Genomic DNA, 70,718 nt, shown 5'->3' with positions numbered 1-70,718 from the left:
TTCTCATGCCTGACAGTGTTCTAGAAGCCAGGCTCTCTAGCTCTCATTTCCATCCTCTTTCTATTTGAGGCTGTGCATGGAAAATAAGATCACTCAAAGCAGAGAAGGAGAGAGAGAGAGACTGAAAAGGACCCAAATATTTGCATGTCAGCGTCACTCGTTTTCAGCTGTAATCTGGGAAATCAAACTTTTGTCGGAAAATGTCCCATTTATTTAGGTTTCACAGACACAGCCGCTCCAGTTTTTAAAATTTCATCAACTGACTCTTGAAAACAGGAGCTTAGTGGAAAAAGAAAAACTCAGGAACTGCATTCTTGCCAGATTTAAACCTAAATTTTACTGAAAGCCTGAATTTTACTGAATATTCTTGTAAGTTTTTCTCTGATCATAAAAGCAAGACATGATCATTGCAGAAAAATTTTTAAATATGAAATAGCGCGGTAAAGAAAATAAAAATCACTTGAAATTCTACTCCTCCCCAGCTGATAACTTTAAGAGTTTGGTGCATACCCTTCAGAACTTTTACAGACACGTGAAAACACTCTTTGATTGTTTTTTAAAAAAAGATTTTTAATTTATTTATCTTTATAGGGGAAGGGAAGGAGAGAGGGAGAGAAATATCAATGTATGGTTACCTCTGCCAGGGACACACAATGTATTGTTTGTCCCCTGCCAGGAACTGGCCTGCAACCCAGGCATGTGCCCTGACTAGGAATTGAACTGCGATCCTCTGGTTCGCAGGCCCGCACTCAATCCACTGAGCTACACCAGCCAGGGCTAAATACGCTTTGTTTTTATGTCATTCGCTTTCAAATTTCTGTGGACGTGGGAGACACCATTGGCGGCCGCACCACAAGAAGACCATCCAATTCTTCCTCGTTCCCAGGACCCTGGCTCCCTTTCGAGTGGAGAGGTTCTTCGGAGCGGAGGCTGGACCCTCCCTTGTCCCAGAAGGTGAAACTCAATCCATCTAACACAAAAATCTGTGTGTTCCATTCTCCTTGCGAGTGATTGGTTCAGAAGAGAGTTTCTGAACCTCAGAACTTTTCATAGTTGGAGCCAGATTCATTCTCTGCTGCGGACCTGCCCTGCGAATGGTACGGCATCGATTAGCTTCCCCGGATCCACCCCCCCCCGCCCTGCCCCCCCACCCCGCAAGGTGCCAGTCGCAACACCTGCCCACACCCAGCTATGACAACCAAAAACGTCTCCACACATCGCCGCACGTCCCCTGTAGAGAAGAAATGCTCCTGATTGCGGAGTAAGCAAGCTTCATTCTGGTCGTTAAGCCCTGTTATTACATGGCAGCGTGATTCTTCCTAATGACTGCATGGTATTCCACGATAAAAGTAGATAATCAGTTATCTAACCGGTCTACTAATGATGAATATTAATTTCTTGTTCGGCTTCTTGCTGTTACAGTGTCACCATGAATATCTATGCTTGTACATATCGTTGCACGCTTGTGAGTGAGAATGGATCTGTAAGATAAATGCCCAGAAGTGGAATGTATTAACTAAAGGGTATGCACAGCTAACATTTTAACAGACATCACCCATATGCCTTCCCAAAATGTCCAAAAAGGCGATATCGTTTTCTCACTCAGGAGAAACAGGAGTATTTATCTCCTCAGAACTTTACTAACTCTAGGGAAAAAATCAATTTAAAGATAATTTTTGTACTTCAAGCACATAAAAAAATGGCTATCTGTTTGTTGAGAACTTCAATTATTTTTAGTGATGGAATAATGCTCCTCTACTTTGTTGAGTAGAGGTACCACTGTTTATTTATTTATGAAATCATTTTAATTGTACTTTTTCCATGACCATTTATCCCCGCATACCTCTTCTACCTCCACCTGCCCCCACAGATTCTCTACGTTCCCCCCAATTTGGACGCTCACTTGATTTTTATTTGGTATTGAAGTTTTTAAAATAAGCACAAATATTTTTCATTGTGACAAGTCACTGACAGATCTATTTAATGTTAAAAAAATCTGACTTCTCTCATGGAGTTTTATGATTATTTAATCTGTGTTTCTTTGAAATGGTTTTCCTCCAGGCAGACTTCTCCATTAGAAGCACGGGGCCCATGAAAATGTTTTAGTGTCTTTTAGAATCAGAAGAAAAGAGTAACTTTTTAGGTTGAAGAAAATGTTTTAATATTAAATATTAATATGTTCACATTTATGCTAATGTCTTTATACAATATAATTTAGTTCATTTTACTCTTTGTGGAAAGAGGGACCCATGCAAGTCATACTGTGGCCCTGCCTCATTATAGCATCTTTGTTCAAAGCACGGGGATCCATGAGGACTAAATGGAAGAGAAGTAGCAGCTTGAATCTCGATGTATAAAATACTCAGACAACTTTTCACCGGTGGTGCTCAATTTTCAGTTTTGAAATGTGACCAAAGGGAAGGACTCGGACGGCATCTCACATCACTTTTCCTAAGGAATGATGAACCCCTGAGTATGTCTGTGATCTGCCTTCACCAAAATATTGAGAGAGAAATTAACATATACATTTTTCATTATTTTAGTCTCCCCATTGTTTTGCTGTTATTGTCTGAATTTTTTTTCTTAGCCATTGTGTGCTCACTGTTCATCTCTCCCACACATTGCCTTAGCCTATGTCTTTGAAGTAATTTTTTAATTTTTTCAAGGAGATCTTTTATTTTTATAACTTTGGATTTCTTCTGAACGTTTTTTATTTTATTCATTCATTCGTCCAACACATCAAACTGCAAAAAAAAAAAAAAAAAATTTAAGTGCAGACACAGGAGAAAGTAGCCTGGGAAAGGCCCACTTGGAAACAGATCAACCCATGTGGACGATTAAGATTTCGGAGGTTTCTTTTTAAAATGTAAAGTGAAGGGTGAGTTCCTAGCATCCGTTGTTCGTGTTTGGACGGAGGACGCAGAACAGGAACAAAGCCGGTGGGGTCAGGCGAAGCGGGGTGCGGGGTGCGGGGGGACCTCAGAAGGCCAAAGCCACGCGGAGGAGGCTCTGTCGCGCCCACAGGCGCCCCGTGCAGGTAAGGAGGTTAATAAGGAAGGCGGCAGCCTTCCCTGGGGTTAGAGCGCCTTCAGTTACAGCATCGGGGTGAATCATTTCCTTCCGAGCTCAGGCTGATCTATCGCAGGGGGGCCTCGTCTGGATTCTAACAACAATAGGTGCAGAAAAATGTCCTCGTTCCAGAAACGCGACACAAACGACCAAATTACATAAGAAATGTGTGCTTTACAACACAGTCTACATGGAGGGGCACTCGCGGGAAGAAAAACTTCTGCATGGGAAAGCGGGTCGCTTGAGAAAAGAAAAACACTCGCCAAAGAAAAGAGGAGCCTTCTCTTCCCGAGTCTAATTTATAACAGGGAAATTCCTTTCTGAAGGCAGGAACTGGGCTGAAGGACTGGGTGTGTTTGTCTTTTTTTTTTTTTTTTTTTTTTTTTTAAAGCCTTNTGAAGGACTGGGTGTGTTTGTCTTTTTTTTTTTTTTTTTTTTTTTTTTAAGCCTTGCACTATTTCACTAGGGACGGAGTGAGTAAGGGATTGGGATGGTGTGGAAACACTGGCCCTTGTGTATTACGGGTTGCACCACGGGCGTTTTCGGTGGCCAAATCAATACCTTAGTTGTCCTCGAAAAACCCTGTAGGTCTGTTTTTAATAGCTTGCTACACGGCTGAAATTACTCTGATTACTTAGCAAAGCCTCACCTTTGATCTACTGATCTAGTTAGGGACTGTGTGACAGAGAGCCAGTAGCAGGAGAGATCATTAACAAATTAAAAGAAGAAGGAAGGGAAAACTACAAGTTACAGAAACACAGGAAGTCTGAGGTTTGTCAGTTGTTGAAACATTTGATATTGTCTTTTAAGAGTCCCAGCTCTTTGAGGGCTTTCTTTGGATGACAAAATACTGACATTTAAAAACAGCAACAACAAAAGCAAAGCCACACAGTGTTTTGAGCTGGAAAACCTTGCATGGATTCCAAATGAATGAATGGTTGCCGGCCCCGTGTTCTACTTCCCTCTCTCAACAGATACAGATGCTTATAAAAATGCTTCTATTTCCCAACGTCTACAGTAGTGAAATGAAGGGCCAGCTTCCCATATTTGGTGCTCGTTAAAAAGTGTGCCTGGTAAGCTATTTTTTTAATTGTGGGGAAAATGCGGACAGATAGTACAGAAAGGGGTCACGTGCCACCTCCCATGCCCATGCAATTTCGCTGTTATTATCATCTTGCATTATGCATTATATCTGAGACACCTGGTGATCCCAGGTTGATACATGATTATCAAACACTATTAAATTTCATATTCGTGTAAATTCCACAGGTTACATTAAAGTGCATTCATTTTTTTAAAATATCTTTTTATTTATTTTTAGAGAGAGCGGAATGAAAGGGGAGAGAGAGGGAGAGAAACATCGATGTGTGGGAGAAACACAGATTTGTTACCTCTGGTGTGCCCCCGTCCGGGGACCTGGCCTGCAACCCAGGCATGTGCCCTGGCTGGGAATCAAACTGGCGACCTTTTGGTTCGCCGTCCGGCGCTCAATCCACTGAGCCGCACCAGCCAGGGCTAAAGTTCTTTATGTTGTACATCCTCTGGGTTTTGAAACATGCACAGTGATACGTAGCCACTATTATTACAGAATCACAACAAAAAGCCCCTGTCTGGTTCCAGCGAGCAGCCATTCTAAATCCTGTACTTTCAACCTAAGAGCTATTTCTCCCCCTTTGCACCTTCTTCAAGGGGCTTTTATTTTAGGAAAAGAGGAGAGTTGCTTCTCTCTTTTGGCTGGGGGCCACAGAAAGTCACTTTGCTTGGCTGCAACCTGCACATCCCTGGAACATCTCCTCTCCTGGTGTTTGTCTTCTTGCCCATGCAGGAGAACACGCAAACGTGCTCTGCCGAATATCCAAGAGGGAGCCCTCTGTCCTGAAGTGACAGAGCGACAAAGAACTAGAAGCGGTATGTCCTACGCTCGCCTGCCTTCCCCTCGACTCACCTGGTTTTATAGGTGCACGTCCTGACTATCTTATTAAGCTGCCCCAACACAGATTGATTTCCCGCCCTCCTCTTCAAGACGCCATGGCTTGCTCACCAGCCCCCTTCTTTGCTGCATGTGTGTCTACAGCGGAGCTCTGAAGCCTATAGTTGGGACCAGTGACTTTTAAACTGAGGGCTTGGGTGATACAGTCCCGGGCTTTTGGGTAGAGCTAAAGCAGAGTATTTTAAAAAGTCGAAAATTATACCTTACCCATTCTTTTATTAAATCGTTGAATAAATATGTGGGTCTCGTGGGAGAAGACACATGCTGAATATAGGCATTTATAGAGAGAAAGAAAATAAAACCAGGTCACAGGATCAAGTTGAGTAAGGGGCAATTTTAGCTGAGTCAGAGAAGGTTCCAGCAGAGCTGGTGTTTGGACGGAAGTGGCCAGAATGTCCTCCGAAAGTCTACAAATGAAGGGTTCCAGGCAGAGGCGGGGACAGACACAGGGCCCAGGACTCCACCAGTTAGAGGAAGGACAACAGCCAGGGAGTCGGGGCTGAAAGGACCAGGGGAACGTTGGTGGGAGGGGAGGTGGGGGGGGTGGCGATGGCAAGGCAGCAACTTTGGGTTTTACTGTGAAAAAGATAAGGACCCCCTGGGAGGCTGTCTGGGGGGTGGATGAGCTGTGTTCCACCTTTTCTGCCTTTACTCACCGCTTCCTTGAGCTTGCGTGGCCACACAAGGGTGACACCGGGCGGGAGATCTTGAACCTGAGCCTTCCCTCGGGTTCCCGCCTCCCACATCCAGCTACTTGCTCCACACCTCCCTTTGGGTTTCCAGAATCACTTCAAATTTAGCAGAACCCACACTGAGCACCTCGTCTTCCTACCCCCATCCTCCTCCTCCCACCGTCTTCCCCAGTGCTGCTGAAGAGAATCTGTCCCCCTTTTGGCTCACGCCCCAAATCGGGACTCATCGTTGCTCCTTTCACTCAGCTACTGTTTCTAACCCAGAGCAAGTCCTATGGACTCTACCTTCAGAATGTGTTAGGAATCCCACTAGATACACACCAGCGGCTCTCTCACACCCTTCGCTCCACCCCTCATCACCTGTTTCTGAGAGTAGTAGAACGTCCGCGGAGCTGGTTTCACTGTTTCTGTTCTTCCCCCCTTTCAGTCTGTTCTTTTTTTTTTTTTTAGATTTAAAGATTTTATTTATTTACTTATTCATTCATTTATTTATTTTAGAGAGAGGGGAAGGGGAGGGAGAAAGAGAGGCAGAGAAACAATGTGTGAGAGATACGCTGATCGGATGCCTCTTGCACACCCCCAACTGGGGCTCTGGCCCACAACCCAGGCATCAGACCAGCATCAGGCATCAGACCCATCCATGCCCCGCCTGGGAATCAGACCAGCGACCTTTCTGGTTTGCAGGCTGGCACTCGATCCACTGATCCACACCAGCCAGGGCATCAGTCTATTCTTAAAATAGGAAAATCTGTCTGCGTAAGCCAGACCACATCATCCCTCCCCGTAAAACTGCCATCCTGATCAGGCTAGGAGCCAAAGTCCTTACCATGGACTCAGCATGAGCCCCGTGCTTTCTGAACTTGTCCACTCCGCTCCAGTCATAAGGACATGCCTGTCTTGGCCAAGAGCATACTGGCTGGGATCTTACCTCAGGACCTTTGCATGTGCTGTGACATCACTTTGGTTCTTCCCTCTGATAAAAGCATGATTTGCTCTCTCACTTATCTCGGGTCTTTCTTCAAAGGACACCTTTGGGCAGGGGTCACCAAACTTTTTCTGGAAAAGGCTAGAGAGTAAATATTTTAGGAACTGTGGGCCACCTAGTCTCTTCGGCAATCATGCAACCCTGCCATTGTCATGCAAAGGTTCCACAGGTGATAAACGCACCAGCAGCCAGTTAGCTCGGTTGGTTGAAACATCACTATGATGTGCCCAAGGTTGTGGGTTCGACCCCTGGTGGGGGCACATACAGGATTAACCAATGGGAGTGTGAATGGGTGGAATAGCAAAATTGGTGTTTCTCTTTCTCTCCTCACCTTCCTCTCTCTCTCTAAAAATAAATTTTTTAAGTAATTTTTATCTTTTAATTATTATTATTATTTTAATTTAATTCTTATTCAAGTACAGTTTCCTGTTTTATATTCCCTCTAAAAATCAATTTTAAAGCTTTTTTTTTCATTAAAAAAACACACATAAGCAGAGCTGTGCTCCAATAAAACTATTTATGGACACAGAAATGTAATTTCCTATAATTTTTATGTATTACAAAATAGTCTTCTTTGGTTTTTATTCCAGTAAGTTAAAAATGGGGAAACCATTCTTAGCTCATAGCTCTATAAAAATGCCCTGGCTGGTGTGTCTCAGTGGATTGAGTGCGGCTCTGTGGACCCAAAGGTTGCCAGTTCGATTCCCAGTCAGGGCACATGACTGGGTTGTGGGCCAGGTCCCCCCTTGAGGGTGCACGAGAGGCAACTGATCAATGTATCTCTCACAGGTTGATGTTTCTCTCCCTCTCTCCCTCCCTTCCTCTCTCTCTAAAAATAAATAAATAAAATCTTTTAAAAAACAAAACTAAAACAGGCAGCCGGCTGCACATGACCTTCAGTCCCCAATATGTCCACCCTGTCCTTACGGAGCACTTCCTTGCCCCTCCTCCCAAAAACTCTATGTCCACGCACACACAACCACACATACACACTCTCCCTATTTTTCATGTCCTTCCCTCTTCATAGCTTATCTACATCTGCCTTTCTCTGTATTTAACTTACTCTCTTTTTCATTTATTTACTTTCCTCCCAAACCTCCAACTAGGTGGTCCACGAGGGCAGGGACTTCTGTCTGTTTGGGTGCACTACTGTGTCCCAGTGTCCCCACGGTACCTGGCCCATAGTAGGAGCTCCACACAGAGTGCTGAGGGAACGGCACCTTTGAAAAGAGGCTGCGGGACCTTCGGTCAGGGTGGAGGGGACCCTCACCCCCGTCTCCAAGGAGCAGGGGGAGACGGGAAGGCACATGTGTTGAGCATGCGCTCTCCGAGGCATCGGGCTTCCGGCCCCCTTGGCCGAGCCTTGAATGCTTTTCAGCTGAGAGCAGGGCTTGGCTACGGCGACGTGAAATGTTTGTGGAGCGCGGTGCAGTGTGGTGGGCAGGGATGGACGTCAGTCTGCAGACCTGGGCCTGCCACAGAAGGACTCGAAAGAGTTCCAGAAAGTAGGTCTCTCGGGCCACAGGCCACACTTGCCCAGATCCGAATCCCTGTAGAGGCAGGCAGTTGAGAGATTAAATCCAGACTCCACCAAATGCTGACCATATGACCTCGGACAAGTTACTTAATTTTCCTGAGTGTTTACTGAAAAATGGAGATAATAATTACCTCATAGGAGGCCACGAGGACTCAGTGAGCTAATGTGAGCGATCTCTTGGCACAGTGCTTGGCTCATCCTTTGCGATAAATACCGGCTGCCATCAGCTTTTCATTAGAAAGGCATGCTCGCTGTGGAATAAATAATCGAATATTTATATCATGGAACAGGCAAACAGAATCAAATAGGACAAAATAAGGGCAGAAATAAGGTTATCCTACTTCTCCAAAACTACTGCTGATGATGTCCTGGGGTGCCTCCTTGTCGGGTTTCATCTATCTGAGTGCTTTTTTAACGTGATACGAACAATTGGGTTGCCTGTTGTCCTAAACACCACCAAGGAATCAGCCCTGAATCTGATGGAGACTCGTATGTCTACCTCCTAGGTTGTTGCTGTTGTTTTTTTCAATTCCACTTGACATTCAATATTATGTTAGTCTCAGTTGGACAGCGTAGTGGTTAGACATTTGACGTAACTTATAAAGAAATCCCCTAACGAGCCTAGAACCTAGTTCCTGGCAGCGTACTAGTTACTAAAATGTCGTTGACTATATTCCTAGGCTGTATTTTACATCCCTGTGACTATGTTGTTCTAACTCCTAGTTTACAGGAATATAGAGAAGAAACATGTTAAATGACACGAAGGATTGGAATCAGCAGAGTTTAAAACATGGGACCTTGCCCTGACAGGTGTGGTGCGCGTAGTAGGGCATCATTTTGCAAAGCGAAGGGTCACCGGTTCAATTCCTGGTCAGGGCACCTGCCTGAGTTGCCGGTTAGGTCACTGGTTGGGGCTCTTCGATGCTTCTCTCCATCTCTTTCTCCCTCCCTTTCCCTCTCTCTAAAAATAAACAAGTAAAATCTTTTTTTCTAATGTGGGGACTCCTACAGGACAAACACCTCAGTTTCTTCAAAAATTAAATTGCAAGGGGCATCCCACAGAGGTGCAGTGTTGAGAACGTTCTATGCCTGCATTAGTAGGCTCTAGTCAAATGTGGCTATGGAACCCTTGAAATGTGGCCTGTGTGCCTGCCTGAAGGACTAAATTTCTTATCTTATGAATAGTAATTTATTTAAATAGCCACATGTGGCTGGTGGCCACTGTGCTGCCCTGGGTAGCTATAGATTAAAAGAGACTTAGAGACATGTCAACCAGCCACCCTGAAGAGGCCTTGTTTGGATTCTTTGTTTGGGGGTTTTAAAAAAATATTTGTTTATTTTTAGACAAGAAGGGACGGAGAAAGAGGGAGAGAAACATCAATGTGTAGTTGCTTCTTGTGTGCCCCGCACTGTGGACCTGGCTTACAACCCAGGCATGTGCCCTGTCTGGAAATCAAACCAGCAACCCTATGGTTTGTAAGTGGGCACTCAATCCACTGAGCCACACCAGCCAGGGCTATTTCTTTATTTTTAGAGAGAGGGGAAGGGAAAGAGACAAGAGAGAGAGGGAAACATCATCGTGTGGAAGAGAAACAGTTGCCTCCCACACGCCCCCAGTTGAGGACCTGGCCCACAACCCAGGCATGTGCCCTGACTGGGAATCAAACCAGTGACCTCTCGGTTCACCGGCCGACTCTCAATCCACTGAGCCTTACTAGCCAGGGCTGGATTTTTAATCAAACAAATGAACTTTTTAAAAAAACACCTGTGAGACCGGGAAATTGAAATACTGGCGAAAGTCTTTGATGATATTAAAGACTTATTGCTGATTTTGTAAAGTGTGATAACGATATTGCAGTATTGCTTTTCAAGGAAGTCCTTGATCTCTTAGAGATACTGAAATACAATGCCTTAGTCCCCCTTGTCTGCGGTTTCCTCTGCATGGTTTCAGTCACCTCCAGTCAACAGCAGTCTGAAAATGTTCTATGGAAAATCCCTCAAAGAAATGATTTGTAAGCTTTCTTTTTTTAAGATTTTATTTATTTACTGGTAGGGAGAAGGGCAATCAATGTGTGGTTGCCTCTCATGAGTCCCCCCACTGGGGACCTGACCCACAACCCGGGCATGTGCCCTGACTGGGAATCGAACTGGTGACCCTTTGGTTCACAGCCTGTGCTCAATCCACTGAGCCACACCAGCCAGGTGTAAGTTTTCTACTGCATGCAGTTGTGAGCGGTGTGATGAAATCTCACACTGTCCCACTCTGTCCTGCCTGGGACACACACTGTCCCTCTGTCTGGTGTCTCCACACTGTATGTGCCCCATGCCCACTCAGGGGCCCTTATCATACGTAGCCTCACAATGCCTGTGTCACTCACCTCACGTCACCTAGGCACACATTGTGTCATCTCTCTCATGTCACCAGAGGGTTGAATCCAAGGTGGTAAAATTTTTGAGGGTCTACATTCCCATCGCTCTTATTACAGTACATTGTTATAATTGTTCTGTTCTATTATTCATTACTGTTATTCATCTCCTACTGTGCTTAATTTATAAGTTCGACTTTCTCATAGATATGTATGTGTAGGAAACACCAGACATATAGGGTGTGGTACTACCTACGGTTTCAGGCGTCTACGGGGGGTGTCTTGGAATCTATGCCCTATGGATAAGGAGAGGGGCTACTGTAGGTAAACATACACGACACCTAGCCCCAGACAGGTGGCTCAGTTGGTTGGAGCAGCATCCTGTGCACCAAAAGTTTGTGGGGTCGATCCCGTTCAGGGTACACACCTAGGTTGTGGGTTTGATCCCTGGTCGGGACACATATGGGCGGCAACTGATCGATGTTTCTCTCTCTCTCTCTCTCTAAAATCAGTGAACATATCCTCAGGTAAGGATTTTAAAAAATTATGCGACATCAAGGATTTGCATCCAAATAACATAGTGTTGCCCTGGCTGGTGTGGCTCAGTGGACTGAGTGCCGGCCTGCAAACCAAAGGGTGGAGGTTCCATTCCCAGTCAGGGCAGATGCCTGGGTTGTGGACCAGGTTCCCCGGTATGGGGCGTGTGAGAGGCAACCACACATTGATGTGTCTCTCCCTCTCTTCCTCCCTCCCTTCTCCTCTCTCTAAAAATAAATAAATAAAATAAAATAAATCTTAAAAATAATAAAATTCATTGACTTAAAAAAATAACATAGCACGGAGGGGTGAACACCCAATATGCAGGTGATGTATTACAGAATTGTGCACCCGAAACCTGTACGATTTTACTAACCCGTGTCACCCCAATAAATTCAGTTAAAAATAACCTTGCAGAGGGTGTGGGGTACAGAGGACACAAGAGTCTCGTGAGCCGATGGCTGTTGAAGCCGTAGAATGAGCAGATGGAGGTTCACTTACTCTTCTCCTTCCTTTGCCATGTGTTTGAAATTGACCATAGTGAGAAAACTTCTGTAAAATCTTCTTAGTCCACCCATGTTATGTATACGTCTTTCTTCCTTCGGGAATTCCATTAGAAGTGAACACTGACATTTGTAAATGAAAAGCCTTCAGTTCTTAAAGTCGCATTAGAATTTTAAGGGAAAGATAAAGCAGCACTTTTAGAAAAATCGCAGCCAGGCCCAAGCTACCAGCTTCCTTTAAAGGGACAGAAATTATTCCTGTTCTTCGTGGTGTTCCTTGATCACACTCGGCTGCCAGGAGGGAGACCACCAGTTGCCCCACCCGTCTATCTCTCCTTTTCCTTCAGCAATGAAATTTCTGATTTTTAGTTGGCACCTGACTACCCTGATAAAAGAGTATGCTTTCCAGCCTCTGATGCACCTGAGGGTAGCTGCGTGACCACATTCTGACCAACGGTTTATAAGGGGAAGTGGCATTGACTTCCTGGAAATGTCTTTAAACATGTTTCCTTTCCTGACCTCCCCCATTCTTCCTGCTTGCTGGAATGTGGTCTGATGGCTGGAGCTTCAGCAGCTCTTTTGGGTCATGTGGCAGAAGTCACGTGAAAGGACAGTGGAACAGGAAGATTGAAAGAGCTCAGTTCCTGAGTGATGAAGTGCCATGAGGGGAGAAATAAATTCTCCTCTTGTTTTTCTGTTATTCACAACTGATTCTGATCCTAATTAATATAGTTGCTATATCTCTTCTCTAATATTTATTGAGGAGTACTCTGTAGGTTGTATCATGCTTATTGCTGTGACAGAAACTCAGTGAGCCATAGAATCAGACATAAAGGATTTTTCCATTTAATTGAAAGAAACACAAAATATAAGATGATGAAGATATCACTAAATAGTACCAGCTAGCATGTATTGAGTACTTACTAGGTGTCAGACAATGTTCTAAGCACTTTATCCTTATTAACTAATCAGTTTTCACAACAAGATTAAGTTATTACCATTCCCAATTACAGGTGAGAAAACAGAAGCACAGAGAGGTTATGTAACTGGCCCAAGGCCACACAGCTCATAAAGTGTGGAGATAGGACACATGGGTAGCATGACTTAGGAAGGTTTCAGAAGGAGAGACAGAGCCAGGGCCACCTGGCAGATTGTTGTAAAGAAAACGAGATCCTCATTCATTCAATGGATATTCAGGGGGTGCTTGCCGTGTGGGTCAAGCACCCTTTGGACTGAGAATAGGGTGAGCGTGGGCCTAAAATGTAGCGGGGTTGACAGGGAGTAGGTTGGGGGATTGAGATCTTGCTTCACAGCAATTGTCATCAGTTTGGCTCAAATGAACTCACAACAGTGAAAAACAATTGAATGAGTAGGTTGTGATTCGGAGCCAAGGCGGCTGTGTGGCCCACTCCAAGGCAGGGTGCTCTAGGAAGGGTGCCCCCCGGTGCTGTGCAAAGCCACAGCAGTGATCCCGAATTTGAGGCTCCCAAGCTGAATGTGGCCACAGGTGCATTTTGGTTGGTTTGCGGCGTTTAGGAAATTGAGAGACTTCACATAGAGACCCAGACTCCCGGTTTCTTTCAAAAACGGGGAAGATTCATCAGTAGCAGACCAGCATTGCCACATCTGGCTAAAGCAGAATGCAGCTGCCCCTTCAGACTTGTCACAATTCCTAGCCCTCCCCAATGTTATAAGGTGGTTGAGAAGGGGGATGGTTACCGGAGGTCCCCGTGTGACATGAGGGTGCAGTCAACTTCACGTGTCTCGGCCTGCAAGTGCCAAGTGTGATGCTAACTGAGAAGCACAGTATTCATGGCTCTATTTCCCCCTTGCCTCCCAGAAGAGAGGAAATATTCTGAAACAAAAATCTTCACGAACGTTCTTATAACCAGACATATAGCATTTGAGACCCTTCCAGGTGGTAACACTGGTGATGACAACTCGACTGTCTTGCCTGGCCATCAAGTGTTGGTGTTAAAGAAACCAGGACCTCTTCTGGAAGACAAAGGAGTTGATCCATTCTATGTGCGGAAACCTGGAATGTTCCCTTTCTTTTCTTTTTTCAGAAGTATTCCCAAATCCAGGTGCCTGGCTGGTGTGGCTCAGTGGATTGAGCACGGGCCTGTAAAGCAGGGGGTTGCCGGTCCAGTTCCCGGTTGGGGCGCATGCCTGGGTTGCGGACCTGGTCCCCAGTGGGGGACACAGGAGGGGCAGCCACACATTGATGTTTCTCTCCCACTCTTTCTTTTTCCCATCCCCTCTCTCTAAAAATAAATAAATAAAATATTTAAAAAATCATCTAGATGGGTATAAGCATTAAAAATCACTAAAAATAGACAGTAATGCACAATTTGCCAATCAATGAGAGAAAAATCAATCTATCTGAAAAGTTCATCTCTTGGGAGCGAACTGGGCATCAGGCAAAGGAGGGAATAGGAAAACAGACCCATATTTTAGTTTGTTGTCCGTAAGCCTGAGTTCCTCACATGTTCAGGCTCCTTCTTACCACAGGGCCTTTGCATATGTGATTCCCTCTGCTGAGAAATCTCTTCCTTTTTCCAACTTCTCCCTGCTTATTCCTTCCAACCCTGCCTTTTATTAGTATTTTTTAATCCTCATTTTATCCAAGGACATGTTTATTATTTTTAGAGAGAGAGGAAGGGAGGGAGGAAGGGAGAGGGAGAGAAACATTGCTGTGAGAGAGAAACATTGATCACCCCTCTTGTTCACCCCCAACCAGGGACCAAACTGGGTATGTGCCCTGACTGGGAATTGAACCTGCAGCCTTCTGGTTTATAGGATGACACTCCAACCAAGTGAGCCACACCGGCCAGGGCCAATCCTGCCTTTAGTGTAGCTGTTTCTGTTCTCCCTGTGCCTTCTACCTGGAAGCCTTATCCAGCTCTGCACCACCTCCAGGTCCCTTGCGAATATACGGTCAAAGCACCAGGGCCAATATGGTCCAGAGGTATTTTTGCCTTTGTGGGCCGTATCCTCCATGAAAGGATATTAAAAATTATGTTTTGTAACTGCACTGGCATTAAAACAAATATAACCCAGGCTGGATATATTATTATATATTCATTGTTATGATATTTCTTTTTTGGTTCTGTCTTTAAAAGACATGGAGATGAAAACGTCTTCCTGGGCCCCTAACGGCATCGCGGGCCCCAGGTGCTGTACCTCATTCCTCCTGGAGAAATGCCCGGAGTGCCTGGTCCTCGGGACCACGCCCCTTCTCCCCAGTACATATTCCTAGTGCAGTTCAGTGCCTTCTGCATGGAGCCCAGCTAAGAACACTGCATCTAAATGCCCCGTGGTGACGCTCGGAAGGTGAGACACCTAAAGGCTTCTAGGAAGGCCCGCCCGTCTGCATTTCTATTTTTATATGTTTTATTTTTTTCTAAATATTTTATTTATTTATTTTTAGAGAGAGAGGAGGAGGGAGGGCCAAAGAGAAGGAGAGGAACATTGAAGTACAAGAGATACAGGGATCCATCAGTTTCCTCGCGCACACGCCCCCAACCGGGGGCCTGGCCCTCAACCCAGGCACGTGCTCTGACTGGCAATCGAACTGGTGACCTTTCAGTTCACAGCATTCAATCCACTGAGCCACGCCGGCCAGGGCTGCATTTCAAGAATCAATCATCATTAATTCTACTGCTCACAAATGGTGGAGATCCACTCTAATGGCCAGTTTCATGTTTGCTTACCCAGCTAAAACTTTGACTCCAGTTAGGGCCATGTCTCTTTGTGCCATTCTGCATTCCTTCACCAACACAGGTTCTGGCACCTAGTAGGCGCTCACTACATTTTCAGTGAATAAGTAGAAGAAAAGAAATGTGGCCGGCTGTGTTTGCGAGGTTCCCATTTGGTCATGGCTGCAGGTAAGTAACTATATTTTTAAGGAGTGAGTACATTATATGCTATACTGACATTATATATTATTGATAGAGTATAGATACTATATTGATATTACCTATCAACGTATCCCTGTCTCCTAAAATATTGCCTGGTAGTGTAGGTCCACCATCTCTAGAGTAGATAGCTGAGTGGTTGTCCATGGGGGTCAGCTCTTCACTCTGTTACGACTGTATCAGATTACAGATGAATCCGTTCGTAAATCTCTTTCTATTACTATTGGCATCTCAGATTTCGAATGCCCCAGACATAAGGCATCTATGGATTTCACACAGGTGGTACATGTGGCCACACTTCCTTGTCCCGTCTTCCTTTCCTTAAGGTCACGGTGACCTGTTTCCTGGCTACCTCCCTTTGGTGTCAGCAGAGTTCTCTCTGCAGGTTTTCTTACAAATGAAAACATTGTGGGAATACCAAGGGGAGCGAAGCCTGCATTAGTGGTTTATAAATAGCAGCAGGGTATCAACGTGGGTTTCTACAGGTCAACTAATGAGAACTGAAGACTTCTGAAGTGTACCTAGTAATTTATGTGTCTCATCTGGGAGTCACGGGAAAGATCTGGGAAGCGGCCAGCGTCTTGTTTTTGGTGCAGTTCCCACGTCTTCAGGCTGTGGGTCAGGCCGCGTTGGGACGAGACCTGGGCCTCAGGTCTAGTGGGGATTAAAAAGCAGTAGATTGGGAGATGGACACTTCCCCCTCTAAAAGAAGATGTTTATCAAAACCGTTGAAATATTTGCTGTTGCCTACACTGTGTATTTGTAAGTATTTATCTTGCAGAGTCCCTGGGTTTCTTTGTCTTCTGATCTTAAAATTGGGTGCCGTCCTTAGAGTGGTATTGTGTGTTATGGTAATCCATTATTGCATGGGACGCTTATTGTGGTATGTGATCCTGTGATTGAATCTGTTAAAGGTGTGCAAGGCTAGATAATGGAGTTGCTGTAATTCGTTCAACAGCTTTTCCATAAAAATATTACTTTTACTTAAAAAAAGGGGAGGGCCATGGCCTGGAAGCTCAGCTGGTTAGAGTGGCGTCCTGATAGGCCAAGGTTATTATGGTTGTGGGTTCGATCCCCGGTCAGGGCACATACAAGAATCAACCAATGAGTGCATCAATAAGTGGATCACCAAATTGATATTTTTCTCTCTTTCCCTCTCTAAAATCAATTTAAATTTTCTGAAAGGTATGGGTGAATGGAAAACATGCTAGTTGTGGTGGAGGGAAGGCTGGTTCTCCATGGAGAAGGAACTAACCGTGATCTACTCGTGAGATCCATGGGTAGAATTTGTTTGTGCCTAGGGTGATCCCAGTGTGTTTATCAAGCCAGTATTCTGAATCCTTCAGACAAAGACATTTTTAAAAAACGAATTCTGATGATCATCCTTAGAAAGAAAAGTACTGGCATATGACCATTTATGCGAATGTTTGGTTTTATCATTATAAATCTATTTTGTTCAATTAGGAATTAAAAAGTTCACTGAACTCTTCCCTGCAATGAAATTATTTTGACTGTCTTACGGGGTTTACATAGAGTTCACTTTAAGATGAGAGCCTGCCTACACAGAATGGAAAGCTTAATTAGATTATGCTCGTTACAGCATTTTCCTGCGTTCTTCCGTCTGGCACAAGTTTTGATATTAATAAAGACAAGTTTTAATGACCCATCTAAGTCCTGCACACTTCGGTGGTATCTCAGAGATGGCTTTTCTTTCTCTTATTAAAAATGCACCGTGACATCCACATAGCATGTGCTGCATTTAAAAATATGTGTGTTTGTATAAAAACTGAGCCTTTTATTTTTTCACTTCCCCCTTTGAAGGAGGAAGAGATAAATCATGAGAATAGAACATATTAGGAATTTGGTTCCAAAAAAAGGAGCTTCCAGGAAATGTAATAAAGTCTATGTAGGTAAAACTTAACTATGTTCTTTCTATCGCGAATGATTATTCAGTTCAGAATGAGGACACTGAACAATTGTGAATTAGCCAACAAAAATGATATTCTCTTCTCTTTCTGGTTTAGTTTATTTAGATCTAACCTTGTTTCATAAAAAGTGACATTTCCCATCTTGTACATGGTTAATGATTTTAAAAAGTTCTGTATACTTAGCAATGTACAAGAAAGATTTATACAGGCAGACAAACATATTTTAAAGACGTATTCAAAATACAGGGTCTGGCACAAATAACGCTCCTTTTTTATTACAAAATCATAAACATATAATTCTGTAACAACAATACACCCTCAAGCACACCATAGGATGTTTTTTGAAATGTTCAAATAAAACTATACATTATTACGCCCATACTATTAGCCCACCGACCACACTCAAGCAGGTGTTACTTCTGTCAGACCCTCCGTGTTAAAGATGAACTCTGGCTGGGTAGCTCGGTTGGTTAGAGTGTTGTCTCAGACAAGCCAAGGTCATAAGGTCGATCCCCACTCAGGGTACGTATGAGAAGCAACCAATGGCTCTGACTGGTGTGACTCAGCTGGTTGGGCATCGTCCCACAAAGTGAAAGGTTGCCAGTTCAATTCCCGGTCAGGGCACATGCCTGGGTTGTACAGGAGAGACTACTGACAGATGTTTCTCTCTCACACTGAGGCTTCCCTCCCTCTCTCCCTCCCTTCGCTCTCTAAAAATTTAGACATAAAATCTTTTTTCAAAAAAAAGCAACCAGTGAATGTATACATAAATGGAACAACAAATCCATATTTCTCCATCTCCCTTCCTCTTGCTCTAAAATTAATAAACATTTAAAACATTAACTAAAATATATTAAAGATGAAGCTAAGCTCTTGTTTCTGGACATCTGAGTAACTAAACAATATAACGAAGTCAAACACGTTTTCTCAGGCATTGTGGCTAGGTGTAATTTGTTATTGGCTTAGTTGTGTTTACTTTTTCCTTTTCTGTTCCTTTCTAGTTTGTGTGTTGGTTGCTGGGTGCTTTTTTTTTTTTTTTGAAGACTGTAACTACCTTCAGCTAGTGAATAAAACCCTCCAAGTTTTAACCTTTTATGATTTAAGTCTAAAAGCATTTAAAATGAACCAAAATAAATCTGTTTGTTCAAAGCTAAAGCACGAAGCCCTTACTCTTCGGCATACGTCATGTTTTCTGTTTGAGCTGACTTCGCCCGGGATCCCCCACCCTGTTTGCCTTGCAGCCTCTGACAACCGAGTTGGCTGGAAGATTTAAAGCAAACGTGAATGAGCAGAAGTGAAGTGTTCGCCCAGCTCAGTGCCACACACCTTTCTCAGTGGCTTCCTGTCAATCCCAGGCTCTGTTTCACCTACAATGGGATCTGTCCCATAGGGCCGTGGTAGGGATTCACGGAACTAATGTATATAAAAACCTTAGAAGAACAGCACGCTACAAAAAGGTTAGCCATGATCCCGGTGTGCTTTGGGGACAAGCCCCCCTCCCCCAATAGCTACTGCTCCGGAATAAGAGTCCACGCAGCAGGGAGCGATCTGTAACCTTTGTGGGGGCGGGGCGGGGGCGTCGTTTCCTTAAAGAACAATGTTTTCTTTTACATATTCTGAAAATGGGATCCTTCACCGAAGGCAGCTCTTCTGCCCAGTAAAAGTGCCTGTAAGGGAAGGAAAATGCTGACTTCTCCCAGCCTGCGGGAGGGGGAGGAGGNGCTCCGGAATAAGAGTCCACGCAGCAGGGAGCGATCTGTAACCTTTGTGGGGGCGGGGCGGGGGCGTCGTTTCCTTAAAGAACAATGTTTTCTTTTACATATTCTGAAAATGGGATCCTTCACCGAAGGCAGCTCTTCTGCCCAGTAAAAGTGCCTGCCTGTAAGGGAAGGAAAATGCTGACTTCTCCCAGCCTGCGGGAGGGGGAGGAGGGACTTTCAGTGCCAAAGGGACTTTTAGCTGAGTAATAAAGCAGCAGTCGTCCTCCTCCTCTCGGCCCTGATTGTAAACTCCGTAACAGAACGTTCAAGGTCTCCTAGGTATTTTACAAAAATCACGGGAGGAAGGCGGCACCAGAATCACCCATTTTTAACCAGTGCTTACCGGGCACATTCTAAGTGTGTAGTGAACAACTACTTAATGGTTTGTCATTGAAACTCTGCGATATTTTTTTTTCTATTGGTGTTAGGGATAACCACCCCTTGTGTGAAATACCCCCACATAAGGGGGTTTTAAAAAATAATGTTCTAAATGACAGAAAAAAAGTCATTGTAAAAAAATGTGAAAAATATACACACACAGGAAATTTTTTAAAAAATCAATGGGGATTGTTAGTAACACCTCAGTGGAGAAGAAAGGGTTTTTGAGAAAGTCCCTCATAGGTGGTGCAGAATCTGGGATTTAAAACAAAACAAAACAAAACAAAAACGTTGGGATACGATAATACCAAAACAAATTCAAGGAGAAGAAGAGGAAGTCACCCTACACCTATGCCAGAATCTAGACCACTTCCTTCTCAAATAGGCGAAAAAGGACCAGGAACTTCAAGGCAGGAAGTAGCAACAAGACTTGAATACTCCTCGGGAATTCTAGGAGCTGGGAAGCGCTGTCCGAGCCACCAACCTAGGAGCCACGGAGTCTGGGTGTATGGGGATATTCACACCCAGGTTACAAGGGACAGGGCGAGGGTGGGGTGGGGTGGGGGGATCTCTGCCAGGAGTCCTGGACTGAAGTTTGGGCTCTGCAATTGATTAACTTTGTGACCTTGGAAAGGTGACGGTCTCTCCCAGGTCCACTCTTACCTTACAGAGCGCTGTTAAGATATTGTATCTATAAAATCCTTTTAATAGAACAATGTAAACATTAGGCCTACTGTGGAGGAGGCACCATTCCAAGCTTTTCTGTATTGTCCGGGCGTGAACCTTTGTTTTCTTGTCTACACTATTGATCCGCAAGGATTTACAGTTGTTGGCAGAGGTGAATCGTGCTGCTTCCCCTGGGCCTATTCAGAAACTTGGATGTTTCTGCTTAGTGAATTTCTCCCAAGTCACCTTTGAAAAATAGGTGCCCAGGAATATTCATCCTCAGCAAGAAAGAGACAGGTGACACTGTCCCGAGGTTAAAGCCACCTTCCTGACAGGTTTTTGTTGTTTTGTTTTGTTTTGTTTTCAATTGTAGTTTATATTCAGTACTCACCTCACCTACAGTTTATTACTGACACCACATCTGACTGTCTTTGGACAAGGAGGTACACGTCCTCTTGATAAATAAATACTGAAGTGCCCCTGACAAATGGATCAAGAAGTTGTATTTCCTCACCAAACACAGCCTCATTTGTATACCCCATCTCTGGCCAAATTCTGTAGCACTCAGGCCATAAATATGTAATGTCTCCTGAAAACACAGGCCTGCCTATCTGGGAGCCCACGCCCATTTTGCTGTCCCACATGAAACTGGGAAGCAGGCCAAAGGGTATGGCCAAATAATGGCTGTGCCAGAGGACCCCCTCCCCCCCGCCCCCAGGGGGCAGAGGCCCCTCCCCTCAGGACCCAGGCTGGTAGTAGAGACACTTCTGAGCCTGTATCTGGGGGTACAGTCACTCTTTAGGGCATCAGGAGTCTTTATTAAATTACTCCAGCTACAGATTGGCTTTTTATTTTTATTTTTTAATTTATTGATTATTGAGAGAGAGAGAGAGAGGGAGAGGGCGAGAGGCACTGACTTTTTGTTCCATTTATTTATGCATTCATTGTTTGATTCCTGTATGTGCCCTGATCGGGGAGCAGGCCTCAACTACAGCCTATCAGGATGCTGCTCTCACTCACTGAGCTACCCGGCCAGGGCTGGTTGGCCTTTGTGAGCCTGCTTTTGGCATAGGTAGGAAAGGAGGAGGCAAAAAAAAAAAAAATAGTGGTGTAAGCAAGTGTTGAAATCTTAGACCATTTCATGAATGACTCAGTGTTTCCTTCTGGAAAAGGGCAATAATTGGCTTTCCTTAATAACTTAGCTTGGGGAAGAGGCCCTCAGTGTGGAGGGTTCTGCGTGCTGTCCGAATCCAGCCATCCTCTGAGCTTCATTTCCATAGCTCCCCAGAAGGAATTTCGTTCACATGATGACACGAGCTTGTTGAAAAATAACAAAATAACCCATCACATACTTCCTCCTTCAGGCTTCCTGTTCTCTCTGAGAAATGCATTGAGGTTGTCTCTTTCTCTCTCTTTCCTTTTTTTTCTTCCATTTAAAAATATTCAAAATATAATGCATCAAATCAATATAACCTTAAACTTACATAAGGTGATGAGTCCACTCTCTCTCTAAAGCTGGAAAAACTATTCAAAATATGTTTAAAGCTATTACTCTTCTTTAAGAGAGTAGAAAAGAATAACCTGTCATTTCTCTCTTTACAGAATGAGGATTTCCTTTGGTGCATTCCTTTAGTGTGCGAAATAGATAACTAAATATGTTTCAAATATTATTTGTAACCTGGGCGCATTTCAATTTTAGAAGTAAAAGAAAAAAAACCAAACAAAGACATTAAGCCTCTGTCTCCCTCTGCCTAGAAGCAGTCCTGAGTTCTGATACAGAAGACGTCCATGCTTCCGGCATTACTGAGGGTGAATCCCGCTCAGAGCTACAAACGCAGAAGATGTCTCACATGACTCATTACTGGAATAAATGTTGCTAATGTTAAAGGTATGCAAATAGAGCTTAAACGGGTGAAGGAAGACTCTGCAATTCAATAAATAAAGTTGAGAATGTTACTGTGGTTACCGTGGACTCTATTTGCATACAGGCTTATCTTGTTTTTAAAGCAGGAGGGGGGAAAAAAGGGAGGAGGAAGAGAAAAATCCCAACTTTCACCGCCTGTTCTCAAAATATAACTTCTTAAGAGGGCCCAACGGCTCAAGCCATGTTAACCTGCAAAAGGCACTTTGTGCAGAAGAGCCCAAAACACGTCACACATATTTTCTAGTATGTAGAGTGCAAACATGAGACTAACTTTAGGTCATCTTACTGAGAAAATTGCACAATCCAACTTTTTGTCGCTCCAGTCTGGTATGTTAGGTCAGGGCTGATTCTGCCACTACTCAGGTTTCAGGAGTGGCCCTACCTGGGTTTTTGGGCTCATCACTAGTGGGTCCTTGGCTCATCTCCCAAGTCAGACCCACAGCCAGACTGAAATAGAATGAAATAGACAAAGAGAGAGAGAGGAAGGGAGGGAGGCACCCCGTGGTAGATCCTGCCGCTGTTTATCAAATCACAAATCTTACAACGCTGAGTCCTGTGAATGAAAGCCCGGGTAACTCGCCATTTGGGAAGGAAAGCTCACACTGTCCATCTTATTTATGTCTGTGTAAGCGTGTATTTATCCACCTTGGGCTCCGGAGAAAACCGCGCTTCCCTGAGATTGCTCATCCATGGAAGGTGGAAGTCGTTCAAGGAACTAAGATGAGCAAAGTCCATACTGACTCAGGAAGAGAATGGATTTGAATACATGCTTCAGAAAAATGTCTACATTAGTCACACCCTCGTAGGTAGGACGGGGGTTGGGGGCGGGGGGGGGGGGAGGCGGAGGCGAAGCTCGCCAGAGGCCGGGGCTCTACAGAAGCCCTGCGGGGCACTCACAACACAGCGTCCCCACCGCCGCCCCTCCCATTCAGGACTGGAAGATCCAGGCGGGATGTGCCTGGAGAAGCCCGGAAAAACACTTGGGCTAGAAGCCATACGAATGGTGTAGAGATTCATTTCGTAAATACCTTTAAGCGTTTCTCTTTTACATGGGTATTTACTCTAGCTGTGGGGAGCGTGGCCAAAGGTTTTCTGACCATCCCACTCGTGGACAAAATGGAGCAGGTTTTCGGTTCGGAGCTCCTGTGCACCCCAGCCCCATCCCCCGGCCCCATCCCCCACCCTCAAATAAAGTTGGATTCTGAAACGGAAAGTGAGGAAGGGAGGAGTGATAAGAACCTTATGTACTAACAAAGAGGGGTGGTATGGTTCTTATTTCATGAGCTCGGCCCCTTAAGATTATAGCACAGACACATGCATTGCTGCACTTAAAAAAACAAAGCAAAACAAAACAAAACAAAACCCCCTACGCGTGTGTTTTTTAAAAGAAGTTAATACCTGCTTCTGATACCCAATTCAAGAGGTACAAAGGGGACACGGCACAAATCAGTCCCCTCCCACTGTGGTTCCCAGCCTCCCAGGTCCTCTTCCTAGAGGTCACCACTGTGACCAGAGAGATTTTGTTTTTTTTTTTAAAGGAGATAATTGCCCTGTCCATGTGGTTCTCCTTTGCAGTGTGAATACACTTTTGTCGTCCTTATTTCTGGATAATTCCCTCTGAAATACCATAAGATACAGAGGGATTAAAAAAAAAAAAAGAGCTTTGGTGGCCTGACACCAGATTTACTGTTAGGCTTTTAATTCAACTGTCAGTGAAAACTTTCTTTTTCTGTTTGGCTTTGCACAGATATTCTGGCCCCTCCTGCTCCACGCACGGGGAGTTACGGGAGGGGGCTGGGGGAAGTTAGGAGCTTGCCCAGTATCTGTATTTTCTAAAATTTTACAAGAGAAGGAAAACAAGATGTGACTAAAGAAGAGAAATCCTCGTTTGAGCGAAAATCCTCATTTTCCTTATTAAAATATCAGGTGAAAGAGGGCGAGCGAGATCCTCCCAAGTGCTCAGTCATCTTCCAAGAGCTGCAAGCAAGTGCCGCCCAAGCACCTGGGCTTGTTGCTGAGTGTTGCCATGAAAATGAAACAGCATTTGTGATCAGAAAGCCTACTGTTTACTGTACAAAGTTTGAAACCTGCAGAAATCACCCATACACCCAACATAAAGTGCTCAGACACCACCACAAAAACTAGAAGAACACTCTTATTAGACCTACGCACTTACCATATTTTAAATACAAGAATTCTCAGAGTTTGCAATAGCCTTAGAAAAGATCAGAGAGGTACATAGGCCTAGTACTAATATTCTTCTATCTTATTGTGCAGTTATCCCAAATAATTTGGATTTACCTGCTGGGGCCTCTACTGTCTTCTGTTTACATTTGTTCAACACACATTTAAACGTAGTTTAACTGGTATCTGTAAAATCTCCACGCCTATCCCCACAGTTTGGAAGATGGTATTTTATTTTTTTAACGTTATTCAGGACATTCTGTATCAATTCAATAAATATAAATCAAATTTGAATATTGAGGATCTGATCGGCCTTTTAAAAAAAAAGATTTTATTATTTTTAAGATTTTACTTATTTATTTCTAGAGAGAGGGGAAGGGAGGGAGAAAGAGAACATGAGTGTGTGGTTGCTTCTTACACAACCCCCACTGGGGACCTGGCCTGTAACCCAGGCATGTGCCTTGACTGGGAATTGAACCCGCAGCCCTTTGGTTTGCAGGCCAACACACAATCCACTGAGCCACACCAGCCATGGCTGATTAGCCTTTTTTAATGGGTACATTTGGGTATGTTTTGACACCTACAAAAAGCCTGAGAACAGACCACAGATACTGTATCAATATTCCATAAACTCCCCTGGCAGTAGCTTTTTGGCTTGCTCAGCATAATGATTCATTGATGCTTGTAATGTTATTTTTCAGTTGTGTGCCTGTGGCACTTAAAGTAAAAAGGACAAAAATAAGTTTGAGGGGGAAAAAACCCCATTTTAATTGCTTTCAAATGTTCCAATAAAACTCAAACCCATACACTCTTGCTCAAGAATTTCCTTGCCAGATCATTGCATAGTTGCTTGCCAAATCTCTCTAGCTTTCTCCTATTTTCTTATTCCTAATTCTTAGGAACTACAGACAATATTAATATATGTAAATATTTTCAAAAGGCTTTTAAACATTCCAATGTCACAGGAAAGAATTTTGAAAAATCAGATCTCCATGCTTAAAAACAACTAAAAGTTTATGACTCAGAAAATAGCAAAATAATCTTAAGCTCCCAAGAAGAAAGTTGGGTGTTTGGGTTTTTTTTTTTTTTTACACTCATGTTTAAATAACCATTTTGTTATCTTCAACTGTTGTCCCTACTGAGGACATCCCAATAAACGGCCGATCTCTGTGACTAAGGAAATACTCCAGCTTATGATTCACTGATAGGAGAAGAAGTATCAGCAAGGCCAGGAGGCCTCGTAGGTCACTATCTAACAGCCCGTGGCACTGGCGCGGGCCCAGCGAAATGATGACAGAGCAGTGGTTGTGCCCAGACCATGACAAGTGTGCAAAGATGACTTCAGTCCATGGAACAACAGCAGGTGGGCACCGTGCACACTGGATTCTATGCAGACAGAATAGAAGAGAATGTGCGGTGGATGGTGGGTGTCCTGGGTTCCAAACAGAGGCTTTGGAATTATGACAGCATGAAATTCCAGTTTCCTTCATAGGGTCTGCGATGTTTTGCTGCACACTGGAAAATTATGAAAGAGATAACATTTTTAACAACTCGGAAACGTAAAGAGAAGGGCAGACATTTTGCTAATACATATATAGAAATGGAAGGAAATAGAGTGAATTCAAATATCACCTTTTTTTGCCCTGGCTGGTGTGGCTCAGTGGACTGAGTGCTCGCTTGCAAACCAAAGGGTCACCAGTTCGATTCCCAGTCACGGTACATGCCTGGGCTGTGGGCCATGTCCCCAGTGGGGGGGGGGTGTGAGGGGCAACCATATGATGCTTCTCTCCCTCTCCTTCTCCCTCCCTTTCCCTCTGTCTAAAAATAAATATGTAAAATCTCCAAAAAAACCCCAAATATCATCTTTTTCTCACAAAACAAAAGTCTCTTAGATATGAACGCTACCCCCCAAAATATTCATAAGAATGACTTTATTTCAATCTTTATTTCTTTATTGGTGAAAGAAAGCTCAGCTTCTTGGGTTCAGGATCGTACCTCACCGTACACTGGCTTTATATTATTTTCAACAACAAAAAAATCTATGACATGGGCATGTCTCTATAAAGACAATGTGATAGTCACAGGGCACCTATCTTGCACCCCCACAGTATCTTCTGATCTAAGGAGGGAGTGGGGAAATGGATTCAGGGGTAGACTCAAATTGTTGCTCCTATATGACCCAAGAACACGAAAACGCCTAGGTCTATTTAATTTTTTGAGCTGTGTCTATGGCTCTGAACTCAACTTGATATAACTGCTATTTAAAGTCAATGAATTTTTCAGAGAAAGACAATTACCCATAACGTGGAATCTAATGAACAAGCAAAATAGAGACAGACTATAGACAGAGAGCAGGCAGACAGCTGTGGGGGGTGGGGGGTGGGCAGGGGGGATGGGGGGAGGGTGGGATGATGGAACAAAAGAAAAGATGAAGAACTCACCCTGTGGTGACTGCAGGGGGTGGGGGAGGTGGAAGAGGGTGTAAGGGGGGTAAATGGTGTATGCGTTTGGTAAAAATAAATAAATAAATACAAGAAATCGTGGTAAAAAAAGTAAATGAATTTTAAAACATATCTTTCATCGTAATTGTCATTTGGTGTTAGAAGTAATTCACGGTCCTGGCTAGGTAGCTCACTTGGCGAGAGGATGGTTCTGACGCATGAAGGCTGGGGGTCAGGACGTGTGTAAGAATCAACCCACGAGTGCATAAATAAGTGGAATAACAAATGGATGGGTTTTTTCCTCTCTCCTTTCCTTTCTCTCTAAAATCAATAAACTAAACAAAATAGCTGCTTTTTCTTTTCTTTTTTTTAAAGAAATACTTCATTACTCTCGAGGGTCAGAAGGAAGAGGCTTTCATTCTTAGGAAATCCAGTCAAGGGGTGGTCTCCCCCCTTCAACGGCGTTAGGTGTTCTCAAATGCCAGGAGATGTCGTTGGAAGAAATGAAACTCCTAAGTAGACCTTCTTTGCTCCTTCTAAGGCACCTAAGAAGTCAGGTTTGCCACTAAGGCGACCATGCCTGCTTCTGCAGCAGTTAAGACTGTCGGCCCTCCTTATCTCTCTTCTTGTTTACCGTTGAGGCACTTAGTTAAAACCCAAATATAAACCTATTTAGTGGTCAAAGAGGGGCAGCATTTTTTGAAAAGACATAGTTTCAGGAAGAAAAAAACTAAAAGGAAAAAGTGGAATAATCCACGGTAGCACAAATTAAGGATCCCTCAAAGTGTGAAAACAATGTCATCCAAAGAGTTTTTTCAAAGTGTCTGTCAAATCTGCCCATCACCTGCTGAGCGTTATTCACATGGCTTCCCCCACCAGCCCCTGTGCCCACGAGGAGTTTTTCCTCTCTTTTTTCTTTCTTTCTTTTTTTTTTTTTGCTCAATCCCTATCTCACATTTCTTTAAAACCTTACAGTTCAAACGAAACAATTGCTAACCAGGGTTACATCCAATATTTACATGGAGAAGTTTCCTGAGAATTTGACATATCAGTTAAGGTTGCAGTCCCGTCAAAGATGATCAAAGATACCACATTGGAAAATCGTAATCTTGTTTGGAAATCTGTAATGAGTTCTGCCGGAGCACTTTAGTCCAAATCAGGAACTTAATTTAAGTAATTCATACTAAAAAGGAAACTTCTGGCCCAGCACGTTGCTTTGAATCTTTTGACTATTAATAATGAAGAGAACTGTTGTGTGTTTGCAAGTTGGTGAAGCATTCATCTCGTCTGCTCCCAACTGTGATCTCATTATACACAGGGCGACCATGCAGTCCAGAAACAAGAATACGCATAAGGTCATCACAACATCTGCAATCTGCAGAAGTTAAGATTACGGGGGAATAGGGGATAACAGAATAAAACAGGATGAGACAAAACCCAAGGAAAGGGGCTTAATAAAATAAAGTCGATGGAATAACACCATGCAGATTTCCAGACTTAACAGAAATCCTCTCTGTGAACCCGTGGGGTGTTTCAGGCCAACGGAGTAGCTGGGTGAAATGGGAAACCACCGCAGGAAGTACTGCCGCGGCTAATTAAGGAATGTGGAACCCTTCCTTCTGAGTCAGCTGGGCGGTATGTGGAGCTCTGTGCTGCTTACATGATGATTGCATGAAACTTGATAAAGAAAACCAGAGTATCTGGCTACTTAACATTTAGGAGGCAAGACGTGGTGTGTGTGAGTGTGTTTAAATGGTTCCTAATCTTTAAAATGGCTCCCTGCAGCTGGCCTTTTTTTTTTATCAGCTGATTATATTTACGGCATCATCTCCTGGGATGGCTTGCTGCTATCCCATAGACAGGATATGGACCATTTACAGAGTTCACGTTTTCGGGTGCACCGCCTTATCACGGCGTTCTGAGGCTTCACTACTATTACACAGCAATAAAAACATCTCTGGGGGGCTGTCGAGTCTTAGTTCTAATTTCTTTTTGGAAAGAATCAATGTTTTGGTTTTTTTTTAATTTCAAATGTAATGCAGGCATATTATAGAAAATAATTCCGGGAAAACAGGAGGTAGGAAAGGTGAGGTAGCTCTCATGATCAAAAAGTAGTTTAAAAAATTTTATATGTGGCCACCAGCCAGATATGGTTATTAAAAGATATATAAAAATTTTGAAATGTACTTGAAGCAGAGAGAATAATAAAATGAACTGTTTATCCCCAGCACCCAGTTTTGCAGTTTCAAGGTGCTAGGCTCCTTGGCTTAAGTTCTCCCCTTTTTAAATTTGCTAACACATTACAACTTGCAAGGTATCATGTCATTCTCCTAGATGCTTCAGTATATGTCTCTAAAATACACATATACATTTTTTCTAATAATTCACCATACCATTAGCACAGCTAATGGATTAACAGTGAGTCCTCCATATCACATAAGACACTGTCTATACTAAAATTTCCCTGATAAGAAAAGCAATTAAAATTTTTATGTATACCTATAGCCTCCCTTTTTGCTAATATGAAAATGTATAGTCCGTTAAAAATATGGTTTTGCATCTTGATTCTTTTTCAGTGTGCTATTATAACTCTTTCCCCGTGGCGTGTTTTTCAAAACTTTATAGTTTGAAATGGCTGAGCGCAAGGGGGGCTGGGGGGTGTGAAGCTGGGTGATTAATCATTCCTCTGTTTGTCTGTTTCTCCGTCTACCTCGAGAGAGCTTTTGTGTGTTTTTCTTCCTCTCATAGTAAACTTGTTGCCATGAATATCTTTGTTCATAACACCTTCTCCTAGATTAGGGCTATTTCCTTAGGACTCATTCCAGGATTCTCATTGCTGTGCCCAAATGCATGAACATGGCAAGGCCCTTGACTTGTCTCCCTGAGTTGTTTACAAAAGGACTGTACCAATTTACACTTCCACTTCCAAAGGATGAGAGAGCTTCTCTCCTAAAGTGTTTAAGGGCTGTGCTTTTCAGAGCTCTGATAAAATCACTGGCTAGGGCTGGCTTATGTTTGTCTTATAGTCATAGCCATTTCCAAATAAATAAATACACATTTCTATAGCTCTGAAAACGTGGCATGCGCAGACTGCCAAACAACCACTAACTAACTTTGATTAGAAGAGAAACCGGTCTATTTGAAAATGTGGTAATGAGATAGTTTCCACCCCCCGGGAAGCCCAGTCCTGGAGGGGGAGGGGAGCCTGCGTTGCTTCTAGTCTCTCTTCCCATCCTGAAGAAGGTAGAAATGAGCAGGTCAGCGCGTTCTCTTCCTTTACTTTCCGATTTTTTTTTTTAAAGCGGGGTATGTTATTCCTTTCCATGTGGCTGAGTTGAGGATGCAGAAATACGGGTTGAAAACTAGCAGCGAACCTCTGGTGGCAGGCGTTTCCTGTAAACGCAGCCCCATCGTACTGGGTAACAGAGGATTAAGGCAGAGAGCCATTTTAGCTTCGACTCCAAATTCTACTTTGTTTCCTTGGGGACACGTTGTTCTTATTTGTTGCCTTCAAATAAAATTGCCTCAGAAACTGTTTATTTCAGTGCATAGCTTTCTTATTTTCTGTAAAGAATATAGCATATCGGTTACAAATCCTTGTAGAAAATTCAGTTGTATTGGTTTGGAGAAATTTATGTGACAGATTTTTTTTTTTTTAGGCAGGGAGAAAAAAGCTATCTCATTACTGTTTATGGGGAGGAAAAAAAAGGAGGAACTTGATAAGAAACTATTTAGCAAGATGGTCTTTAAAAGCCCAACATGTGAATCTTTATGAATCTTTATTTTCTTTCTCTTATTTTTTTTTGGAAAAAATTAAGATGGTCCTGTTATCTTCATTTGCTCTTCACTTTTTTTCACCCCTGTCAGTGACACTGGAGTCGTTCCTCAAAGCAAGTGGGGACAAAACACGATCTCTTAAAATATTTTTAAGAGGACACACAGGCTTGGTATTTGTAAAAAAAAAAAAATCAACAAAATGTGCTAATCGAATTTTTAAAAAACTTGTCAAAGCAGCCAGAGGGATCTAGTAAGGTGAGGGCTGTTTTGGAATAGGGGGATATCCAGGAAGAATAATGGCTAATGTCATTTTGGCTGACATTTATTGAGCGATTACCATGGGCCAGGCAGTTTTAAGATTTCATCACAGTTTACTTATTTAATTCTCAAAAGTGCCCAATGCGCTGGGCAATGGTATTCTCCCCATTTTACAGGTGAGGCCCAGAGACCGGGTCACTGGGCTGAGGTCTCCCAGCAGCCGAGCCATAGAGTCAGCATTTGGGTTCAGACAGCCTCGGAAGGTTGTGCTTGACTCGGTTCTGCTTTCTGGGAAAATTTGCTCGTGTTGGGAGCTGCTGGGCAAAAAGCCCATCTGTTGCCAGTGGAGCGGGGAGGTAGGGTCGCTTTGAAGTCACCTATGGGAATTTAGGGCAGCTGTCTCTGTGCTTGGGTCCAGACTCCTGACTTCTTGGCCACCTTACGTCCGTTAGGGGCGTGGCTTTGATTTTAATCTCTTCTCCAGGATTTTGCCCAAATCCCAGTATCCTCTTGGAGGGCGTGGCCAGAGAAGGCACACTATATAAGCCGGAGACCTGAGCGCATTCGTTCCACAGCCTTCCTTGGCCGGGCCGCTCACGTTTGGCGCCTTCCGGGGTCACCGAGGTCTTCCTTGGAGAAGATGCCTGAGGGACACTGAAAGGTAGACCGTCTACCAGCTTCCTGAGTGTCGCCCAGATCCAGGTAGGTGGCAGGTTTTCTCCACACTTGGTCTACCTCCGTGATTTTCAAATTCATGTGCCTTTCGTCTAGCGAAGATGGAGAGTTCGGTTCTGGAGTGGACACATCTCAGTCCAAATCCCACTGTTTCTCTTGCCTGCTGTAAACATGCTGGCTTCTCTTCCCCGGTCCAGGAGTAACTATCCTGGCTGGGCTCTGCTGTGGTTAAGAGCAGACCTGGTGAGCCAGCCTTAGAACTTCTGCGCCGGGGGCAATGGTTGTTACTGTAAGAGCGTGTCTCGAGTGCTTTGCTATGTGCCAAATTCTCCTTGAGCATTTTACGAGTGAGGACTTATTTATCCCATCCAAATGCACCTGTCAGTTAATACTCTTCCCTCCATCTGTAACATGGGGAAACAGAGGCAAAGGGAGATGAAGTCAAGTGATGGAGGCAGGACGCCTGGAACCCGGGCGTCTTGGTGGAACCCAGAAAGCCGGATCTAAGCTCAGTAGTCATATTACTGCTCAGGCATCGCTTTCTAATGTGGGCGAAGGTACGACTCTGCCTGGATATCCAGAAATGGTGTGTGTAATGTGCTTGGCTGATAAAGAAATACTTAATCAATGATTGCTATTCTCAATTCTCCTTAGGCCAAGGTCAACCACTTAGTCCAAACAAAATGGCATGAGTCAGCATGGGCTGTTAGATCAGGCTAGAATTTCCACTCTATTCTTGTTGTGGAACCTCAAGGAAGTTAGAAAAGTTAAGTCAGAAGGCGAGACCACCTCTAATGGCTACAGTTTCCTCGTCTGCCCAGTGAGTTAAATACAGGTTATTAGGAGAACTAAACAACACCATTATTGGATCAGTTGCACATGAAGACTGGCACATAGGAGGGTCTCAAAAATTGTGTTGTTTCCCCCTTTTCTTCTTCTTACCTCTTCTTACTCTTACGGTTGTTGTAAAAGTGACCTGAAAATACGAACACACTGAAATACCTGAGTGATTTCAGCCAGGGAGGCTATCTGCGTTATCTTTTCAGGAGTCTCCAGTGCTTGGCTTTATCAGTCTGTTTGATAAGCCTCTGCTCATACCATTCTGTGACTCCCAGGTTTATTCAGAGTAAAATTTTTTTTTTTTGGTCCTTTGATCATTCTTGTTGACGTTATTGGTGTGGCATGGGTCAATAAGATTATATAGGTTTCATGTATACAATTCTGTAATGTATACAATTCTGTAATGTATCCCCTGTATGTTGTAACGTGTGTTCACCACCCAAAGGTCAGTCTCCTTCATCACCATTTATCCCCCCTTTACCCTCTTCTACCCCGCCTCCGCTACCCTTTAAAATTAAAATTTGGTCTTTTTTAAAAAATTTTTTTTCTTAAATTTATTTTTAGAGGGGAAGGAGAGAGGGAGAGAAACATCAATGTATGGTCGCCTTTTGTGCATCCCCTGCTGGTAGTTAGCCTGCAAGGAACCGGTTTGCAACCCAGGCATGTGCCCTGACTGGGAATCGAACGGCGATCATCTGGTTCGCAGGCCCGCCAATCCACTGAGCTACACCAGCCAGGGCTAAAATTTGGTCTTTATAGTGACCCAACAGCCCCATCTTCATATGTTTAGTGAGATGTTTTATTTTATTTATTTTTAAAAGGTTTTATTTATTTATTTTTAGCAAGGGGAAGGGAGGGAGAAAGAGAGGGAGAGAAACATCAATGTGTGGTTGCCTCTCACACACCCTCTCCTGGGGACCTGGCCCACTACCCAGGCATGTGCCCTGACCTAAAATCCAAACGGCAACCCTTTGGGTTGTGGGCCGGCACTCAATCCACTGAGTTACACGAGCCGTGGCTAGTTTTATTTTATTTTTAATTTACCGACTATAGAGAGAGGCAGATCTGCATTTCCACCTGTCCATGCGTTCCCTGGTTGGTCCTTGGATGTGCCAGGTCGGAGGTGGCGCCTGCAACCTTGGCTATGGGGCCAGTGCCCAACCAACTGTGCTACCCGGCCAGGGCCTCTGTCTTAATTTTCTCACTTACCCCACACAAGCCGCAATGCCGTGCCAGCCTCCTTGCTGTTCCTTGAGGTCTTTGCATGCCCATCTTTTAGCCTGGAATGCTCTCTCCCCACAACCCCGCAGGGCTCCCCCCGTCGTCCCCTTCAGATCTCTACTCAGATGTCTTCACTCAGATGTCTTCATCTGTGAAGTCGACCTGGCTGGCCTAGCCTATTTACCATCACTCCCCTCTATCACCCCCTGGCCCCTTCGCCGCTTCCCCTTTATTTTTTTCCCATACTAATTACCACTTAATACACTACAATATTATTTAACCCACTATGTTAACTCCGGGAGGATAGGCATTTTATCAGATTTGCCTTCCTGCGGCGCCCCCAGCCCCCAGCGCGCAGTGGCTGGTGCGCGGTGGGCCCTTAGGAAACACCGGTTGAGGGGGAGAGGGGGCGAACGGGCGCCAGACGCATCCGGGGAGCGCGCGGGGTCGGTCCGGCGGGGCGGCCGTCCAGCCGCACTTCTGTGTGCGGCGGCCGTGGTGCCCGGGGGGGAGGAAGCGGGCGCCCCCTTCGCGGGGCCTGTACCCGCGCCGCCTCCGCCGCACGCGGCCGGGCCGAGGCCCAGCCCGACCAAGGTCACAAAGGAGGCACCGAACAAAGGGTGACCACGAGCGAGACCGCGGTGGCCCGGGCAGTGGCCCCGAGGGTGGGTTGGGTGCGGATTGACCTAGGCGGATGCGTGGCGCGAGGTGTGAGGCCGTTTGGCGCCGTCGGGGCCGCGGGCGATGGTTTCTCCAGTGTGTGTCAGAAGGTAGAAATCGCGAAAATGGGGTTCCCTGTCTTTTTGTTCCCCAGGGCGTTGAGTAATTTGGGATTCTGTGCTGATTTTCACTGTATTCCCGCCTGGCTGTCTAGGTCCTGTCCTCTCCGTGGGATTCTGTTAGTGGGCAACTAAGTTTTACTAGTTTATTTTTAGAGAAGCGAAGGGAGGGGGAGAGAGACACACACGGATCGGTTGCCTTTCATAGGCGCCGGGACAGGGGACAGAACCCACAGGCCAGGCGTGTGCCCTGACCCAGAATCGAAACTCGACCTGTCGCTTTGTCCAGGAGGCCCAACCAAGTGAGCCACACCCATCGATGCCATAGGCAACCAAGTTTTAATTACACAGGTAAAACATGAATATGCGTTACATGCAAGAAGATCAAAATATTTAGCTACCACCCGATGGTCCTGGGTCCTTGTCCACATTTGAGCATGAACCCCTATAGGTACAGGTCTTCCCAACATCTATGTATGTCCATATTTCCTCTTTCATTCTTTCTTAGTTATTTACTTATTTAGATAGAATTGACACTTATTTAGATAGAATTGACACTTACTAATTTCAGGTGCACAACATAGTTATTTGATATTTGTGTGTACTATGAAATGATACACGTACACATTACAATCTATGGGTATATAAACATAGATGTATATTACATGCATAGTATGTTATTACATGCATAGTAGTAGAAACATGCATACTATGTACAATAGTTCATAGTGTGCATGTATATTTACATGCATACAGATATGTTATTTACATATACATATTTTCTTTTAGAAAATGATATTGTAGTATGTTTAAACAAAAGTGGCATGCTTTTTTGCATCTTGAATCTTTTTTTTTTTTAACTCTGATATCTTGGTGATTTACCCATGTGAATACATGGGGCTCTAGTTCATTCTTCCCACCTTATGCCCCTATCCTTAAATTTACATATACCATAGCTCGTGTGTCCATTTTCCTTCGGATGGACATGTAGGTCGTTTCTAATTTTTTGCTGTAACAAACAGTGCTGCAGCGAACAACCTGGTGGACCTGAGGGGTTATTTATTACTCTAGGGTAGGTATTATATACTGTCTCTTATTTATGCTTTAGGTTGTTTAGTGCCTGTTTCTCCTATTAAAATATAAGCCCCATAAGGGCAAAAATACAGTTTGTTTTGTACCTCGCTCTTTAATTACTGCCTTGGCCAAGTGCCTGAGACAAAGGAGTTGTCAGTAAATACTTGTAGAATGAGGGCAAGGTTGGCTGGGACCAGGGGTTGGCTTTGCATGCCTAGAGAGGGACTGATGACTTATTTTGGTGTGGTGTGTAATTTTGCACAGGGCTGTAGCAGATGTTTATTTGTGGGTTTAGGAAAGAGTGTTCTGGGCTAGGAAGCATACAGGTTTGGGAGGCTTGGGATGAGATCTTTGTATAGATCAAAAGGAAGCAAACAAGGAGCGTGAAGGAAAGGAAGGTTGCATCTGTGGACAGTTGGGTTGCTAGGATCTGGAAGGTGCACTAACTGATTAGCTCTCAGGAGCAATGGAAAGTCCCGCATGGAGGGTCGAGACCCAGTCTAGGACACTTTCATTTGGTAAACATTTATTGCCTCCCAGCTCTATGCAAAAAGCACGACTTTGCACAGCCTTTCTCCCTTACCCTCAAAGGAGAGCTGCAGTCTTGTTGGGGAAGCTGGATGAGGACACAGGTACACCAGCTTGAGGCTGGAGGGGACTAGCCCTGGGGCCACCGAGTCATCTCCTGCTGTTCCAGACATGGGGGAGGGGAGGGCGTTTAGACGGAGGCTGCGTGGCGTTGTCCCAGAGCCACACACAGCAGACTGTCGAACCCTCAGGGTAGGGTGTCCAGAAGTGCCCATCTGTGTAGATGTTTAGAAGTTAAGGAAATTTAGGTTGGTGACAGAGCTGAGATTTGACCTCAGGTTCACACGGCCCTGTTAGCTTTGTGACCTTAGGCAGGCTACTTCACCATCTGAGCCTCAGTTTCCTCTTTTTTAAAAAAAGGTGGTAACAACATGCAGGTTGAAGATTGGTGAGATTACAGTGAGTTCAGTGACAGGTGTTCTTCCACCAGTGACAGCTCAGGTTCAGTGGTCCTGCCCTGGACACAAGGACTGCTGTGTCCTTCTGGCCGTGCCCTCTGCGCAGCCAGAATGAGGTCATGGAGGAGGGAATCTGTAGAGGAAGAAACACTTGAGTTTAGTAGTTCTTTCCGTCTTATTTCCGTTTCCTTTCAGTGGCTTCCTGGTGCTCCTGGAGGAAAATGCTAAGTGGCCGTCCGGCTCCCGCCAGCTGTGCTCAGAAACTCTGTCTCTAGCTGGAGAGACCTTGGGAGTTTTAAGCAGGGCCCTGGCGTGATCAGATTTGACTTTGGAAAAGATCAGTGTGGCTTTTGAAGATATTAGTGTGACAGATACGTGTTTTCTGCTGGGATGGTAGCCCTTCGAACGCAGCACCCATGTCCCTTCCTGCTGTAGCCCTGGCCTGTGCAGACATGCCAGGCGATCACAGAGCAGGTGTGCACTCCTCGGTTGGTCAAATGCATCCTTCACCTCTCTGCCTCTTCCTCCGATGTGTTAGGATTACATAGGAGGAAGATGTAATGAGATAATGGGTATTATCTCAAGCCTGGCACACATAACCATTTACTGGTTTTTAATCCAGTATGAGCATCTACTATCTACTACGCATGGTTCAGGTCCTGGGGATACATACCTATGGGAGGCAGTGTGTGGGGGGGTGAGGCTTAGCTAGTGTCTGCACAGGAGGAAAGCTCTGTGTTGAAGGATGGAGAGAGAGGGGCCAGGCTAAGAGGAGCTGAGGTTGGAGACCCAGGCAGGGGAATGGGCTGTGAGGGAGGCCCTGTCTTGGGAATAAGGCCAAGGCCGTAGAGGCAGGTGCTTTAGACTCTTAGTTCTACTGCTCATGACCAGTGGGCTTTGGGAGAGTCCCTCAATCCCTCTGTGGCCAGGTTTGTCTATAAAAATGGAAAAACATAGGCCCTAACTCAGAGGGTCGCTGGGAGTTAGATTAAATGAGTGAGAGCGTACAAAATTCACACTGAGAACATAATACGTGCTAGTGCTTACTGCTTCCTCCATTACGAGGCAGAGAAATGTAGAAGGCACTCGTGGCGTGGGTTCGGACAAGTCCCTGCTCTGGATGGAGTTAGCAGTTCGATTCAGACCAAGAAATAAAAAAATAAAATTCCTAACCAACCAATTGTACAAAGACCTTCCTAGGTCATTTTTGTCACCTGAAAGGGAGGAGCCAGAGGGGAAAGGGGAAGAGTAAGGTCAAAGACGCTCTGTGTTCTCCCTAGTGACCTGTGGAACCCCTCGGGTTCCAGCTCCAGTGTCATTGGCATCTGGAGAGCTGGGCTGGGCTGTCAAACAGTACATTCAAAGCTGAGCCCTGCACAGCCCTTTGAGGACTTGATACTTGGTACAGCTGACCAGCAATCAACACAGAAGTTAAGGGGGCTCCCTCACCCTTGTGCAGTCCAAAAGCCAAGTATAACGTTGGGCTCCCCCCCAGTTTAACTTACTGATAGCTTATTGATGCCTGGAAGCCTTAGCAATAACACATATTTTGTATATTGTATATATTATAGACTGTATTCTTTCAATCAAGTAACTAGATTAAAATGTTACTGAGCAAGGAAAATAAGTTCAAATATTGTCCCAATTGGAAACAAATGTTTAAGTCGACCTGCGCAGTGCAAACACAAAGCCATGTTCAAAACAGCATGGTGTGCAACATGGCTTCCCCTGTAATTCAGACCAAGAAATAAATAAGAGGAGCTGAGAATTCAGCGTGGGGCGACCCGAGCACTGAAGGAGGCAGGCGAGTCGAGGTTATGGCCTCTTATTTATAGGTGAGGAAACTGACCCGGAGACCCAAATTTCAATTTCTTTCCCGCTGGAACTCACTCGGCCAAGTTCTGGGTGTCATTCATTTGTTTTGAACGCGTTTACCGATCTCCGATTCGGGCAGACGTCACGGGGATAACAGCAGAGAGCAAGACACAGGGTCACCTATTTTTATGGGGTGTAGAGGCTAACAGGGACAAACAGGAACAAACAAGCAGGAACAAACAATGACTGTGGTGTAATGTGCAGTGAGTGTGACTGTGGCACTGAGCCCCAGCTGCCTGTGTGATCCAGTGTCAGTGGCTGACCCATCTCTTGGCCCGCTTGCCCTTCATCCGTGTTCACTTCCCATGGAGTCTCGTACAGTTCCATGGCGTCGCACATCTGTGAGCGCTGGAGAGCCATGGGGGGAGGTCTGAGAGCCAGGTCTAGGGTTCCCGACTGGGCGTCTGAATGGGGATGGAGTAGGCGGTTGGAAATATGTTTTGGGAGTCGAGGAGAAAGGTCTGTGTGAGAAATGTGTCAATTTAGGAGCCTCACAGGTCTTTTGAAGCATTGAATTGGATGAAATCACCTAGGGAATAAATAAGAAACAGAGAAAGTGCCGGCATTGGACCCTGGGCACTTGAAAGCCTGGAGGTCAGGGAGAGGAGAAGGAATCGGCAGAGGGGACTGAGAAAGAGCAGCCCGTGAGGGCTGGGGGAAGCCTGCAGATTTAAATCAAGAGGGAAAGCATTTCAAGGAGGGGGAAGAGAGAGACTTTATAAGGTACCGCAGATGAGGCAAGTTAAAACGAGGGTAGAAAATACTTTGACATCCGCCCTGGCCCGGAAGCTCAGTTGGTTAGACTGTTGTCCCTACAGTAGAATAGCCATCTTGCGTGAGTGAATAAAGTTATACCTTTTTTTCTGTCAGACTGGCAATGTATATATATATATTTTTCGGTATGCCACAGATTTTTTTTGGGGGGGGTGCTGGAATCCGGGTACAAACCTTGCAGAATTTTAGTAACTACTTTATCTGTGCCATGAGTTAAACAGTTTGAGAATTGCTGCTCTAGAAAATAGCATAAGGCCAAAGGAGCAAGGACTTCATTCCTTTGGCTAACTCTAAGCTCTCTCTCTCTCGTGCCTAGAATCATGCCAGACCCCCCCAAAATGAGCTTACAGCTCTGCAGTGTGCCTCACGTAATTCTCTTGTCTTTATAAAAGCATGTATTATTTATGCCAGTAATAGAGTTACATGTTTTTTCTGGTTTTATTGAGATACAACTGACATGACACCATGTAAGTTTAAGGTATAGACGCCATGGTTTAATGTATGTGTGTTGCAGAATAACCACCACAGTATGTTTAGTTCATGTCCATCGTCTGGTAGTCACACTTTCTCCTCTTGAGATGAGAACTTTTAAGTCGTTCTTTTTTTTTCCATCCTTTTCTCCCGTCACTTCCTGCACTACGTCCTCCGTCATGATTCCGTTTTATGGGTGAGAAAACGGAAATCCAGAGCGATCAGGTAATCTCGAATGGATGCAGTTTTGGAGAGGTGGAGGTGTGGCGCCTCTGAGCCCAGAGTGATTGCGGAGGGAGACGTTCTGACGCCTGGAGAGGCTCCCGCTCTGCAGAGCCCAGCGGAAGTGCTTTCCTAAATGAATGGGCAGGGAGCGAGGGGCAGGGGGATCCACAGGTCCGGAGGCTCTGGGTCAGGGGGGCTCAGAACCCTAACTGAAGGGACAGCTGGGACTGGAGGCTGGAGAGGTGTCAGGCAGGGGCCGGGTCTACTGGGCTGGTGAGGCAAGTTCTGGGGTTCCTTCTCTTTTTTTGAGGCTGAGGGGAGCCTGGCCGGGCTGGCTGGGAGGTGGGCAGATTCACAGTGTGAAAGATCTGGACTGTGGGGTGGAGAATGTCCTTGGGCAAACCCGGAAAGGAGCTTTGGAGAAATCTCACATTCAGGTGTTTGGAGGCTAGAGAGAGTTTGTGGTGCTGTGAGGGAGATGCTGTGGACAAAGTTGAAATATATTGAGAAGTTACAGGGTTTGCTGATGGAGTCAAGGTGTGTGGAGAGGAGCTGAAATATACTTTGGCCTCTGGGTTCAGCTTGAGTAAGTGGGTGGATGGGAGAGGGCCCCATTTATGGAGATGAGGGTGAGAATGGCGTTTCAAGAACTGATACTTAACCTTTCTCTTCTGGCCCCCCCCCCCCTTATCCCATAGCTCCCCTTACGGAATATCAGACGAGCAAAAAAGCTTTAAAGAGGTGCTTCCCAAAGTTATGTGACATGAAATTTTTAAAGAAAGTTTACATTTGCAAGTCAAGTGAGGTCAACCTTGGAAAAACATCTAGAATATTAGAGGAAGACAAAAGTTGTGTTTGCAGAGGGAGGGGGCACTGGTCCACTTACCAGCCGGAGGAACACAGTTGAAATAAGCAATGCCCCCGCCCCACGTTATCAAGTCAGTCTAATCCAGTCCTGAGAGATCCTCCCCCTACCTTATCAAGTAAATCCAATCAAGTCCTGATGGAATCTAGACCTCTATTTAAATTGAGCCTTATTCTTGGCCCCTCCCATTTTGGTTTGCTGGTAAAATCCCGCAATCCCATCTCTTCCAGGTGGACTGGCAAACTCGGAGAGGAAAGGGCAGGTTCTTGGTTCCAGACACCGCCTCACTTCCAAAAGGTAATTCCTGCTGTTTATGTTTGTCATCTAGTGTCATGATGTTGTACAGAGGGTTTAATATTTTGAGATGACTCGAGTGCAGTCAAGGGACCTCACAGGAAAGAGGGAAGTGCGGTGTTTGCTGCGGTTGGCGATCCTACTTAATTCGGTGCACTCAGTCGTGTTAAAAGGCTGCCCCGGTTTTCTTCTCAAATGTCCTTTGTAGTTTGCAGAAGCTGGCAGGTTTGGCTAACTTTTTCATTCTCTTTTCCTGCTAACTCTTCATTGCAGTTTTTCAGGTTTTCCTGCTCTGAACACTAAATTCTTTTTAAGTCCAGTATCTGTGTTGGCTGCGTTTCAGCTCCAGGGTTTTACACACAGTTTCCAAACTGTTTTTCTGTAATAGTTCCACAGTAAAATAAATACTTGCGAAATAAGAAGATCGTACTGCATTCTGTACCTCTAATGGAGGCTAAGTCCCCAAAGATGATTCCAAAAAGTGTTAAATATAGCAAATCAGAAGGGGTTTTTGTTTTGTTTTGTTATTAGAGCTGGGGAGAAATCCAAAAAGAAGTCTCATCTCACCAGGATTAAATCAGATAATGGGACGATTTTTTTTTAAAGCCTACACTGGGAAATACCTTAAGGAGGGTGGGTCTGTTTAGGTAATTGTGAAAAATGAAGTGTAGCTGATGTTTGTCTCATTAAAAAAAGGTGAAGGGGGCTTTTTCTGCCCTTTGCCAGAGTAGCATGTGCAGAAAAACATCAGCTCCCATTGGAAGGGACGTTTCTGGTTCCATTCTTTGTGTTGCCTGCTTCCCTGCAGCACCTGACTCCTTAAGAATTAGTCTAGCTGGGGGTGCCGGCGAAACAGGATTACTTGTGGGCGGAGCTAAGTGTGTGCACACCAACGTTTGATTTTCAGTTTTCATTTCATACAATAATAATGTGAATTCTTCGCGTTTACTACAAAATCACATGTTCCTAGTGTTCTGTTACTTTTGGAGTTTCCATTTTTAATTGTTTTAACTCCACATGCTTTCCAAATACACCTTAAGTACAAGTCTCTCCATTTGAAAGGGAGATTGTGTCTCACAGAAGCCCTTACAGTGAATTCAGATCACTCTATGTCCATTTAAAAACACAGTATGTGTTTGCAACCCGGCACCCAGTCACTGGCAGTATTTTGCAACCATTTCCCAGTTTTTTGTTGGCACCCTTCCAGGAATAGGGTTCTTTGTAATTTCTTGCTCAAATGTAAGATCACATATAAAATTCTGAGCTGATAGATTGGTTCAGACAATCATCTTTTAATTTGGAGAGCTACAACAGAACAAGGTTTTTCTTGGGGGGGGGAGGAGGAGAGAAACAGTAGCTGACAACCATATGATGTTACTATGCTAACAAAGTGGGAGCTTTGTGCTGGCGGCATAGAGGAAAAAGCACAACACTTTTTGCTCTGAAAGTAATTCGGTGACGACGGGGTCTGAGAGCCAAGGGCTCTCTATTGTTCTTAGTGAAACGATTATTTGTCAAAACATTTGATTGTTTCCCTATGCCTGCTGAAAAGTTTGGACTTTTCTTTTTGGCTCAATTTTCATAGTAAGATTTTAAATGACCGGTGCTATTCTGTTTACAGCATTCAGGGTTTCAGAGTTCAAAGGTTATCCATTAACACGTAGAGTGAGGCTCCACTCCGGTTAAGACACAACCTGGTCCCACCAGTTCATAGCTCCTTTGTTTGGAGCCCTGCTGGAAGTCGTTTGTTTTGATAAAGTTCAGTGAAGCTTCTTGTTGAGGAAGAGTCTGTGTCTGGACTGTGTTTTAAGATGGGACTGAAAGGCTCTGAGAAGTATTTTAAAGAAAGGTGTTCATCTTCCCTGAGAAAAGGAATTCTAGTCCTAGAAGTAATCGGTATCAGTGTCCTTGAATGGAAAAAAAAAAGTTCTGGCCTAAGAATCTACTTCTGGCGCGGCTAATTAATTAAGTGTGAGTAAGGAATTGGTTCACTTCCTTTTTAGAAAAGACTAACCAGACCATATGTGGGGCTAGTAGTTATATATAAAATGACAGCAAAACATCACACTTGGCAAATCCTTCCCTTTTGCTGAGAAGCTGCCTCTCAAATTCCATTTCCTATTTATTACGGGTTGCATTGCTCACCAGCCGAGCACTTGTGTAGTGTGTTTTATTTTTCATTTTGGTCCTGATTTATTAAGTATATAATAAAGTGCCTTTAGTANAACCAGACCATATGTGGGGCTAGTAGTTATATATAAAATGACAGCAAAACATCACACTTGGCAAATCCTTCCCTTTTGCTGAGAAGCTGCCTCTCAAATTCCATTTCCTATTTATTACGGGTTGCATTGCTCACCAGCCGAGCACTTGTGTAGTGTGTTTTATTTTTCATTTTGGTCCTGATTAAGTATATAATAAAGTGCCTTTAGTAATTAAGTATATATTAAAGTATACTTTTAAGTGCCTTTCTTGATTTGTTTTAAGCTTTTCCATTTTGGATACACCGAAGGCCAAAAGAAAAAGAAACACTGGGCTGTTTTGTTTGCGGTGACTTGCACTGCTCCGTTTACGTTTGCATTCGTTTGCATTGGGGCAGAAACCTTGGTGGGCGTGATTGTGCTTCTGGGCTTCCTCTTGGGGCTTAAAATGGGGGAAATCAGTGTCCTCAGAATCATAAGCTTTCCTTTTTTTTTTTTTAAAGCAAGGGTAAGAACAGTAGGGAAATGCTTTAAATGAGTTGGGCTTTCAATGAGTTGGGCGGAAGGAGGTGGGGGAAAAGCTTTTTTTGGGGGGGGGGTTCCCATTTTAATAAGCCCGGTTTCATCCACGTGGGTTTCTGTCAAAGCCAAGTGGATTCTTGGAACCCAGGCCAAGTTTAGAAATCTCAAGTTATAATAGTGCGCAAACCCAGGCCTTAAGAAAAAATAACAAAGGGTAGCTTTATAAAGATACTAATTAAAAATATTTTAATCATCAAGTCTCATCGACCTTACTCACACTTAAAGAAAAATCTGAAAAAAATGTTTGTGCACAGCGGCTTTGTAACCTCTCCAAAGGAGTGTAAAGGCTTTTTGTTTGTTACTAGTTCTGGATGACCCAGGAATTCGGGCTACCAGCCCCTCCCTTCGCCTGGGCACACCTTGCAAGGGAGGGGGAGGCAGCAAGGCGGAGGCCTGGATCTGCGCCTGCGCGCTGCCCTCGTGGCCCCCCTCCCCGCGTACCTGTCACTGGAACCGCCGGGCCACGTTAGGCCTGAGTTGTGGGGGCGGTGAAAGGCGCGCGCGTGCGCGGGAATCTCCCGGACGGGAACAGGGAGTGCGCGTGCTCGTCCGCTCGCCCCCGCCTCGGAGGCGGAACCCGAGGTGGTGGGCGGGGCAGGGGTGCGCCTTCGGAGATCACGTGGGTGAGGGCGGGGCCTCGGGCGGCTCGCAGTCGGTGAAGGCAGGAGGCGGGGCGTATTCGAACGGCGGGGCCGAGGGCGGGCGCAACAGCTGCTCCCTGAGCACTTTCTGACCCAACAGTCCCGGTGTGCCGGACGCGCCGCGCCCCGGTGGCTCTAGGGACCCCCCGCGCCTGCACTGTCCCCTCGTGGACGGGTAGGGGGCGCCCGAGCCTTTGCCCCCGTGCGCACCCCCACCCCGCTCACCTTAGCCCCGCGCCCGAGGTGAGCCCGGCCCCCAAATCCTCCCGGCGGGGGTGGGGGTGGGGGGGCACTCTATTTGGGGGAGGTCTGCGAGGCCCCGAGGCGCGGGGGGGATGGCTTGCCTCTCGGTCCCCGTCTGTTTTGGGGGACCGGTGCCGGCGCGGAATCCGGGAGGTGTCCGCACAAAAGGCCGAGAGAAACTCCCCGTCGCCTCCCCTCCCTCTTGCCTTCCCCGCCCCCTCCCCTCCTCTCCTGCTCCCTCCTCATTCAAACCTCGGCTCGCTCGTGTGGTGTCAGTTCAGTCCCGGCCGCCGCCGAGCGAGGAAATGGCCGAGGAGCCGGAGCCGCAGGTAAAGGGGGCGCGCCCCCGCCCGCGCTGGGCCCCAGGGGGCGCCCCACTTAGCCCCTCCGGCGTCCCGCCGAGCTCGCCCTCGAGTCTTTGGTGCTCGTTATCTCTCCCCCTACTCGGATGATCGCCCCGCCCGACCCCCATCCTCGGTTCCTACTCGATTCCGCTCCTCTAGGGCGCCCCCTCCCCACTCGGCGAGAAGGTGTCGGGCGAACCCCCGGTGTGTACAGACAGTGTTTTACCATCACACTCACTCTTGGAAATAGTCGAGATGTTTTGGGGGCGGGGAAGTCCCCCCTCTCCGGGTCGGGAGCCAGGGGCCGGCTGGAGGGAGGTGGGGGCTGCCTGCAAGGGTGTGTGGGGGCTTTCCTGAAAAGTTGGGTGGCTTCACCGCGCGGCTCTCCGAGTCTGCCGACCCGCCTGTGGGGGTTGGCGGCCGGCGCGGGGTCCCCTGCGATGGCCCGGGAGGGGCCGGAGCAAGTTGGAAAGAGCCAAAACAATGCGTCCTAACAGGCGTCCCCCGCGAACAATGGCCGGGACCGTCCACACGGGCCGAGAGGAAGGCGCGTCTACAGGGGCCGGAGGAGGGGCCTGGCCTGGCCGTGGACCCCGACACTCCCCCCAGCGAGCCCCCCGGCCGCCCCCAAAACCCTGCCTGGGAGTCTGGGTCTTCTGCCCATCTCTGAGCAGGCGGTGCACAGGGCTGCGTTTCCTGGATGTGCGATTAGGATTTTTATTCCTTCCCTCTTTAATTTTACAGATTAAAAAGAACTTTGAAAATAACCCTTAAGCGTTTAAAGAACAGCTTTATAACTCAATTCTAGTGGGAGACCCGAAGCCAGTTGGAAGCAGAACTAGGAACTCCGAAGGGCAGGAGGGATTGAAATGTTAGCCTAAAAGTGTTTCGTTTTTTTTTTTTTTAAAGGAAGTTTCTGCCAGCAGGCGCTGAGTGGCGAAACCGCGCAGTTTCAGATGTAGAGCCCTCTTCCCTCTTGATTTGGCCCCAAAATGAGTGCACGGGATGGGGGGGGCGCTGCTGGGGGCGCGGGAGGCAGGAGTTGGGGTGGCCTGGGTGATCCTCGCCCGGCGGGCGAGAGGTGGCCTGCGGGGTGTCCTGGCCGGTACCTGCGCGCCCCGGATCAGAGCCATTCAGGTCCCGGGAGTGAGCCCACATTTTAGGGATCGGGGTAGGGCCACGGAGGACGGGAAGCCGCATTTTTTCTGGCGGATGGGGCGGGCAAGCGGGTTTTTCTGCCAGGTTTAGCTCTAGGAGCCACCAGTGGCCACTTCTGGGACCCCAGTAGCCTGTTCACATTTGGAGCAGCAGAAACTTTTATTTTCTCTCCGCCCTCCCCCACTCCCTCCAGGAAAAGGATAGTTATTTCAGTAGAGTTGAAGGCTTTGGTGTGTTGTTCCCCTTTGAGATTCCTTGAGCCACAATTTATCTTTCTGAATCAGCCTATAGGGCTTGGGGCTTTGAACATTCCTGAACGTGTATTAAATAAATGGCGGTTGTAGTGGTCCTCTGGCCAGTTTGGGGCCCAGCGTTACTGACCACTGTGCATACCGTACGTAGCCTAGCTGGCTTCCTGGTTTTCTAGATCCTTTGCGACCATTAAGCTGTATGTTCTAAAAAGCCTAGGTCTGATTTAGTTCAGGTTGATTCAATTATGTCTTCATCGCTTTTGAGTTGGTTGAATGAGTTGACATGAGATTAAGCTCAACAAAAGAAAGGCAGGGAAACAACAGCTGCCAGCCAGGCCTGGCCACTAGGTAGGGGTCTTAGGCCTTTTACCTTCTCTTCTGTGTGTCAAGAAGTTCATTTAAAAATGTTCTTTTACTGTACGTTCCCCCTGGAATGCAAGGGCTGCCTTGGTATCCATTGAGACTTAAAATACTAAGTCTTATATTATTTTGAGAATGAGTAATAGATCTGGAGTTTCTAAAAAGCCTGCAGTGTCTGTAGTGACAAGTGCCGGGCAATAACCTAATGGCTTTTTGTCCGAAAAACACAACAGTCAGACCTAGTTTGTGCTTGTTTAGTTAATGTGTGCTGAGGACTTGGAAGGTGTGTCCTTCATGGTGGATGGCTTTTTCTGAGGAGTACGCTTATTTTAGAGGCTCCTTTTGTCAGTATTCCGAAGTGTCTAGTAGAGCATGTGTTTTTTAATCCTGGTGTTTTAGCTGAAATCACCCCCCCTTTCCAGTTGCTGCCATTTTTAATAATGTGTAGGTTTTCAATTCTAGAGGCGGTGCCTTACTTAAAGATTGAGAAGTCAGTAGCTCCCAGACAAATTTATATTTTACTTGACTTGTTTGTTAGAATAGGGTTAATAATCTGATTGCTTGGAATTTTAATTACTCGGTCTGAGGAAGAAGGCGGCTCCTTTAGCTCTGCACATTGATTTGCATGTTGGAGGAGGAAGTGGGGAAGAAGCCGACTTTTCTAGGTGAAAGACACGTTTCTTTAGCGTCCCATTTCTTCCAGTGCTTTTTATCTTCACAACACCTAACACTTTGCAGTTTGACCTTTGCCATTGCTAAAAAAATAACTCGTGGGTTCGAAGTTTAGCCGTTGTCTTGGGCTCATATTATTCCCTTTCACTTCTTAATCAGAAAAAGGAATTACTACACCACTGAAATAAAACTTGTAGAAAACACTTTGTCCCTCCAGCCTGAAGAAGCCATTTAGATAACAGCTCGACTCCCCCTCTTCCCCCAGGTAACAGGGGAGGGGGGGGAGGAGTGAAGGTTTTTGGCTTTGCCTTTACTTTTAAGGTTTAAGGTGGAGGCAGATTTGCATTCCTTTTTGTAAGCCTCCGTTTTTTTTGGCAGTGGGACGCCTGGAAGAAATAGCAGCCCAGTGGTCCTTTTAGAAAGGAAATCTGAAAATAAGACTTAAGCAAGTCACTTACAGACTGATGAAATAATTAAGGAATATAATGGCCTGGCAAGGACTGGCCTTCTATCTCGTGTCAGATAAGTGCTAGTCACTCTTCTCCCTTGTAACAGGAGGATGAAATGGCATGTTTTTGCCCCAGTGGGGCTGCCTTTCCCCAGCTCGGGAGCACTCTTACTTCTGAGGTACTTGATGAGAGCCTCAGGGGTCCCCAGAGCTGTGTTTTCCCACTTTATAAAATCCCCTTCTTTTCTCTTAGTTGTCACAAACGTGATATTGACTGATGAGAACTTTGAGTAGTTTTAATGACTCTTGACTGCCTGCGATCCACTACTTACAAAAAACAAAAACAAAAACGGGTTTATCTGACTCTCAGGACTGTGATTGGCCCTGGTCTTTGACCTGAAGCTTTGTTTCCATTTGTTCAACAAGTTAGTTCCGATGGTTCCGTTTCAGGGAAGCCAGTGTGGCCTGTATGTTAACGTTTTTGAGGCTGCTGCATGTGACCTGTTTTAGGTGGTTGAGTCCTCATTTCCTATTTCAGTGTAATCCTGGAGCCGGGATGGTTACTAAGTCAGATAGCAAGGTGGCGCTCAAATAGTGAACAGTAGCCAGGTGTTTCCAAGCCTGGGAATCACACAGTAGAAGTGAAAACACGAGACAGTTCTATATACCGATGCGTATGCCAATAGAATAAAAAAACGCAATGAGACTTTACATTAAATGACTATAATTGGAATAGGTAGAATGGTTTTCAGATTGATTACTGAGGTGTTACAGAATAAAACCCTGGATGGTATTTACAGGCCACACATTAAAGGGATCCCAGTTATTACACCGAATGTTCTAAATAGTGAGGGGTCTGGTTCCAGTGTGTAAGGTAGACCCAGGCCAGGGGGAGGTGGGATTTGTCCACCTCATCTCCAGGTGGGGGGAGGGGTGTTGAAATGCACGTGGAAGCAGGTGAATTACACAAAGCCAGCAGGAAATGTCTTAAATTCGGTGAGGGGAGCTCGGTCGTTACAACTTAGTGGCCTCATTTTGGGGGCAGCATAACGGCGCTACTGAAATGACGACTTTTACTTTTAGCAGTAAGGTGGTTTGGCTCGGCTTTCTGCGAGAAGGGTGTGATGCAGTTAGGCAGTGGTGTGTGGGGCAAGGGATTTGGAAGGGAGACCATGAGGGCAGATGGAGTGTGGCTTTGAGGAAGTGGGACGATAGGGACCGTACTTTCTTCAAATCTGCAGCTCCGAGGAGCAAGCTCCATTCTTGTATGAGTCTGTCTTCCAGGTAAATAGAGGGGCAGCCCCTGCCACCCCGCCGCCCCCTGCGGTTGTCCCTTTATGCCCGACATGGGAATGCTTGTGAAAAACCTTTGCATTNACAACTTAGTGGCCTCATTTTGGGGGCAGCATAACGGCGCTACTGAAATGACGACTTTTACTTTTAGCAGTAAGGTGGTTTGGCTCGGCTTTCTGCGAGAAGGGTGTGATGCAGTTAGGCAGTGGTGTGTGGGGCAAGGGATTTGGAAGGGAGACCATGAGGGTAGATGGAGTGTGGCTTTGAGGAAGTGGGACGATAGGGACCATACTTTCTTCAAATCTGCAGCTCCGAGGAGCAAGCTCCATTCTTGTATGAGTCTGTCTTCCAGGTAAATAGAGGGGCAGCCCCTGCCACCCCGCCGCCCCCTGCAGTTGTCCCTTTATGCCCGACATGGGAATGCTTGTGAAAAACCTTTGCATTCGATCATTTGTGGGCTGCCTGTCCTTCAGGCCCCCCTTACTTCCTGCCCAGGGCAACAGCAGAGCTGATTACTGGAAATTTGGGGCCAGTTTGGTAATTTCATGATAAAGTTGAGAAATAAAATTACCAAACCTGAAAAGACAGCTGAGTTAAGTTGCATGAGGGGATTAGTTTAATTCCTTAGCCTCTCTCCTTACGCTTTCCCAGAGTTGTCTCTGACCTCCGCATCCCTCCACTTCACAGAGAAGGGCTTCCCAGGAGTCAGATGCCCGTTCTTTAAATGGGTTCTTGCAGTGTTTTGGGTATTGGTGGCCATTCCTTTCTAGTGTCAGAACCTTTTTGAATTTAAAATCGTTCAAAATGCAGTTATATTGCCTGGAGATTGAAAGCCTTTTCTTGAATCAGCATTAGGAAAAGTTCTTGTTTTTTCTTATCAGAGGTGTTTTTGTTCTTCAGTGGACACCTTTTTGGTTGTTCAGTACATAAGTCCACTGAACATAGGCTGTATGTATGCATTGAAAGGAGGCTTTCCCCCCTTTATTTTGAAAGCAAACAGGTGGTTTAAAGGGGCCAGACATACAACAGTAGCGTGTGTTCTCTGCAGAGACAGGGAGAGGGGTATTTAAATGTCTCCAGTGAAACCTCTCATGCCTTAAAAGGCATTGCCACGTTTATGTTCAGTCTGAAGGTAGTTAAGTTGGGGTACGGTTAGGGACACGCGCCATTTGGCTCCGTGGAGAGAGCTGTGGAAGGGTAGGGCGGTGGTCAGGTGTGCTGCCCAGTTCCTCGTGCACCTATGTGTATACAGGTGTGTGTGTGTACATGTACACAGGCAGTGTTTTCTTTGTCCAGTGAAAAATTGCAGGTAAAGCCAGGGCAGTGCATTTCTTTAGTTCTCTGAACTCCCTCTCTTCGCTGCAGTTACACTAAAATCTTTTCAAAGTGTTAAGGTAGCACTGGTTAAATCGTAACAATAGAGCTCACTGAGAGCAGTGTTCAGTCTTGCCTAATTAAAATTCTTTTTTTTAAATTGTCCATTTCCCGTATAGTTCTCTTTCAGGACACAGTGAAATTTTTAAAAGCCAGTGTACAGACTACAGTAATCTGTTAATTAATTGTTAATTGTGACCCTAATTCATTTGGAGTGAACCAGGCAGTTTTGAATCGTGAAGTTCTAATACGCTAATGTGATTACATTTTTATAACACTACCAGGGTCTCTAGTCCTATTCAGAATTGGGCACTATATACAATTTCAAGAAAATGAGACTGCCTCTGAACAGTTGTTTGCTTTTGAATAGTTTAGGTTGGAATGCTGACTGTCACCTTTGAGTACTTGAATCTTTTTCTTCCACTTGCATTTTAAACATCTCTCCACAGTTATATTAGGCAAGTTGGGTTGACCACCTAGCTCACGGGTGTGACCTTGGTGATTGCCTTGCAATAGTGTTGAAGGGTTTCGAGTGACAGGTTTTGATCGCTATTGTAGATTACCATGTAGAGTGCCCTTTCCTTGTCAGCCGAAGGGAAACAAATAGTATGTGTAAAATATGAAAGGGAAACTGCCCTGAAAATGTAAGTTTCCTAACCAGATCTTGGGGGTCGTTTTGCAGTTTAAAGGTGCAAATGAATTGGCCAGCAAGCAAGTTGACTAGCAGTTTGTTTATGTTGAATGTTTTCATGTTCACTTAATTGGCACTTAAGAAACTGGGGAGGGAGAACCCAGCAGTTTTGTTGGGTGCTTCGGGTCACTTGGCTGTGAGCAGAATTCCTGTGTGTGGGGATGGTTTTGAGGCCCATCCATCAGTGCCTTACTGCTCCGTCCCGTGGAAATGAATATTCTGGACCACGAAACGTAAGATGGCCTGAGCAGCTGCAGCACCACCTCGCTGTCGGGGGCCGGGTGGGGGGGCGGGGGTGACAGTTGAGTCCTGGGTACACAGAGGATGCTGTCGAAGAGACACAGCACTTGTCGGTCGGCGTGGTGGCCCTCCCCGGAGTTGTTGTGTTTTCGTTAAGCGTTGTCCAATGTGCAGTGTTTGCTCATTTCAGGGTCTGCAGGAAGCGGCGGAACTCAGAGGAGCTTTACTCACAAATGAGTGTCTTAGACAAATACGGAAGAAATGATTTAGAGCATCAGACTTCTGTTTCAGGCAGTTACATATAGCAGTAGGTTCCTATCTTTTTTTTAAGGATTATATTGTAAATTAAAAAAATATTTACTTAAGTAACCACAATATAATTTAAACCCTGGTGTTCTCAGAATGGAAGGTTATGATGAGGAACCTCTTGCCTAAGGTGCCTGGGAGTGTACAGCTGAGGTTAGGTGCTGTTACCTGAGTAAAGGTTTTGAAACAGTTTTTAAACATTGGAAAGTGTTTTTGCAAAGTGCCTTTCAGTAAGCCTGGTGTGTTCACATGGCCGCTTTTCTGCACACTGGAAGCGTTTAGACTGCAGGTGTTGGGCGGACTGCTCCGCCCCCCCCCCCCCCCTCTGTGCAGAGACAGTTGATTGACAGTCACTGTGCTCTCTGGACGCCCTGTGTAGAAGACCCAAGTCCGGCGCCCACGCTTCCGCCAGCTGGAAATGGTGGTTGGTTATTAACAGTAATTAGGTTCGAATGTCTATTTTTCCTAAGTTCTGTTTTGCTCTAAAGATTCTTGTTTAGCAGATTGGTTTTAAGTGATGATACTGGTTTATGGTGCAAGGAAGCGTTTTGTCTGCGCATAGTTTCTAAGGCCAGAGCCAGGACATTGCTGTCACGGGTTTTCCTAGCATGGCCCGCGTTCTTGTTTCGGTGGGTCCGTGAGGAGAGTGTTTCAAAGCCCAAGTGATTCTTTGCGCTGGTCAGTTTTACGGTATGATTAATTTTTTTTATTACACTTGAAATTGCAGAGAATAGTAATTAGATGGCAGCCATAGACGGCCATGTGGAAGTTTTTTTTTAAGTTCATAGCCACACGGCAGTTTGATGGGCATTCAGGTTCCATGCAGCATCAGCTATGGTTGGGACTGCGGCCGGAGGTGTGCGTGCTGAGCCTCCACTTCGACTGGTGATGCCGTGGGGGTTCAGTTATTCACCAGGTGCTATCGGGGCCTAACCCTGTGCCTGGGGCCCCTTCTTAGGCTTCGTGGGCAGTGGGGGAACAAGGCCGACAGGATCTCTGCTCCCTAGGATCTTCAAAGGGGCGGCCCAGGGTTTTCATATCTTAGGGGTGAAGAGTAAGGATTACGATGACCCAAGGTCGTCTAGTGCTAGACACCTGGGCCAAGGTAATGACTGTGAGAGTCCGCCTCAGACGCTTCCCCAGAGGAAGAGGAGCTTCCGTTTTCCCTGGGAGGGGGGGCCTTCCCACCTGCTGCACCACAGGCCTCTCTGGCCTCGCCCTCCTTCCCCTCATCTCCAGGCCTCTACCTGCTCACTCCACCTTCCGCCTCCCCGGGCAGAACTGGAGGAAGCCCTTTCTCCTAAGATTTTAACACTGCTTCCTTTCCCAGCCCCTCGGTCTTCTGTTAGAAGCTGGTGATAACTTGCTTAACCCAGATACTTAACATTTAAGAGATAAAAGTGGAAGCTAAAGCCCTTTACAGGCTGCATCTCCGGCCTTTGCCATGGCCCAGGGTGGGAAGGGAGGGTGATGGGCCCACATCATGTTCTGATCCAGAGATTGAGTTGAGGGCTGTCTTTTGGGGAAAGATTATTTACAGAAAAGTGGAATTCCCCAAAACTTAAAAATGTCACAGACCAGTAAAATTTCTTTAAAAAAGGAAAGATAATAATGAGGCTTTGACATGGGAGACTATGATTTTTTGCCAAATTAGGACATTAAAAACAAAAAAAACCCTATTATTTGCCATTGCCATCCTTCCATTTTTTAAAAAGGGTATTTTGGAACCAAAAGGTAGAAATGACCACACATGAAGGACAGTCTTTATTTGCGTTACGTTAACGTGAACTCAGCGAGGTGTTGCTCTAGTTCTCCGTTGGCTGCCGGCCGGTGAGTTGGTTGGTGACCGCTTCCCCTTGGACGTGTGCTGCTCCTTCTCTCAGTTAAAATGTCACCCGGGGTAGTGGCATTCAGTAAATATTTGTTGACTGAGTAAATGATCAGCCATGTAGCCAACCATCACTTAATGTCTTGATTCGTATGGTCATTAAATACTCTTTTGAGCGTATCTGTCCATAAGTGTAGACCTGCCCCCAGAACTGTAGGCTTTTGAAACTCTTGAGATGGCCTTGTAATTTGTCCCTTGACATTAAGTTTAGGTGTGTGGTGGTGACCGCTTTAAGGTTGTGACGCAGGCAGGACTGGAACTCGGGCTCCCGGAATGTTCTATCATATCCCTCCTGAGCTGGTAGCCAGCCAGCCCATGGGTTTATCCTCCGTTGTGGCAACCAAGGACCAAGCAATTAACACGAAATACTTCAGCGCATTCTTTCTTTACCCCAAACTTTGATCTGCAGTCTTATTTAGAGAAATTCATGTTTTTTTCAAAACGAAAGATAACAAGGAAAATGAAGTTTTCTCTCTTAGGAGAGTGGAGAAGCGTTTCCTGGTCTCTGAGCTTGCTCTTTGAGTAAGTGGAGGGGAGGAAAGTAACCTTTTTTTCTGTAAAGTTGCCTGTGGCGGGAGTAGTGTGCATGTCTTTGTTTCTCTGGGTGCAGCTGACAGACTTCAGGTAAAGTAGTTGGGATACTTCAGACAGTTCCTGTCCTTGCCGTGAAGGTGGAGGATTTGGTTTTAGAGGTTTCTGGTGATTCTTCCCTAAGCTCGAACGTGAGCTGCCAGATCAGAGCCTGCAGAGTGAAATCAGGGCATCCGCTCTGCACCCCGCCCCCCCCCCCCCCCCCCCCCGTGCAGAATGTGGTGGGGGTGCCAACGAGGACCTGTTTTCTGATTGAAAGACCTCAGGGAGTGCTGAACCAGGTCTGTTGAGGATTTTAACCTTGGACATTCACGAAGGATTGTTACGTGTGTATTTCCATATTTGTTGTTGGGATGAGGAAGCCGTACTCTGATGTGCGTTGAAGGCAGAGTTGTCAAAAGCAAACTGGGATTTGGACAGTGGATTGAGGTTTACAGCGTCCAGTGGACCAAAATTTATCCAGGTTCCCCTTGGTCAAGATGATCATTCTGAGGTTCTGTATTTCTTTTCCTTTAAAAAAAAAGATTTTATTTTTAGAGAGAGAGGAAGGGAGGGAGAACGAGTGGGAGAGAAACATCATTGTGTGGTTGCCTCTCATGCACCCCCTACTGGGGACTGGCCTGCAACTCAAGCAGGTGCCCTGACTGGGACTCAAACTGGCGACCCTTTGGTTCACAAGGCCAGCGTTCAATCCACTGAGCCACAAAAAGCCAGGGCAGTATTTCTTGAATAGGGATTTTAGGAAGGGCTCCCATTTTTTGTGTTGTTGACGTGTGTATGTGAGTACGTGGTGTGCTTTTTGGGCATGTGTGTTTCTTGTGTGTTTGTATGTAAGACAGTCTGAAGCTCTGGCTTTTACAATTTTACCTAAAGTGCCTTCTTTGTCATCTTATTTTTTATAATTCTTAGTCTCTAGGTTTGTAGAGGCTTTTTATAAAGATACAGATGTACATTTCAGTGACATTTGGAAGGCATTTATCTGAATTTAACAGTTTCTGTTATGAAACATTGCATTTTTGATTTAAACCATTAAAGCACGGTAGTCTATAAGTTTCTTAACGGGATGGAATGCTGGTGATGTAATGAGTGTACTGATTGGTAAGGGGTTAGGTTTAATTAACAAGCATGTGTAACAGGCTGGCACTGCATTAAGTTAGAAGTAAAGGGGCCGAAATACGTGCCCCTCTTTTCTCTGTCTAGAGCCAACCATTTCTGTCTTCTTCCCCTCCAGGTTTCGGACATCTCCTTGTCTCCAGGTTGCTGGAATTGACTTCTTGCTCAACTGGATGACTCACTCAATGGAGACAAAGAGAACTAATGCTCCGTGCTGACTCACATTAAGTCAAAGCATCAGGGAGTCAGTCTGCCTTGGTGGTGGGCAGAGCCAGTGATAGTTTCTGTCGCTGAGCTTCCGAAGGCTTCTGAAGATAAGATATTGGGAGGAATATATACTTTCTTTTGAACTTTTATAACAAATACTTGCTCCAGTCGTGAAGCCCCAGGGCTGCTGGGGGTGTGAGTGACGAGTTTTACAAGTGGCCTTATTCCATTTCCGGAAACCCTCACCCGGATCCTCAGCTGACACGCAGTCCAGAGCGGCAGGAGACATGCCGACTCAGTCCCTCCTAGTGTACATGGATGGCCCGGAAGTCATCGGCGGCTCTCTGGGCACCCAGGCGGAGCTGGATGATGCCATGTCCGTAAAAGGGGCCGCTGCCGTCCCCTTCAGAGCCACACAGGAGAAGCCGGTCATCCAGATCGAAGGCTGTCCGCCCTTGGACTGCATGTTTTGCAGTCAGACCTTCTCACTCTCTGAAGACCTCAACAGACACGTCTTAACGCAGCACCGGCCCACCCTCTGCGAGCCCGCAGTCCTGCGTGTGGAGGCCGAGTACCTCAGCCCTCTGGACAAGGGCCAGGTGCGGACGGAGCCTCCCAAGGACCAGAGCGGCAAAGACAGCGAAGACCTGAGCTGCGAAGTGTGTGGGCAGACGTTCAGAGTTGCTTTCGATGTGGAGATCCACATGAGAAAGCACAAGGACTCTTTCACCTACGGGTGCCACGTGTGTGGACGGAGGTTCAAGGAGCCCTGGTTTCTGAAGAACCACATGCGGACACACAACGGCAAGTCGGGGGCCAAGGGCAAGCTGCAGCAGGGCTCCGAGAGCCCAGCCACCATCAACGAGGTTGTCCAGGAGCAGGCCGCCGAGAGCATCTCCTCTCCTTACAAAATCTGCATGGTTTGTGGCTTCCTATTTCCAAATAAAGAGAGTCTGATTGATCACAGGAAGATGCACACCAAAGACACGGCTTCCGGCAGCAGCACAGCTCAGGCGGGCTCTCAGCTGGCCGGGGCGCCAGCCCCCAGCGACGAGCTCCTGCAGTTCCTGAACCTGAGGCCCACAGCGCGCCCCGAAGCCGGGAAGCAGCCCGCCAGATGGATCCCTCAGCTCGACCCCTTCACCACCTACCAGGCCTGGCAGCTGGCCACCAAGGGCAAAGTCGCCGTCTGCCGGGAGGTGAAGGAGCAGCCCGGGCAGGAAGGGAGCACAGACAATGACGATTCAGACAAAGAGGAGCTTGGAGAGATCTGGAGTGCAAGCAAAAGCCATCCCGAAGGTTCCGGGAAGTCCAGAACAAGCAGGAGCGGTTGCGCAGGCCTCGCGCACGACAAGGAGAGGTCCAGACATGCGAATGGTGAAGTGCCTTCCGGGGACTCGGACCCCAAGTTATCCAGCAACAAGGAGAAGCCCACGCACTGCTCCGAGTGCGGCAAGGCTTTCAGAACCTACCACCAGCTGGTGCTGCACTCGAGGGTGCACAAGAAGGAACGGAGGATGGATGCGGAGTCGCCGACCACGGCTGTGGACGGGAGGCAGCCACGGATGTGCTCTCCGGACCTGGCCGGCACCCTGGACGAGCACGGGGCCGGGGACCGTGACGGCGGCTCTGAGGACGGGTCCGAGGACGGGCTTCCCGAAGGACTGCATGTGGGTGAGTGCTGGGCTGCGTGCTGGCCCCTTGTGGGACCTGGGGGGCTGGGGGGCTCGGGGGTCTAGGCTGTTGAGGCAACTCCCTGTTGTTAGTCACATGCCCCGCTCTGGGTTGAGTCGAAGGCCTGTCCATCTGCCAGGGTTTCTTCCTGTCCTGAAAACTCTGGGATTTTGTATTTTGCTAACACACTACTTTAACTCGTGCAGCAGCCTAGAGCAGCACGTCCAATTAAGTGGTGAGTTTGCCCCCCGGAGGGCACCTGGCAGTGTCTGGAGACATTTTTGGTTGTCACAGCTGCTTGGGGTGTGTGTTGTGGGCCCAGCGAGTGGAGGGGGGATGTTTGTGGACATCCCATGACGCACGGGACAGCCCACGGCAGAGAAAGGCCCAGATGTCAATAGCACCAGGGTTGAGACGCTGGCCTTTGCTTTCAGTTCCTTCCGTATCCTTGACCTTACCCATGAAAACAAGTTACCCTTTCACGCGGTGGACGGCCCTGTGTATCGAGGCCCGGCTCGCCTGTGTTTGTCGCAGGTAGATTTCCAGTGGTGACGGAAGTACTGGGAATGGTGGCGAACCGGAGGGAGACTACTGCTGTTAGAGACGCCCTCTGGTTCTGCCCGTGTCTGGTCTTTGTGTCTGGGACTGGTGTTCGTTAACGGTTGTTCGCTCATGGACCCCAGTTGTTCGTAAAGTACAGGGAATGTGGACGCACTGCGGCGTTTCTGAGAGCTCCCATTTGCTCTCATTTTTAATGTGTTGGTGACATTTGTAGGGAATGGAAGCTGCCTTTGAGGCCTGGGGGGTGATGCCTCTGGAGTCCCAGTGGGCGCTGTCCAGGGCAGAGGACGCCCCCCGGCCCCCCGTGGGAGGCTTGCCACCCTCACTTTGCCCAGAGCCGCTGGTGCGCGTGGTAGGATGTTTTTGGAATAAGGGGTTCTGGTGCTTTGAGAATAGTTAGAAAATCCCCACAAGTGGATAATGAGAGCATGAGTTAGTTTTAGAAAAACATTATCATTTAGAAAAAAGTGTTTTTGGTTAAAACAAATGCTGCCTTTTGTTGTAACTTGATCGTGTGGCTGTCTCGGAGAGCTCTGGGCGTGAGACCCAAGATGAGTTTGACCAGAGAATACGTGGAACTCGCCCGGGCCCGTGCTCTTTCTGATATTGGGGGGGGGGGGAGGCGGGGGGTGAGAGCTGTGGGTTTTATTTGAGGTCAGGTATTTATTTAGAGAATTTTGAGTCCCTGGGACACCAGAGGTCTAGCACTTGGAGAACTACCATCTCCAGTTTTCAGAACTAAAACCTCTTCTGGCGTCTTGGTGGCNAGGGGTTCTGGTGCTTTGAGAATAGTTAGAAAATCCCCACAAGTGGATAATGAGAGCATGAGTTAGTTTTAGAAAAACATTATCATTTAGAAAAAAGTGTTTTTGGTTAAAACAAATGCTGCCTTTTGTTGTAACTTGATCGTGTGGCTGTCTCGGAGAGCTCTGGGCGTGAGACCCAAGATGAGTTTGACCAGAGAATACGCGGAACTCGCCCGGGCCCGTGCTCTTTCTGATATTGGGGGGGGGGGGGGGCGGGGGGTGAGAGCTGTGGGTTTTATTTGAAGACAGGTATTTATTTAGAGAATTTTGAGTCCCTGGGACACCAGAGGTCTAGCACTTGGAGAACTACCATCTCCAGTTTTCAGAACTAAAACCTCTTCTGGTGTCTTGGTGGCGTCACGAAGAGCTTTCCACCCAGACCTCTCGTCTCAGCGGTTTCCTTGCTGTCTTGGTGGCGTCACGAAGAGCTTTCCACCCAGACCTCTCGTCTCAGCGGTTTCCTTGCTGCTCAGGCCATGTGGTCTCAGGGAAACCTTCCGGCCCGGAGATGCCCCAGTGCCCTGCGAGAAACGAGATGGCCAGCCCTGTTCTGCCAGCAGGTGGCATGGGCGAAGGATCTGCTGGGAAGCCCGGGCTTGCTCGGCAGGCAGCTAGAATGCCCTAGAATGCCCTAGAATGCCCGCAGTGGCTGGGAGCGCCGTGTCCTGGGTTTGGTCTGGTTCTGCCGCCGCGTTGTTCCGTGACCGAGCACGTGTTGCTTCACCCGTCTCTGCCCTGATTTCCCTGTTTGCGAAATTGATTCCTCAGCTTTAGCCTTGTCTTCTGCCCCCCAAGGATGGTTGTAGCAGCCTGTTTATAGAGGCGCAGCCTTTACGGGACGGCAGGGCAAGTCAGAGGGGATGCTGCAGGAAGGGCAGGAACCAGGTAGACGTGGGCATTTCATGTCCTTTCTGTTAAGACAAAGTCGTTGTGCAACTTCTTGGACGTGATGCAACCGTAAATCCCGGCGCACGGGTGGAAGTAGGAAGTTGCGATAAGGCGCAGGCCCAGCTACAGACGGGGCCGGTTGGGTGTGATTGTAAGAAGGCAAGCGCGGCGTTTCTCTGTTTAGGGAATTATTTTTCCTAGATTTATACAGGCGGGGCCGAGGTAGTTCACAGTTGGGAGTGTGTGAAGGACAGAGCTTATTCTGGTATTGTTCATTCATTGTACTTTTCCACATGAATAACTGTGAATCTCTCTTTGCCTGCCTTGTATTCTCATGTCTTCTGGGCTAGATTTATCTTGTTATAATTTACCATCAACCTGGATTTCTTTAGATTTATTTTTGAGATGATCAGAAACCAAAGTAAAGTATTTAAGAAATATTTCCAGCTTTTATAAATGGGGTTTTACTAAGGGTTGTTCATGGGGTAACCTGTTTGTGACGACCTCATGACACCTCTTAGATCAAGGGCTGTGTCTGCCGCTTCCGAGTGTCCAGAGGGTCAGAGGGGACGCATTTCCCTCGGGGCGACAGGTTGCACCTCCTGTCTCATGCACCGATGGCTGCTTGTAAGCCGTGTTTATTAACAAATCAGTAAACCCTAAGTCATCTAGAATGTGAAATTGGAAGGGAACAGGGGAGAGAGGCCTTTTACTTGGAAATAACTTTTTCAAGGCAAAGTGACCAGTTTAGTTGTGCTGAATTTTAAGAGATGAATCAACTTGTCATATTGTACAAAGCAGCATTTCATCTCAAACCTAAATGCGCACTTTGGGGGAGCAGGTATCTGGACCGCAGCCTCTCATTGTCCTGTGTGACAGGCAGCCACCCTCCAGTGGGTGTCCCCCAGGACCTTTGCCCTGCTACACTGTCTCGATCATCCTGGCGAGATCCAAGCGTGTGAAGTTGAAGGCGTTGCGGTTCGAGGGCAGGTGTTGGTTTGTCAGACACGTTGCGGCCATGTGAGCGCTGGGGAGGGCCCCGCCCGGTTTGCAGAGCCTCGGAGATCTGACAGCCCTCGGCCTGTGCCCCTGCCTGTTTCTCTCCATGAGGATGAAGTTGCGCTTGCTTCCCTCTAGTGGTAACTTGCCCAGCCGTAGGATCGAGCACTGGTTTTTCCCTTGCGGTTGGGAAAGTTGGCCGTTGATACTGGCCCAGTTTTCTAGAGTGCCTGCTGACGGAGCTGCTTGTGCCAGCCCATTGGCACGGGTCCCGCCGCAGCGGGCCGGACCCTGCCCGCTCAGCCCGTCGGGAGGGCAGGCTGCGTGCCTCTGTCTCGACCGGTGTGTCGGCGACGCAGAGGTGGGCAGCTCGGTCCTTGGCAGCGACCCCGGCTGCAGTCGAAGCGCTCCCGGAGCGTGCCCCTGGACAAACGCAGAAACACACGCGTGTTCCAGGACCTCAGACAGCCTCCAAATGGCGTCTGGTGTGTTTTTTCCCAGCACTAGTGCGAGAGTTATTTTATGCTTTTTATCAAGAACATTTCAGTCACCTTGGCTTATTCATGTATTTGAGCTCTCCTCTTACATACTTTTTTTTTCTTTAAGATAAAAATGACGATGGAGGCAAAATAAAGCATCTTACATCCTCAAGAGAATGTAGTTACTGTGGAAAGTTTTTCCGTTCCAATTATTACCTCAATATTCATCTCAGAACACATACAGGTAAGGAGCCTGAGGGTTTTTTAATGAAGAGAATGATCTTGTAGTGGTCTGGGACTTCTCCTCTTGGTTGCTCAGACGACCCAGTGGCCGTGGCAGTGGAAGAGTAAATGTGCAGGTAGTGCGCAGCTGTCACTTCAGGGGTTTAGTGGCCCTGGGACTTGGGCTGTTCTCTCTCAAGTTCGTTGTCCGTTCGGTTTCTGATCACCAGATCCCCGCGTCTCCAGAGCTCTTTAACTTCTAATGTCGCAGCTGCTTTATGCTGTTGGGGTTTAGAATAAAGTGGAAATACATTTCATAGTCTTCTAGTTTTTACGTTTTTGGTTTGTTTTTTTATTTTTAGAGAGAGGGGAAGGGGGGAGGGAGAAAGAGGGAGAGAAACGTCGGTCGGTTGCTGGGTCATATATGCCCCTCACTGGGGACGTGGCCCACAACCTGGGCACGTGCCCTGACTGGGAATCGAACTGGTGACCTTTGGGTCCACGGGCTGGTGCTCAGTCCATGGAGCCATGCGCTCTGGGCCGGAGCCTTTTCTGTAGATCGCAGAGCAGCTGTTAACAGGGGTTTAGGGGGCTGCGTGTGCTTGGTTTCATCTCTTCCTCTCACCAGCTGTGCCGCCTAGGGCAAGTTACTTGAGCTTTCTGAGCCCCCTTTTCTGAGCTTTAAAAGTGGGGTGACAATCACTTACTTCCACAGGGATGTTATGAAGATTAAAGAAGTTGAAAGTGTTGCTGTTTTGCTGGCTGGTTGTTTTTTTTTTTAACTTAAAGACGCATCACATGGTCAAATGCTCAGTGTAGTCGGTGACGCAGAGCAGTCACAAGTTGGCTCTGGGACGTGGAGACCGGTTACCGGGTGGAGAGGGAGGAGGGAAGGACCCTGTGTTCTGTGTTCGAGTCTCCTAGTTTCCACAGTCTCCTCTGATGCTTCTTATAAACTTCTGTAATACGGTGACACCTCTTGTTGTAGGTGAGAAACCGTACAAATGTGAATTCTGCGACTACGCTGCGGCCCAGAAGACCTCGCTGCGGTACCACTTGGAGAGACATCACAAGGACAAGCAGGTCGACGCGGCCGCCGAGGTCAAGAGTGATGGGAAAAACCAGGAGGCCGAAGACGCGCTACTCGCTGCCGACAGTGCGCAAACCAAAAATTTGAAAAGATTTTTTGATGGTGCCAAAGATGTTAAAGGCAGTCCCCCTGCCAAGCAGCTCAAGGGGATGGCCCCTGCCTTTCAGAGTGTCCTGGGCAGCGCCGCCCTCTCGCCAGTACACAAAGATACTCAGGGTTTCAATAAAAATGCGACCGAAGACAGTGCTGACAGAGTGAGCAGAAACCCTGCCCCTGCTCATTTGGACGTGTTGAGGAAGAGACCCACCGCTGAACCCCAGGCCGGTGGCCTCGTCTGCAGAACAGAAGGGGGTGTCCCCCCTCTTCCTCGCCCAGACGCCACTGCCACCCGGAGTGCCGGGGCCATGAAGGTGGAGGTGGCAGCGGCTGGCAGTGTGAAGCCAAGCATGGACTGTCAAGAAAAGCCTTTAAACTTATCCCTTGGGCCGCTGAACAGCTGCCCGGCAATTTCTCTGAGCAAGAGTCTGATCCCTAGTATCACCTGCCCGTTTTGTACCTTCAAGACCTTTTATCCAGAGGTTCTCATGATGCACCAGCGGCTGGAGCACAAATACAACCCCGACATCCACAAAAACTGTAGAAGCAGGTCGTGGCTCAGAAGCAGACGCACCGGCTGCCCGCCTGCTCTGCTGGGAAAGGACGTGCCGCCCTTGTCCACTTTCTCCAAGCCCAAGCCCAAGCCCGCCTTCCTGGCGCAGTCCAAGACCCTGCTGTCGGAGAAGGGGAAGCTGGGCCCCTCAGGGCCAAGCAAAGCCCCTCTGACCTCAGGGACTGACTCTAGCACTTTAGCCCCCAGCAACCTGAAGTCGCACAGGCCACTGTCCAGTGTCGGGTCGCAGGGGGCTCCGGTCACCAGGCAGCAGCCATCAGAGATGTTTCCTAAAAGTGGAGGTTCTCCTGCCCTGGAGAAGACGAAGAGGCCGGAGGTGAAGTTCAAAGCCCCGGGTGTCTCCCTGTCCCAGCCAGCACTGGGCGGCAGCACCGTCAATGGCTCAGATTTCCCTGCCAAGCATGACGGCCCGTGGGTGCCCCCTGGGAGAGACTATTTCTGTGGCCGCAGCACTGGAGGTGCCGGCCCGGAGCTTGGAGAGCCGCTTCCCAAAAGGCCAAAAGCTGGGCCGGTGGCCCTGGACGTGGAGCAGCCTGGGCCTCACTACAGAAGGGGCCTTGACCTGCCCAAGTACCAGATGGTCCGCGGGATCACGTCGCTGCTGCCCCAGGAGTACACATGCCCGCCGCCAGCGGTGCTGCCCCCCAAGCCGCGGTTCCTGGCCTCGGGGGAGATCGACTCTGCGAATGTGCTGACCGTGCACAAGCCCTACAGCGGCCCGGGACCGCTCTACACGTGCACCCCCGCGGGAGCAGCGGCCGGCGCCGCACTTGAAGGTACTGCCCTGCCCCGCACGGATGCTGGCTCAGCCCCAGCCCCTGCGGAGCCTTGGGTTCTTGGGGGAGGGGCCCCCAGGGTATAGAACGTACAGGGGGAGGGACAGCGAGGCATTCCTAGATTGGCCATGGTTTCCCCGTCCCCAAAGCTCAGTCCTCCAGGATTAGCCTTGTTTCTGAGTGTTGAATTTCTCTAATTTTTCTCCCTTGGGGTGATGACGAGAAAGATCATTGAGAACCAGTGGCCTGATCTTCTCCTTACCCTGAAATCTCAGGTGTCACGTAGGCCTGTCACCTCTACCACCCTGGTCTCCTGGTACGCACACGGTGTGCCCAGCACTCCCTCCCAGCCTGCCCTGGGATTTGAGATCTGGGAAACTTCTGCCCACTCTCACCACCACTCCTGGACCCTCTACTCCTTTAGAGCAGGGAACACAGGGAGCCTCGAGTTGCCTGCAGTTCCTCATGTGCCCCATAGGGGGCAGGCAGGCGATCCCACCAGCACCCGGGCCTGTCGGAGCTGCTTAAACACACATGTGAGCAGTTTTGGTGTCAGGGCTGACTAGGGTTATGTGGCCTATTTAGTTCTTGTAAAATTCCTCGTGAGTTTCAGGAGTGCCACCACTGCCCCGAGTACGTTAGTGGTCACCTCCTAGACGACTCGAGTTCACTGTGGGAATGTTTTTAAAGCCCCTGCTTCCTCGGCCTATGGCCTCCCCGGGCTGTGCCTGTGAAAGGTGGGGGCAGTGCCCCGGCATTACACCACCACAGCCGCCTGGCACGAGGCTCTGCTGGCTGGTGCTGCCCCAGAGCCAGACCACCCTGAGCCCTCCGTCCGTGTTCACTCAGACCCCGATTCTGCGCGGAGCCTGGTCTGCCGTCAAGGGTGGCCAGACACCTGTTTTCAAAAACAATTGCTCTCGACACCGCAGTGCCTTAAAAAGTCCCAGTGAAGTAACAGTTTGGGTTGCCTTTAAGAGCACCCATTTTCCCCCTCAGTATATAAAATGGATTCGAGTTAAAACTTGGTCTCTCCACCAGGTGAGAAAAGACCGTGTTGCAAGGGAGGTCCTTTTAAAACAGGTGTTTTTTCTCTTCTCCCACACTGGACGTGGGGTTAAAATATATTACGCAGCCCAGTTCTTTGGGCCCTTTAACTCTTTCTATGGCAGCCCCGTGCTTAGATGGCCTTGGTTTTGATGAACTAAGGTTCTGCAGTGATGGGTGTTTCCCTGGCATTTAAAAACTCGGCAGTGCTAACTGGACCACGTGTGTGCGACCAGGGGCTCTGACCACGCTGTCAGGTCAGGGTTTTGGAAAACGGGCCTCTACCCACCCGCCCACAACTCACCCGGTTGCTCGGACTGAATGCTGAATGCCCTTTTATGTTTTTCCCAATTAGGAAAAAGGCCTGTGTCGTATCAACACTTACCTGGCAGTGTGCTGCAGAAAAGGAGCTATGACAGTCTCACTGGGAGTGCACATTATCGACCAAGTGACAAAAACCCTTGATTTCCTAGTTGGGGAAGAAAGGTGAGCACGTGTACCATGTAGTGACTTCATTGGAAATAAGCCATCTGTTGTATCCGGTAGAATGTAAAATTGCTTTTAATTGTAATTTTGACTTTTTTTAGGTGTTTTTAAAACTTAGAGTACTCAGGCCAGAACCAGTAAGATAGCAACCGAAATTTAGTAAGCATTTGGTTCTGCATTGAATGTTTTGTGAACACGGCCTCTTTCATCCTTCTTCCAGCAGGGGGCAGTAAGTCAGGCATTTTTGGCAAATTGTGTTCTCTGCTTTTTTCTGTCAGTAAGATGTTATTGGCGCCTGGCCATGACCTTTTGTCTGCGGCTGCAGACATGACGCTGTGGCGGGGACCACGAAGCCTGAGCACCTGAAGGTGTTTACTGTCTGGCCCTTGCAGAACAAGTATTCTGACCACTGGGCTAGGGTGTCCTGTACACACTTCACAGAGACCTGGGGATCGAGACGGGATTGCGTGGCTTGCCAGCGTCCCACTCTGCCTGGCCCCAAGCCTGGCCCCAGCCAGCCCTGCAGTAAGAGCGTGTCCGCAGCCGTGGTAAAATCCTGGGCCGTTGGGAGGGAGTGGGGACAGGAGCAGGTAGAAGGGTTAGTTCGTGTTGACGATTGGATTTCACATGGTGTGTGTGTAGCTGGAGGGTGACCCAGAACACTCGCGGGGGTGTGCTCGGAGCTGCACACATGCTGGTGTATTCCACGTTCGGGTGAGGGTGTGGCGTGCAGGGAAGAGTTACCCTGGGACCCCTTGACAGTAAACTGGGTGAAAGGTGGGGTTCAAGGGCAGTCCGTTCTCTCTGAGATAAACCTTCGCCGAGCGTCTGTTCCTGAAGCGCGCTTGTCCGAGGCTGCTGGGGCTAGAGAGAGCGATGGGAAGACATGCAGGCCAGGGCAGGGCCTCCTTCCTGGCTCATGGGGTCACCCGGGGGCCCACTGGCCACGTGTGGGTGTGCGTTCTTGTCCTGTGCAGACTGGGTGAAGGGGTGTCATCCCAGGAGAGGGGTAAATCCACTCTGCGCGGAGACAAGCAAGCCGTTCACGGACTCGGAGGAACACAGGTCCCTCGCCTGTGCGTTACAGCCTGTCAGTGACACCCCGGGCCTCTGTCCACATTCTCTGGGCTTCTCCGCCTGCGATCCCCGCTGCCCGGAACATCCTTCCTGCACCGTCTTGGTCAGGCGCCCTTTCTGATCCTGCAGGACCAGCTCACACACCATCTCTGCCAGTGTGTGCAGGAGCCAGGGCTCCTTCCTCTTTGTGTTGCCCTGCCCGGGGGTGTGGCTCACGCCCGTTTCCACCACTAGCCCGTTGCTGGGACTATCGCAGTCGGTGTCAGCTGAATGCATCATGTCGCACATACTTGGTGCACCTTTCTCCTCAAGGATGGAGGTTGTTCTGAGTCGTTTGTTGACTGCTCCTGATCTGTGTCATGTATTCTCCTTTCATACGGTGCCAACTTGCAGAGTTTCTCAGAGGTGGCCGTTGGCTTTGCCAGACCTGGTGTGACTGGTGTGGGTTCTGGTTCTTGGTTACGTCATCTTCCTAAATCATGGTCGTGTGTCTGCGGCCATGTAAGTGGTGCGGCATCGTGACCGTCTGCTCTCCGGGTACTTTGCTGCAGAGTTCAAGCTCAGATAGAACACATCGCAGGGCCAGATCGAAGTAGCTCTGTCTATTCAGTACACTTTGAGTTTTAACAAATTACTTAATAGACTTTCAGAGAGAGGTGAAGGAAGGAGGGAGGGCACGTATAAAATGCCGGTTTGTGGTTCCACCTAGTTCGGCATTCATTGGCCGGTTCTTAACGTGCCCTGACGGGGGCACGCAACCCCGGGAATCGGAACCATGCTCTGACCGAGCTACCTGGCCAGGGCTGAATGTTTTTAAAAGATTGTCTTCAGTGTTACCTTAGTCACTTTTTCAACTTTGTTTTCCCCAGGTCTTGGCGATGGATGTGTGTACTCAGCGTGAAGTCAGTCCATCTTCTGAGAAAGCGGCGTGAGAGCTACTGAACGAAGCCGTGATTGATTGTACTGTACATAGAACTCGGGAACACTACAGTGCTGTGGCGTCCTGTCCACTCTCGTACCAAATAGCAATAAAAACTGTCGTCGGAGCAGTGGGGTTGTACACCTTGGAGACCGGAGAGCTCTATTTTGTCCCTGAATAATATTTTTTTTACAATTGACCAAATAAGTGGAGTTTTTGCATACTTGAGCGCTGCTGAAAAGAATCATTTGGGATGGGGGGTGGGGTGGGGAGAAAGTATGTGATGCTTGCACCTCAGGTAAAATCTGTAAATAGATAAGTTGTACCTGCTTGTTCAAATACCCTGTGTATTCTTTTTCTCACGTAGCTCATCACTTTGAGCAGGTTCTTGCTATTTGTGCTCTTTCATTTAAATGGTATGTTTTAAAATAATTTCTTGATGATTTTGTATTATGTTAAATCATCCGCAGTCTGTTGTCTTGACATTGTTACTGGAGGCAGCAGCCCCTGTGGCCGAGAGCTGCGTGGCACCCTCCCATTGCAGGTGCCCGGGCCGCCGCCGGCCGAGGGCGCCCGCGCTCCAGCCCGTCGGAGGGAGCCCCCGAGGCGGGTTTAGGCACACGTGTCTACAGAGACTCATTTCCTCTGTAGAGCAGCCAGCTGCCCAGTACATGTACCAGATTGTGTGTGGAGCTACTGAATAGAGTTTCCTATCAAATTAATCATTTTTGTTGGAAAATGCAGTGTTTTGGGCACTCGTCTGAATTAGTAGATAAAAACTATAAACGCTAAATTATACATGTGATGTACAGTTATTGGAAGCAATTTTCATGGAAATGAAAGTTGCGGGGTAATTTTTAGGTTTGTATTTGGGGTCTCGGTGCGTCCGCATTGGAGGCGGACAGCGGGTGCGTTGAGACTCGCTGATTTTGATGAGAACTGCTGGCTGAGCCCTCCGGTGATAATGACCAGGGAAGGAGGGACCTGTTTCCATACCTCGGTGGTCTTCCCACTTTTGGTTTTAAAGCAGCAGCATTTTCTCAGTACACATGCAATTTGGGTTTTAAAGAGAGTGGCCACCAGTTGGCTCCTGGATGTTTTAAACTTTCTGTTCCCGTAATTTGCAGTCCCTCGCTGAGTTTCTTCAGCAGTCCCTGGGGTTAGCAGCCACGAAAATGTGTTTTATTAAGAAACTGTTTTCAAAAATAAATTTTGCACTGTTGATGTTTCATGTCCTAAGGGTAAAGTACTGAAAGAATCCTGATTTTTTTTTTTTGTTTATTTTCATTATGCAACATGAAGCAAAGTTGATCGCGAAGTCTTAACTCCCGTCCCAGGGAGGCCTAATTGGAGATCAATCTGCTGGCCTTGCAATGAAGTGCTTTGTATCAGGAAAGTGTACACTAGTAACCTTTTTTCCTGTTCACAAGCTGAGCCATATGTACATAATCTAGATTTTCGTTTTCATAGTTTTGCACTTTTATAGCCTATTTTTTGAAGATTAACACATTTGCAAAGATGATTGACTTGATCGTTGCCTGGTTCCCATGAGTGTTACCGAGAGCGCGCTCTGACTCCAGGAGTGCAGCTTCGAAGGGGTGCAGCGTAATGGAGGGCTGAAATGTAAACCTGTATTAAAAAAAATCACCAAATCTATTTGAGAACAAGTCGGTTTGTGCTGTGCTGAAATTACTGGGGTTTTTGTATCTCTCCTTTCTAGCCACATTTCTGAAAGCGTAAAAATACCAGTTTTTTTTTTCTTTTTCACAGCCCTTGTATTCCAAATTTTTTTTTTTTTTGCCCATCAGTATTAACTATTGGGATACTACTGGTTTTGTATGTTTTTTTTTCTTTGAGACAACAGTACATAGAGGTACAATCTGTTGGATTTTTGTTTATGTATTTATTTCATTCCAGTTTGATTTATTTTAATTGTTGATACTTAAGTTGTCAAACAGTAGACATTACCTGTTTTATTTATGATATATTTCAGCTTAAAGTTATGTTATTATATGTGGATGTAAATACAGATTTGGTGTTTTGCAACCTTGGGTTTTGGTCTTTATTGCGTCCCTGGTTTCCGCTTTTGTTTCGTTTAACTTTTTATAAATACAGTCGTAAAAGTACACGGTAGCGGTGAGATCAGCAGAGTGAGACCGCCCTCATCCTGGGCAGCAGCGTTTTCGGTCTTTTTGACACTCCCTCCCCATCTTCCCTGAGCGTCTTAAAGTGAGTCTCTGACAGGGTTTAGTTCACCCCTAAAACACTCCTGTGTGCATCTCGGACAGGTGGGGTGTTTCCGGGCGGCACCCGGCTGAGTGGACAGGGTTCCTCACCGACCCCGGCTGGGTCTCAGGACGCCTGCCCGCTGTCCATGACTTGGAGTCCATATACACCGAACAAGGCCCACTCGTGAGTCCCATCGGTAGGTTCCTTAAGCCTGTTCTAACCCCACCCTCGCTCTGTGGGACGTTTTATTTATTGAAGAAAACTGGGTTATCCCGTAGAAGTGACTGTGTTCTCATTGGGGTCTCCCGCATACTTGGGGTTTTCTCCAGCCAGTTCCCGCGGCTTCTGCCCATCCTGTAAACGTAATGAACGTCCGGGCGTTTAGAGGGAGATTTCTGGGTTCTGATGTCACACTGAGCTGCAGTTCAGAGGTTTCTCCCCATTGATGTCTCTCCGTTCTGATTTGGTGACCCCAGTGAACATCATTAGGGGCGCTGCAGACACGAGAGATGATGCAAAAGGTAATTTTTTTCTGAGGCCTTGTCATTCCTGCATTCGTTGGTTGGAATTCTATGGAGCAGACCTCACTGGTTGGGTTTGACCCTGAAGTGCAGCTTTGAACAGAAAGGGCCGACTCCCCACGTCCGTGATGAACCGGGTTTAATAGCGAGTTGGCGCCCGGCCAGGCACCTCCTGGACACGACTGAGGCGTGGACTCCTGAGTTTTGGGTTGCAAACTTGCACCTGGGGTGCGTCCCAAGCACTGGCAGGCATGTGGATGCTCGGTCTTCAGTCTTTGGCCAACAGGGATCTAAGTGAGCCGTGTAGTCGGGACCGTGGTCTGACGAGCTCTTTGCCGTGACGAGGTCTTCTGAGTCGTCTTGAACATTTCTCGAGGTCCAGACCTGGAGACGGTTATTTCTTCAAGGGTCCTCCTGGTTTCCAGTGATGGGGGGGGACAGGATTGGAATTACTCAGGGGTTGGAGGGTGCTTTGTGGCTGGGCTGCGGGGGGGGCGGGGGAAGCGGGGGAGAGTGCTTATCACAACTGGATTTGCTTCAGCTCCTGGCCTGAAATACCCACTTTAAGAAAAATAACCTCAATGAATAAAACTGCTGTTATTAATTCAAGACTTAGGGTGGTGCTTTTACATCTTGGTTTTATTTTTGATTTTTCTGGAAGCCTGGGTTTCTGATGACAT

General features: G+C 47.0%; 1 protein-coding gene across 3 annotated transcripts; it reads left to right on the top strand.

The window, feature by feature from the left end:
* The first annotated feature begins 30,072 nt into the window (after positions 1–30,072).
* ZNF217 (zinc finger protein 217) lies at positions 30,073–69,334 on the top strand. Of its 3 annotated transcripts, XM_037059922.1 has the most exons (8): positions 30,073–30,134; positions 31,397–31,614; positions 40,928–40,994; positions 55,506–57,268; positions 61,129–61,245; positions 62,212–63,759; positions 65,162–65,292; positions 67,239–69,334. In XM_037059922.1, the coding sequence occupies exons 4-7, from the start codon at positions 55,882–55,884 to the stop codon at positions 65,269–65,271; spliced, it is 3,162 nt and encodes a 1,053-aa protein (XP_036915817.1). In that variant the 5' UTR covers positions 30,073–30,134; positions 31,397–31,614; positions 40,928–40,994; positions 55,506–55,881; the 3' UTR covers positions 65,272–65,292; positions 67,239–69,334. The 3 variants fall into 3 exon arrangements, with proteins under 3 accessions (XP_036915817.1, XP_036915816.1, XP_036915815.1); XM_037059921.1 differs by lacking the exons at positions 30,073–30,134; positions 31,397–31,614; positions 40,928–40,994 and adding an exon at positions 44,453–44,658; XM_037059920.1 differs by lacking the exons at positions 30,073–30,134; positions 31,397–31,614; positions 40,928–40,994 and adding an exon at positions 44,729–44,987.
* The last annotated feature ends 1,384 nt before the right edge of the window (positions 69,335–70,718 follow it).

Source organism: Sturnira hondurensis, unplaced genomic scaffold (assembly GCF_014824575.4).
Source record: "Sturnira hondurensis isolate 20B ecotype Veracruz unplaced genomic scaffold, ASM1482457v3 Scaffold0011378, whole genome shotgun sequence".
In the NCBI taxonomy this organism is placed as follows: Eukaryota; Metazoa; Chordata; class Mammalia; order Chiroptera; family Phyllostomidae; genus Sturnira; species Sturnira hondurensis.
This window is presented reverse-complemented; position numbering and strand designations above follow the sequence as displayed.

Bases quoted from the DNA above. Each gene is read 5' to 3' on its own strand.
- ZNF217 (XM_037059922.1), top strand. From the start codon at position 55,882: ATGCCGACTCAGTCCCTCCTAGTGTACATGGATGGCCCGGAAGTCATC. The intron at 57,269-61,128 runs GTGAGTGCTGGG...TTTTTCTTTAAG, and splicing joins TCCCGAAGGACTGCATGTGG to ATAAAAATGACGATGGAGGC. The intron at 63,760-65,161 runs GTACTGCCCTGC...TTTCCCAATTAG, and splicing joins GGCCGGCGCCGCACTTGAAG to GAAAAAGGCCTGTGTCGTAT.